Source organism: Rhinolophus sinicus, linkage group LG02 (genome assembly GCF_036562045.2).
Source record: "Rhinolophus sinicus isolate RSC01 linkage group LG02, ASM3656204v1, whole genome shotgun sequence".
NCBI lineage: Eukaryota > Metazoa > Chordata > Mammalia > Chiroptera > Rhinolophidae > Rhinolophus > Rhinolophus sinicus.
Window position 1 is genome coordinate 148,220,402 of NC_133752.1, and position 69,154 is coordinate 148,289,555.

General features: G+C 49.9%; 4 protein-coding genes across 5 annotated transcripts; all 4 read left to right on the top strand.

Annotated features, from left to right (window-relative positions):
* Window positions 1-4,573: 4,573 nt before the first annotated feature.
* Window positions 4,574-19,770, top strand: LOC109443761 (keratin, type II cytoskeletal 75). The gene is made up of 9 exons (XM_019724507.2): window positions 4,574-9,829; window positions 10,389-10,603; window positions 11,553-11,613; window positions 11,966-12,061; window positions 12,907-13,071; window positions 15,061-15,186; window positions 15,335-15,555; window positions 17,206-17,240; window positions 19,154-19,770. Exons 1-9 carry the CDS (start codon window positions 9,179-9,181, stop codon window positions 19,378-19,380), a joined length of 1,797 nt encoding a protein of 598 aa, XP_019580066.2. The 5' UTR covers window positions 4,574-9,178; the 3' UTR covers window positions 19,381-19,770.
* Window positions 19,771-21,384: 1,614 nt separating this feature from the next.
* On the top strand, window positions 21,385-34,996 carry LOC109443762 (keratin, type II cytoskeletal 75). Its single transcript, XM_019724508.2, has 9 exons — window positions 21,385-21,849; window positions 23,726-23,934; window positions 26,274-26,334; window positions 27,146-27,241; window positions 29,372-29,536; window positions 30,383-30,508; window positions 30,993-31,213; window positions 31,808-31,842; window positions 33,160-34,996. The coding sequence occupies exons 1-9, from the start codon at window positions 21,385-21,387 to the stop codon at window positions 33,369-33,371; spliced, it is 1,590 nt and encodes a 529-aa protein (XP_019580067.1). The 3' UTR covers window positions 33,372-34,996.
* A 2,013-nt stretch (window positions 34,997-37,009) lies between these two features.
* Window positions 37,010-48,749, top strand: KRT82 (keratin 82). Its single transcript, XM_019724351.2, has 9 exons — window positions 37,010-37,414; window positions 39,259-39,467; window positions 41,891-41,951; window positions 42,628-42,723; window positions 43,083-43,247; window positions 45,772-45,897; window positions 47,503-47,723; window positions 47,949-47,980; window positions 48,508-48,749. Exons 1-9 carry the CDS (start codon window positions 37,010-37,012, stop codon window positions 48,747-48,749), a joined length of 1,557 nt encoding a protein of 518 aa, XP_019579910.2.
* An 8,806-nt stretch (window positions 48,750-57,555) lies between these two features.
* Window positions 57,556-65,628, top strand: KRT84 (keratin 84). 2 transcript variants are annotated; one of them, XM_074325654.1, is made up of 10 exons: window positions 57,556-57,751; window positions 57,887-58,107; window positions 59,324-59,532; window positions 60,148-60,208; window positions 60,683-60,778; window positions 61,701-61,865; window positions 62,026-62,151; window positions 62,650-62,870; window positions 63,334-63,365; window positions 64,587-65,628. In XM_074325654.1, exons 1-10 carry the CDS (start codon window positions 57,556-57,558, stop codon window positions 64,931-64,933), a joined length of 1,674 nt encoding a protein of 557 aa, XP_074181755.1. In that variant the 3' UTR covers window positions 64,934-65,628. The 2 variants fall into 2 exon arrangements, with proteins under 2 accessions (XP_074181755.1, XP_019579937.2); XM_019724378.2 differs by having other exon boundaries at window positions 57,556-58,107.
* Window positions 65,629-69,154: the final 3,526 nt, after the last annotated feature.

Genomic DNA, 69,154 nt, shown 5'->3' on the forward strand with positions numbered 1-69,154 from the left:
ATGACACCCAGATTAGCATAGAGATGGTTCTGGCTGGGAAATCCTTTTTTGTGATAGAATATCCAAAAATCATTTTCAGTGTAAATTTACATACAAATTTTGACAAGCAAAAATAGATGTTGGGGTTCATTAAAATATTTCCAGCTATCAGTGTCAGGGTTATAATTTTGACTTTCACACAGAAATGGACTATCTTTTAGGCCATACTTATAAAAGCTTATTCTTGAATCTGAGTAATAAGACATTCTGTACCTGGTCTTATCTATATGCAAAAGAATAAAAAGCAAGGAAAACTTCCACAAGAACAGCAATAACCACTCAGTTACAATAACATTTTGATATTTTGAAGCCACGGCAGAGACCCTCTGCCCTGGCTCACAAATCAAGTTGCGGTCTCGCCTTATTCCATGGTCGTCTGCAGGTGGGCAAAAGTCTTGCTGCTGAGCAGGTCACTAAGCAGAAGCTTTGGAGCTGGGGAAGACTTTTGATAATTAGTCACCTCCCCACCTTTCTATTATATAGCTATGGAGTTTGAGGTCAAGGTCATGGTGAAAACAGCGCTTAGGAACTGCTGTGCTGTACAAAACCCCCAAACGCTGATAGGGAAACTTGCAATGAGCCAGGCTAAGATTCTGGTTCTCCCATCTCATGTGAGAAGCTCCATGACAGCAGGTTACCTACAGGCCTCCCTCACCACCCTTAAGTGAGGGCCAGGTGAGTACCCAGTTCTGTAGAGGCCAACTACTTTCCAGGAGGCTTGATAGTCAGAGCAAGCATTACTATCTCAGGCACCTATGAATAGGCCACCCAGACGAAATAGAGAACGCCGAGTAATTTGAATTCTACATAAACAATTTTAAAAGTTTAGTATTAAGCATGCCTAAATAGTGCATGGAATATACTTATACTAAACAATTATTTGTTATCTATCTGAAATTCACATTGAACTGCACGTCTTGTATTTATTCGTATTTGCTAAATCTGGCCCTATCAACAAAGTAGATCTGTCTTCATACTGAACTACAGACGAGGGCGCTGGTGGTTGGGCTGCTGCTCAGACTCTCTATTGTAAAGGGGCAGACGATAGGTAAGGGCCAACCTTCAGACCCTCTCCTCCAGAGCATCCTTTCTCTGTTATCCCAGGCCTCAGCTCCAGGCTATAGCTACCCAGCTGTCCCTATGCAAATCAGCTCAAACAGCTTTGGGCTCCCTTGGGGTTTCTCATAGTTTTGTGGTCATCAGTGACAGTTCCTACTATCCATGCCTTCCATGTGTTTCTATAATTTCTCAAGACGGATCCTGGGAGAGGGATTAGCAGGACCAGCTGGTTTCCCATCTTAGCTGGAACTTGAGCCATGGAGTTTTTTAAAGGACATTGTCTCTATTTGTTATGTTTGTGATTTATTAAAAGATGTTAACATGGGATAAGGGTGAAAGAAATAAATCAAAATATTAATCCTGAGCAGGTACATCACACTCACAGCTACTACTTTTTCAGTGTCTTGAAATAAAAATTTCTAAATGTGTTGTGTGAAAAACAACAACAACAACAACAACAAATAGTAATTGATTGCAAGGAGTGGGAATTTGGGTAATTGTTATTTTCCTTTTTGTTCTTTCCTGCTACATAAACATCCTCATTCCCTCCCCCCGTGTCACCCCCGCCATTGAAATACCATTTTTATTTCATGCTGAATTCATACATTTTCTCTTCTGTTCCATTGATCTCTTTGTGTGATCACACCATCAAAGTACTGAAGCTTTCTGTTCTATGTTGGTTTCTGATATAACCAATTCCTACTCATTGTTTGCTTTCAGGTTATTCTTGTACATTTTGTTTTGCTGTTATTGTTGCTATTAGGTGTATCTGGATATCTTAGAGTTTTTGCATTGTGACTTAGGACCCTTTCCTTTCTATCATATTTTCTAATTACTGCATAAGAATTATTGATTTCTGTATCCACCCACCTTGCTAAACTTTATCCCAGGTGTAATGATTAAGTGATGAGTAAGAGGCAGAGCCAGGATCCAAGGACTGACCCTAATCCTTGCAAAGTCTGTGTTCTTCCCCTGTGATTAGAGACGTACAGTCTCACCCACACACTTGTTCCATCAGTTCCACCTCTGGCCTTAGGAAGAGGTGCAGGGGAGAACACGGAGGGATTGACCTCGGCTTCCCCCACCTCTCTAGCCCTTCTTTGCTTCGCTTGCCCTCTGGTGGAGACGCCACTCCCCTAGGGTGCAAAGAGCAGACACAGAAATGAAATCCTCCCTTAAATGGGGCATCTGCTGGATGATGACATCAGCTGGTGACGTATTCACACACTGAGGGCAAACACCAAGCAATGTTGCCTTGAGCTTGAGAATCCTAGGCCACACGGGCAGAAGAAGAATGACTGCTTTTGCCCAAGCTGGCACAGCTTACCGCTGTCTCCTCCTCCACCTCTGGACTCAATTCAAGCTTTATTTTGTCTTTCGTCTTCCGGACAGCCCTATTAGTCTTTGAAGTCTTATTTCCCTACTCTGACTTCTCGTTTATTCCTCAGTGATGAGGGAGTGATGAGTGGAATGTGACTGTCTTTAGCCTGTGTTACTCTCCTCTCAAAAATTGTCTTCCAAGCCTCATTTGCTTACCTATGTCCCATGTCACTCAGCAACCCAGCAAAGTCACTTGGAAATATTATGTAAGGTTACTTGTGGCATAGCTGGGTTCTGGACACTGCAGATAACTTAAAAGAAGATGGGTACATGATTAAGTGCATGTTGGATTCAACTGAATCATGTGCCTATCCTTGAAAAAAATCCTTCTCACCTGGCAGAGCCAGAATTACACCCATAAACACACACACACACACACACACACACACACACACACACACACAACCCAAAGGCGAGGGCAATGTGTGCAAAGTATGAAAGTAAGTCAGCAATGGCAGGGCCAACTTCAGAGAGGCTAAGCCGGTGTCAGTTCTTCCAAGGGGAAATTTTTAAAGAAGTAGGGACACCATATTTTAGAACTATATCATAAAATACCATGATGCCTAAACAACCTTACCAAAACAGAGAATATATGTGCTTATCTCACAGAGACATTAAGTGCTAACTCCAGTGAAACAAAACAAAACAAACAAAAAAGAATTCCATTTATTGCAGAATCATACCCTCTAAATCATTTCCAGAAAGAATTTGCAGAAACCCCACAACTTCTCCGGAGAGAGGATGTCCCTGTTTTCCATTAGACCATAGAAGCCCTTTGATACTGAATTAAACTCTACTTGCTGGGGTTTCGGTGTATTCACTGGTCGCTACAACAACGTTAAAGAAACAGATTCATCTCTTATCATAAGGCCTTTCCCCTTTCCTCACACCTCCTATTTCCCAATTCATTCGTCATTTTCATTAGTCTCTGGACTTACTCCAGGTTGGCCAACTCTTGCTTAACAAACCAGTGCCCAGGGCGAATGAAAATCACTTTGAAGCATTCCTTTAAAAGGAACCCGTGCCTCTCATTGGCCTGATGGGAGCATATCCAGAATATCCACTGAGAGGAAATCACTCAGAGGGCATTGGGACATCTCTGCCTGTAGGATTACACACCATTTTAGCCCCTTTCCAGAAACGGAGGTGAGAGTAGTGTCCTGGTGTCTCAGATGTAACTTGCATCACAGCCATGGCACTGGTCTGTTCAGTAGAAACTATTTCGTTCCATCAGATTCCAGAAATATATCTGATTTCGCACCCTAGAAGCTTCCTGCAAAGCTGCACATCAGCCAACGGCACTTTGAGTGTACACAAAGGCAGATGGCTGATTGAAGGAGTCCTCTACTGAGTCCTTCTTCAAAAAGACAAATTCTTTTGCAATAACGAGTCACAGGCTCTAATTTTTCATCCCTCTGTGTCTGGGGTTTTGAAGGTTTACCCTGTTAAATCAGAGCACCGAGACATACCCATTCTCCAGTGACCCTGAATCAACCATCTTAATGACTCTCGGTTTTCCAGTTTCATTGTCACTGTCACCATTCTCCTCATCAGTGTGTGCTTGTTCGGTGTCTGCAGTTCAGCTTGGCATCAGACAGTCTGAGGCAGGGAGTCCTAGGCCAAAACTGGATGCCCCACGGGCCCGGCCCTCCAAGGGATAGTGGAAAACACAATCCCACATCCAGAAGCTTCTGCCTGTGGAAACACCCCGGTAAATGATGCATCACCATGATGTCTCAGACAAAAACGCAGCTATACAGACAAGGTAGGTGTGCATTCAGCAGATAAACACAATCTCATCTTAAGTATTCATGGATGGCTTCACTCTGTGATTTATCCGTGAGAAATGCTAAACCACGCCAGCTCCCCAGCCTCTCTTCCCGTGCTCAGAACGCTATGTCTTCTTGTGGGTGCCCAAAATGTGGCCCTTGGAGCCAACAGGGAGAGCAAGGCTCATCTGAAGCTCTAACTTCCATCCTGCAGTGTTTCCCCGAAAATAAGACCTAGCCAGACGATCAGCTCTAATGCGTCTTTTGGACAAAAATTCATATAAGACCCACTCTTGTTTTACTACAATATTAGACCCGGTCTTACATTAATTTTTATTCCAAAAGACACATTACAGCTGATTGTCTGGCTAGGTCTTATTTTCAGGGAAACAGGGCATGATCAATCATGCCACTCACTACCAGGAAAAGCTGCAGGGGCACCGCATTTCACCCCCACTTTCCTCTCCCAGAAGTGTTCCTGTATGGCAGCTTCTCAGCACCAACCAGACACTTGGTGAAATGCCCCAATCCTGGGAACAAATGAGGCCATTAAAGTGGTCAGAGGTGAATAGCCAAGACACACCCAGAATCCTCTCTCGTCTAAATCCCCTCACTCGCTTTCTATCGGGGTTCACTGTGAAGGCCCTTGAGATGCTGGCATTGCACCCACCCCTTCCCTCCCAGGAGGGGCCCCAACTATGCTTCCCAGGCACTGGTGGAGGGAGACTTTTCTCACTGGGCTCTGTGATATGAGGGAAGCTTGGGGTGAATGTGGGCGTCAGAAGGAATTAGGAGCTCTGCCTCGGCCACCAAATGGACTGCTATATGGACTTCAACAGTTCTTGTCCTTGGTGTCCCATCTCTAACGGCTCCTTCAGGCTCTAAAAGATTGACTCTGCTTCTTTGCTTCACTTCTCTGTCCTAAAGTACTCAGTCGGGACCACGTTTGCATGTGGATTGTTGTTTTGTGAATGTTCCTAAGATATGTGTGTCCGTGTGTCTGTGCTTTGCACATGCACATCTGTTGGGTGTGTCTGAAGGATTTGACCATGGAGGGAAGGGGCTGCTCCATCTTGCTTCTCTTAAGCACAAGTTTGAATGGAAAGAGTACCCCATTTTGCTGCTAAAACTGACTGAAGGAGACCTAAAGGTTACTTGCACACCTGCACAAAGCCGGGCAACTGCCCATCAAATTTGGGCCCAAGTGAAATGCCTGCTTATGTCGGCGGTGAAGGGAGCAGAGGGGGTGAGGTCTGGCCGTGTGCAAGTCGATGGCCCAGGTCCAGCATCTTAGTGGTTTCTTCAGATCAACTGGCACATTTAGACCCTTTGGGGAGTGATTATTGCCACTGACTGTAGGAGCAAAGGGAGCCATGAGGTCGGAGTCTGACCCCCATACAGGCAGGCTGGGTGGCACCTTAGAGATACCAAATATTGAGGAATTCTGCTGCCCTGGCATGAATAGTCAAGGTTGAGGAGTGTTTCTGGTTGGGAGTCTCAGGCATCACCACCACAGAGGTACTAATGTCTTCTCTACACTCAGCCCCTAGGAGTTGTAAATTGTGAGACCCAGGTGGTGACTGCACTTCCAAATGGCCTCAGCTCCCCTTTCCTTTTCAGGGTGAGCTCCAGAAGGGAAGGGGTTTTGTCTGCTTTGTTCACTACTCTGTCTCCTGTGCCTAAAACAGTGAACACCTGGCATAGGTGTTAATAAACAGTTATTAACCACAGGCAGGACTCCCCAAGGTAGTAGGAGAGGGCCCCAGATCTAGCTTTCGAGGGATCAGAGATGGGTAGTTGGGGGCTGAGTCCTCAAACACTGTGCCTAGGAACCCTGGTTCTGTGCACAGGACAGCCTGCTTTAGGGGTTTACCTAATCCCCTCAGTCCCCATCCAGCCTGCCTTCATCTGGCCCTGGCCCGGTTAGAAACCAAAGCTCTTTGGTGCACCCACCTTTCCCTCAGCCTCCATGCCTACCTCTCTTCCCCCATGGACCTCACAGCCATGGCTACCATCTGACCCACTCTCCTTGAAATCCACCACAGCCAGGGGCCCCAGCGTCCCTTTGAGGATGGGAGAGACCACCCTGAACAGGACGAGCAGGGAACAGGGAAATCAAAGAGTTTGGCACTCTCAGCCTTGGGCACCGGAGCACATACCATAATTCTTGAATCCACCACTCCCCAAAACCTCAAGAAAACTCCTCCCAGACAGACCCAACAATACAAAGTTGGAGAGACTCAGGAGATTTGGGGAACAGAAAAGAATACATAGCTCTTCTTTAAATTAGATAACGTGTGTCGAGTGAACTTCTGCCACGTTTCTGTGAAACACCCCTAACCCTCAAAGGTAAACTAACACCCAGACCACCAGAAAATCAAAGCAGGTGGGAAAATACAGTGATGAGCAAGCCATAGCCAGGCAGTCTCAGGGAACAGGTGTAAAGGTGTTAGTGTTTGGGCACAGAAGGTGAGCTCTAAGCAGAATTATAAAAGATATTAAAATCAAAACAAGAAACCTTCCTTTGCAGGAAGGGAAGAAAGTACCCATAGTCTCTAAGTTTTGAGGTTTTAAAGGAGGTGGTGACACAGGCCATTAAGGAGGCCAGGTGTCCTAGGCATTCATGTAGACATAGTCCACCAGGGTAAAAATCAGTGAAGGTCAAAAGTCACAGAACAGGGAGTGAAGGAGGAAGAGAAGTAAAAGACATCTATTTCCATCTATCTCACCAAAGTCAGTAAGACAATCTAGCTTGGGAAACAACAGTCCAGGTGGAAAAATTAGAGACAGGAGACAGAGAAGGAAGTAAGGCAGCAACTCCTGACAAGAGGTGATGGCTGAGACAAACAAGAATGGAAAGGAATGAGATGGCAATGCCAGGGAATAGGGTCCCCAGGAGAGGGTACAGGAAAGAAAGGAATAAGCCAAGAGGAAAGGCAGACAGGAGCCAGCACTGGAAGCCTGGCTTTCAGTGCTGGGAGAAAGCTGCGGCAGCCCCCATTCTCATGGACCTACTGGCTAAGGCACTCTCCAGGCCTTAACCCTCCACCAGCCTTTGTTCCATGGAAAGCTCTGAAGGGTTTAGTCAGCATGGCTTAGGAAACAAGTGTCCCTTCTTCTGGAAGAAAGATTATCATGCAAGGAGTACAGAAAACAAAGCCAATTATTCTTTCCACCCCAGATGCGTGCACCACCCCAGCTAGTACCTGGACCCATTGGCCACTAAGTGAGAGAATTCTTGTTCTCCTCTTGGCTTGTATCAACAAAAGCTATGATTCATAGGTTCCCTGTGGAAACTGAGACTCTCAAACAATCTCTTAATGGAGGAGAGGCCCACCCCCTGGCCTCAGCCCCAAGGAGGAAATAGCTTAGACAACAGAGAGCCTCCACGCCAAGTGCCAAGCTGCCATTCCAGGCAAGGGAGCGTCTGCCACCCCATTGGTTACCTGTGTGCCTCTGAAAGGACACTTGTGTGGAGAGACCATAAAATCGGGCTCTGCCTCTTACTAGCTAGGTACTGTCAGTCTGCTTAATTTATCATTTGGGGACTTGGTGTCGTCATCCTCAAAAGGGAGGCTGAATGCATTTCAGTTCCTCTCTCACTCTGCCGTCCTTCAAAACCACTACAAGAAGCAAGAAGTCAGCAAGATAAGAGAATATTTAACAATTTCTCTGTCTGATGCTCCCATGGTAGAGACAAGAAGAGATGCAGATAAGACAGGGATGAGGAACCTTGAAAACCTCTTCTCAGTTTGAGACTGGTGGAGGAGGTAGGGCACAGTCAACAAGACTAGCGGGGAGGGGGAGGGGGGCGGCGAAAAAGTCCTCTACTCAGTGCAACCACTGGAGCTCTTTTGAAGAAAGATTAAAGGGTCAGGACAGCTAGACCTCAGCAGGAGGAGTGGCCAGTCTGGAAGCCTTCCGAAATAAGGTAGCCTCAAACAGAGCTGGGAGATAGTGCTTTGGTGTCTACTACCTTTTCATAAATTGCCTAATGAGCTTTAGTGTTGTCTTCCCAATAGGATTATGAGTTCATTATTAAAGGAAAGGAACATGCATTGTGCTTCTTTTGAATTTGCCACATGTTGGACACACTGCTGGCACTTCATTCACACTCATTAGTGTCAGCAGGAGAAAAGACTCAGCAAACATTTCCTCAGCACATACATGGCTGAGGCATCACAAAAGTCACTCTCACCCATGAATACTCATCACAAGCCCCACTTTACAGATACCCAAACTAAGGCTCAGAAGAGTTTCATGACTGGCCCAAGGTCTCACAACACGTACACAGCAGGGCTGAGATTCAAACCCAAGTCTCCGCTCTTCAGCTTCTGTCCCTGGCAGATAGAGGGCTGGTCTTGAGAGTCACATTGCATAGGAGTAGACACGGCATATTGGCACATGCACACACACGTGCTCCAGAAAATCATGTGTGACCTGCACAAAAGTGATGGAAGCTTAAGAGGAAAATAAAGGGGCAATCAAAACTGGGTGGACTCTTGAGAATGATGAGTGCAGAGCAGGATTTTCAAGATCTAGAGGGACAGCTTGGGGGAAGGGGGGCAACTGGGCAACAGTAGCTGAGAAAATGTTCAAGAACGGGAAGCACAGCTAAGGAATAGGAAGGAACAGGAAACCGTGAATTGCTGTCACTTGTAATGACAGAAGATGTTTGGACAGGAGGGAGTCGGTCCCAGGCCTAAGGAAGCGGTTTAGAAATGAGGCAGTGTTTTTTGAGTCCATTATAAGATGCATGATTAGGACATGACTGAAAGCAATTAAGGCGCTTCTCATTTGTCTGCTGATCAAGTTGCGACTGGAAAGGAGTTTCCACATGGGGGAGGGGTGCCAGGGAACCAACCAGTGGCTTGGACACCATTTCCAGAGGGGAGCTGAGAGTGAGCTCAGGGTTGGCGAATGCCTAGGGGATGCCATCAGAGGCCTCCATCAGCATTGCCCCGCCCCTCCCAAAGGCCCATAAAAGCCAAGGGGCCTGGGGCTCCCCAGAGGCCCTGTCTTCTCTATCCCCCCTCACACACACCCACATCAGGAGCTCTTCTCGCCCGCCTTTCTCAGCCGCCATGTCCAGGCAGTCCTCCATCACTTTCCAGACTGGCAGCCGCAGGGGCTTCAGCACGGCCTCAGCCACCACCCCAGCCTCCGGGTGCTCCCGCTTCAGCTCCGTCTCTGTTGCCCGCTCCCCAGGGGGCAGTGGAGGGTTGGGAAGGATCAGCAGTCCTGGGGCTGGCTTTGGAAGTCGCAGCCTCTACAACCTGGGGGGGACCAAGCGGGTGTCTATCGGTGGATGTGGCAGCAGCTTCCGAAGTGGCTTTGGTGGCAGGGCAAGCAGTGGGTTCGGAGTCAGCAGTGGATTTGGCTATGGGGGTGGAGTTGGAGGGGGCTATGGGGGCTCTGGCTTCCCTGTCTGCCCCCCTGGAGGCATCCAAGGGGTCACCGTCAACCAGAGTCTCCTGACTCCTCTCAACCTGCAAATCGACCCCACCATCCAGCGGATTCGGAAAGAGGAGCGGGAGCAGATCAAGACCCTCAACAACAAGTTTGCCTCCTTCATCGACAAGGTGAGCCGGGAGCTGCATCCGCTCCATTGTGTTGAGGTGGTGGGGTCTCTCAGAGGGGCCCAGGCCCAGAGGGGGAGCTTCCTCGTGAAAGCACATCTGCTCAACAAGCACCTCCCGAGGGACTGAGGCATTTGCAAGTGGGACCATCTTGCCCCGGGGGGGACCGTGTAGAAATTTCTCTTTGTCCTGCATGGGAGCCCTGTGGGCTCGTTCAGTCAACAGCAGGAAAAGTTAAGTTGTTCTCTACAGGAGGAGTTCCACTAAGCAAACTAACCTAACCCAGAGCAGGTGTTGTGGAGACTGTCAACCCAAAAAGAGAGGCTCCTCTTCGAGGCCTCCAAGGCCCCCTACACTAGTTCTATGGAAGCCTCAGAGAACTTCAGGGTAACTTAAAGGGCTTTCTCATTTGACTTGGAGTTGTCAATTATATAATCAACAGACACATATCAGGTGAAAAGCATATTTTTTTCTTCTCCATTAGTAATTAGAGTCTGGCTCCAATTCATTTCTCAAGTCTCCTCAGTTCCTCAAGGTTTCATTCTCTTCTTCTCCCCTCCAGGTGCGGTTCCTGGAGCAGCAGAACAAGGTCCTGGAGACCAAGTGGAGCCTCCTGCAGGAGCAGGGCACCAAGACCGTGAGGCAGAACCTGGAGCCCTTCTTTGACGCCTACCTCAGCGACCTCCGCCGGCAGCTGGACAGTGTCACCACCGAGAGGGGCAGGCTGGACACTGAGCTGAGGAACATGCAGGATGTCGTAGAAGATTTCAAAATGAGGTCAGTGGGGAATGGGCTTCTGGTCACACGTAGTCATTCCAGGGCTCCTTTTTGTGAGGACCAGAGAGGTGCAAAGGAGCAAATGCCAGTGTCAGCTGGGAGGGTTGGAACTTGCTGTCATTGTCCCATAAGACAAAGACAGCATTGGGGTGGGGGAGTAACAGAGGGTCTCTCATCTTACCCATCACTATTAACAAGAAGCCTATTCTTACCTGTTTACACTACCACAAAGGGATATCTGCATCACCTAACAAAATATTGCTACTCTGGAAAAAATACTCTTTCCCAGTCAGCATACTATTTAACTCCACTGGATATGAGTTCTGTTATTGAGATGGCTTGCATTTCCAGGATGTACACTAAAATATAAATGAGGTTGGGTAGGCAAAATGTGACTGGCCATCATCCGGGCTTCAGTAGGTGAGGTTTCCAGTGAAAGGGGGTGGTCCTCGCTAACCCCTTAGCTGCTTTATCCTTGGTTTCTGAGTTAGAGATATACCTACTTACTAAAAGCACACTGCTCAAACAGCTGCCCTGAGGTTCAGTGAAAACATATCAGAATCTACCGGGAACAGTGTCCTGAACAAAGTTTACAGCAGGGACTTGAGGCAGCAATATTTCTTAAAGATTGGAATTGTGCGTCTCTAAGAAGATGGAGTTGCATAAGTGTATGTTTCTATTTCCATAAGTTCCATGCTCAACTTCTAGACTTACAAAAGAAGGAAGGAAAAAAAAAACCCCAAAAACTTCTGGCAGAAGAAGTTACTCCCTTTTATAGGGGAAAAACTAGAGGTTAAGTGAATTATCCAAAGTCACACACAGGTCAGCAGAAGAGCTGGAGAGGATTTGAGGTCTCTTGACTCTTGCTGCACGAGTACCTATCTCCTCAGCCTGGGAAGAGCAAAGTCGAAACCTTGCTCAACAGCATGCCCCTTCTCTGTGCCCACAGGTATGAGGAGGAAATTAACAAGCGCACAGCTGCTGAGAATGAGTTTGTAGCTCTGAAGAAGGTGGGTGGAAATGTCTCTCGAAGGAGAAGATTCAAAACTGAATCATGGAGTATGGAGTGACCTGACCCCTGGCCCATACAAGAAATGTCACGTCCATCTTAGGAACACCTGGAGAGTTCAAACCTGCCAAAATGTTCTCTCTGTATTTACGGTCCCACGGCCCCTGCGTGTGTTTCTGTTAGCCCAGAGAACTCAAGCAGCCACTTGTCCGCCATCACCCACCCCAAACCCCACGTGCAGAGTTTGCTAAAATCCAACCTAGAAGGGCCAGGGAGGAGGAGTCTGCCCAGCTTCTCTTGGACTTGCTGCTAGGGGCTGGGGTCTCACAGGCGCCTCTGTGCTGTTGTTCTAGGATGTGGATGCTGCCTACATGAACAGGGTGGAGCTAGAGGCCAAGGTCAGCTGTCTGACTGACGAGAGCAACTTCCTTCGGATACTCTATGAGGAAGTAAGAGCCTGCTAATGTTTTTATCCCTCCAGGGTCTAGTGCTTGGAAAGAAAAGGAGGCTGCAGAAAGTATCTTCTCCATAGTCCCCATCCCAGCGTCATGTCCCAGATGCGCCGAGCTGGGGCTTGGGAATCACGTGGACCCGGGAGAACTGCTTAAAATCTTGCCACACTAAACCCTATTCCAGCTCTGAGGCTTATCCCCCCCACTCCATAGCAGGTCAAGGAAGGAGTGTTGATTCCTGAAGCCCAGGTCACTGAGTAACATTCCCAAGGGATCAAAACCCCCCTCTCCCTTCCTCTTCCTAGAAAGTTTAAAGAGGCAAGCTGTACCTTAGCGCATTGGTCAGGGCACTTCCTGCCCTCTGAAGATGCCTCCTTCTGGACACCGCCACTCTTGAAGTGGAGACCTGGGTCTGTGGGAAGAGAGAGAGTATCAGGCAGGGATGAAGCCACAGTGTACAGGGGGCAGACGGCCCTAAAAGTCACCTGGTCCTGAAGAAACATTTTATGCTGGCATATGCATCAATATAATGTATATTTAACTCCATGTCTTTTGGATCAGAGAACACTGACCCACCCTTCATGCCCAGGGAAAGCACACAGATGGGAGTCTCGAGAAGTGATGCTGGGAACACACTCCCTTCACACGGAGCTATGACCCAGACACCTCTCAGGGATTAGCATGGAAACCCCCAAACGCTGGGAGTGCCCAGGGACGAGCTGGAAGACTCCCTGCCAGGAATGTTGAAGAAGGGCTTCCTGACCTAGATGGGTGACCAACCACATGATTTCAAGAGCCCTTCTTTTTATGCCTCGGTGACGCTGAGTTTACTGGCTCTGCAGGAGCTGTCCCAGATGCAGACCCAGGTCAGTGACACGTCCGTGGTCCTGTCCATGGACAACAACCGCTCCCTGGACCTGGACAGTATCATCGCCGAGGTCAAGGCCCAGTATGAGGACATTGCCAACCGCAGCCGGGCTGAGGCCGAGTCCTGGTACCAGACCAAGGTGAGTGTGGGCACCCGCGATAGGTTCCACGGCTAGTGTTCTCTGATGCTCCAAATCATCATTTAACTATTCATCACAAGCCTCAGGAAACGTGAGCATTTACAGTTCTTTCAACTTGGCAGAATCATCTTTGATGCTATGAAAACTTAGCTTAAAATGCATGTGAAAACCCAAGCAAACACACTAATCTGTATGTGGTCAGGTGATGGTGGCTGCTCAGGGCAGGCACCGTCCCCACATCACTGATAATCTGGTTGGAGGCTGGGTGAGACTCCGGAAAAACCAAGAAACAGCCATAAAGCTGTTTCTAAAGGGCTTGTTTATTCCATTCACATTTATGGAGCCCCTACTATATGCCAAACAGCATTACAGAGTTGTAAATAAATAAGTTGCAAACAGAACCAAAGGTCTGGGAGGGCATGCATGAATGGACAATTTTCAAAGGGAAAAAGACAACCTTAATAAAAAGCTTCCAAGAAGAGGTGGGTTTTCAGTTCATTTTGGAAGCAGCAAAGAATGAAAGATTGCCAAGGAGGGAGGAGGTGTTTAAGGCCAAGTAAGCAGTCCCGTGGGGCTGGAATGTAGAAATGAGCACTTTGCATGAGCAAGAGAGTTTGTATCAGGAAGAGAGGTAGGGACAACCACAGAGAGCTACTGTCCAAAGGCGCTGACGGCCAGAAAGTTTGGTTTTGAAGGGGGGTTGTAGGCTGAATAGTCCAACCCATGAGATGCGCTCCCTGCCAAATCCAGACACTTTTCAGGGGCAGCTGCTCGCCTACAAGCTGGCTCCTATCCCCTGCCCGGCTCTGTGCACTGCCTTAGTCCCTATCACTGCAATGTGATGGGAAAGAAGAGGGTGTCAGCTGACGGGGTGCACAGTGCAGAGGCAGCTCCCTGACAGTGAATGGAGGTGGGATGCCCTTAACCCCAGGTGGAGTGGTTAAAATTTATAGTGAACGATTCCTTTTGTTGGTGGAGCTGTTGTTCCCTTTAACTGTTTGTGTCTGTTAGGTTGATACAAAAGTAATTGCGGTTGAAAAGGTTAAAAATAATTGCAAAAACCACAATAACTTTTGCACCGACCTAATAGAAACAGAGGAGCTAAGCGATTCGGTAATTGCAAATCCAAACAAATCTTCACAGCCACCCTTCCTCCCTTGGGAAAGGTGTGGGTTTCACCTCAGTCTGCTAGAGGAGACAAGGTGCATTTATTTCCCCGAAATGAGTGTGTCCTGGACGTGTATCATGAGACGGAGAGCTAGCTGAGATGGAAGAGTCCGTTTTAACGTCTTCAGAACTGGGCTGCTCCATCCGCTCCATCCAACACCTTTTCCCTGCATTTGCTCTCCATTTCCCCAGCACCGGTGTCTCTCTGGAGAGCTACCAACATCCATGGTACAGTTGGTCTGGATGTATACCCACTGGCCAGGAACTCCCCAAGGACAGCAACCAAGTCACCTCTCACTCACAGAGCTCCCCATGCTCCTTTCTGCCCCAGGGTCCTCTGGCTGTTTCCTCTGTCTGGAGGGTTCTCTTCCTAGTTTGGTCACTTAGGTCACTCTGTCCCATCCTTCAGAGCACAGCTCGAGCATCCCATCTCTGGAAGGAATTCCCTGACTACCACCCCCCTTTCCATATTTAGATCAGATTCCTTCATTACACTCTGGTAGGACCCTGTTCATTTCCTAAGGAGCACTTATCTCAGTTGGAACTATAGATTCGATAATATGCTGATTTGATTAATTTATCTCCCCCAATAAACTAAGCAGGGGGTCTGACTATGTTCTTCATGATACTCCCAGAGCATAGTACATGCCTGGCAAGTAGATGTGCTAAAAATATATATATCACGTGAATAAATAAGCGAGGGAATGTGTGAACAGTCAGTGAAGGGATGGGCTTACTGTGGCACTGAGGGCCAGGCAGTGCATAGGGAGCACCCAGCCCAGGCGTTTGACAAGGGGACTCACTCTGCTCTGGTTCTCTCAGTACGAGGAGCTGCAGGTCACGGCGGGCAGACACGGTGATGATCTCCGAAACACCAAACAAGAGATCTCCGAGATGAACCGGATGATCCAGAGGCTGAGAGCTGAGATCGACAGTGTCAAGAAGCAGGTAAAGTTTTAGCAGGGCCAGGAATTTCCACCCCCCACACGCTCATTTCTTGCAGGTCATGCTGCCATGCTCACAGGACTCCAACCCAGGACTGCACCTACCTCCAGGGGCTACCAGTAAGGCTCATGGCATCCTCCTTGCTTCACAGTGTTCCAGCCTGCAAACGGCCATCGCTGATGCAGAACAGCGCGGAGAAATGGCCCTCAAGGATGCCCGGGCCAAGCTGGTGGACCTGGAGGGCGCCCTGCAGAAGGCCAAGCAGGACATGGCCCGGCTGCTGCGTGAGTACCAGGAGCTCATGAATGTCAAGCTGGCCCTGGACGTGGAGATTGCCACCTACAGGAAGCTGCTGGAGGGCGAGGAGCACAGGTAAGGGCAGAGGCACTAATTTCATCCCAGCTGCCTGGCCTTCCTAGGGGCTCAGGTTGCCGCAGCTCCCTCCTTACCCGGAAAAAAAAGCAAAATGTAGGTGGAATTGGGCTATGACAAAGAATACAGGTGCAGTTTTTTTCCAGGCTAGTAAATCATATCAGACTCCCATGTTTGAGGTACTACTTTTAGCACCCCATCAAAATCTAGAACCTGATCAGGTCTACGTAATCAAATTCTATCAAAAGAGACATTTGGTTGCATGGCAGGGCTGGATATATGGTATGAAAAAAAAACCTCTGGACTGAGAGTAAATTGTCCTAGGATTTGGGCTTACAGGTCTACCACTAACTAGCTGTGTAAACTTTGGAAAGTCAGTATCTCCTTTCTGGCCTTCAATTTCTTCAGTGATAGAATAAAGAGAAAGAGGTCAGGTCACATGTTCCCCGAAGTTCAGTAGAAGACTTATGCTCTGCCAATTACCAGCTGCCTGACCGAGGACAAATTACTTAGCCTCTCCATTCCTCAGTGTTCTCACCTGTAAAATGGGGATAACCATACTTTCTAGCTGGTATGTTTTTAAGAGAGTTAATATAGGGAATACATACAAAACTCTTAAAATAATATATGGTACATAAAAAAATGTTCATTCAACAGTAGCTATCTTTCAGTTTAGTGGCCAAAGACTTGGGCTTTGCAGTCAAATGAATCTGGCTTCAAATCCAGCTTTGTGATCATGGACAAGTTAATTATCTTTTCTGAGCTTCAATTTCCCCATCTGTAAAACTGAGATAATAATACCTACTTAATGCGGTTGTTGAGAGAATTAAGTGGCATAATGTAGGCACCAGGCACCAATAACTGTCAGCTCTTGTCACCGTTCCAAGTATGCGTTCATTTATGAATGCCAGTTCTGTCCTCAAGATGCTAAAACAAAATTACTCTAGTGGCTGCCACAATAATAGACTGATTATTGCTATTGTTATGTTTATGACTCAGACCTCTTCTCCACACCTGTAACAACCTCAGCATTGCCCAGTGCTCTATGATAGTTCATTGTTGAGAGAGAGAGAGAGAGCTTTTCTTGTTCTATGACAAACCCTGCCTTTCCAATTGACAACAGTGTATGATTAGCTTTAATTTTCTTAAGATGTCTGCCTACCGTATTTCCCCCGAAATAAGACCTAGCCGGACAATCAGCTCTGATATGTCTTTTGGAGCAAAAATTAATATAAGACCAGGTATTATATTATATTATATTATATTATATTATATTATATTATATTAGACCCAGTCTTATATTATAGTAAAATAAGACCAGGTCTTATATTAATTTTTGCTCCAAAAAGACACATTAGAGCTGATTGTCCGGCTAGGTCTTATTTTCGGGGAAACACAGTAATTTAAACCAAAAATGTGTTTCTCAGATTACAGGTTTTACTCCTATGAACCTCAAACCTGCATTATTTCATTCATTAAATTATTATTTTTAATACTGCTAGTATTTAAATAATTTCAACCTCCATTACTTCTGCAATAAAAGTAATAAGGGTTTTTAATGTATTTGAAACAATTACAAAAATGTCATTTCAATGCCCACAAGACGCTGGACCCAGTAGTAACCTCCTTCTCCCCCCTCCTCCCAATCAGGTTGAGTGGAGAGGGTGTTTCTCCAGTTAACATCTGTGAGTATGACATCCTTTGTGTCCTTTGGAGTGTATACGATGGGGGATGGGGAGGTGGTGGGCGTGCATGAGACATTGGAGGGAAGCCATCCATAGGGTTCATTTTGAGAAAGTTTGAGGTTTTTAATTTGTTAAAAGAGAGATCATATTAGGAGAGAGTCTTCAATGTCCCAATTTGCAAATGAGAGAGCAGCACGGGGATATGGGAGGTTTGCTATACTCCTTCTGCCTGGGTTTAGAAGACCCACAGGCCACACCTCCCATCTCCCAGGACTCCACACCTTTCTGGCTGAGGATGCAAGTCTAGCTCAGAGATGAGTGTTCCATGTAGACAGACTTTGTGAAAACTGGTCTGCCCCCAGCCTTTGAAGGGATCCTTCACACTGGGCACAAGGGATTGTCATATGGGCAGCCCCTTCCCTAAATATTTTGGGAAGAAGCCCCACTGCTTGACTTAACTCTGCAGAGTATAACTGCAGAAAGTTACCAAGGGTTTTCAAGGCAGTGAGAGCACCATAAGAGATGGCAGGTAGGTGCAGCTACTGAGAAACAGGAGAGGCGTTAGCAAGCTGGCACAGCCCCGTGCCAGGAAGAGCAGAAGGCATCACTCAGAGAGCTCAGTAGTGGCATCCTGAGGCCACCAGAAATGACTTCTGCAACTTACAGTCTACAAGTGAGTTTGGTTTTCTTGATGCAGGATTCACAAAAGCAATTGATTATAGTAGCCAATGATTCTAGAAGGTAGAGCCCTCTGAATCATCCACGTGTTCTTCCTGATTTCCTTGTCTAGTGGCTCCAAAGACTCTCAAAGCTAATTTTGGGAATGGATGGCACAACCTCTAAAGTTTCCTTTCTCTTGAAAGCACCTCCAATTCTGTACTGGTTTCCTGGGGCTGTCACAAACTGGGTGTCTTTGAAAAAACAGAAATTCATTGTCTCACTGTTCTGTAGGCTGGAAATCCAAAATTGAGGTGCCAGCAGGGCTATGTTCTCTCTGAAATCTGTAGGGACGAATTCCCCCTTGCCTCTTCTAGCTTCTGGTGGTGTCTATCGGTCTTTGGCTCATCACTCCAATCTCCGTCTCCGTGTGCCTGTCTTCACGTGAACGTCTGCCCTCTTATCAGGACACACTGGATTACAGCCCACCTAATGATTTCTCTTCACTTGATTACATCTGCAAGATCCTATTTCCAAATAAGCTCTCATTCACAGGGACTAGGGGTTAGGACTTCAACATATGTTTTTGGAGGACACAATTCATCCCATAAGGGAGTCCATTTTTTTAAATTTCAATTTTCCTTCTCAAGAGCCCAACATAGAGTGCTAGATGTTTAAGGCGATGGTGTTTATAAGAGGAAAAGAGCAGGTTGGAAGCGAATAGGGGCAGAGTTGTCTGGCCAGTGGGCTATCTGTCACTTGGTCTATCAAGAATATTCCAACCCCCCTCTGGGATTTAGAGCATGGAGGCTGGGGAACACCAAGGGAGTACATATGCACCCCCCTAAGAGCTTCCAGAAGGAAGGGAAACATGAAAGCCAGACCGAAGAGGGAGATAAGGACAGGGCAGCGGGGAGAATGTGATGGGATCAAAGGGGAAGGAAGGTGGACTGGAATAGCTGCGCAGAGAAGAGAAGTCGCCATTAAGTCCTGGAAGGGAAAAGAGAAGCCCCGAGGAGCAGAGGGGAGGCAGGAAGACATCCAGACAGTATAAATGCCTGGTGCTGCAGCACAGGGCAAGCCAGGCAGAGGCATAGGACAGCAGTCTCGCCACACAGGCAGGAAGACTGGAAGCAGGCAAGCAGCTGCCTGATGAGACCACCCTACACCCCACGGACTTCAGGGCACAAACCCGGACACCCCAGGTGTCTTCTCTCCTGCCCTTGATTCTGACCACGTCTCCTCTCTTCCGGCAGCTGTGGTTACCTCCACCATTTCCAGTGGCCATGGCGGTGGCAGCGGCATTGGAGGTGGAAGCCTGGGTCTTGGTGGGGGCAGCGGCTACTCCTTCACCACCAGCGGTGGGCACAGCCTGGGGGGCTCCGGCTTCAGTACCTGTAGCAGCCGGGGCCTTGGGGGCAGTGGCTCCAGTGTCAAGTTTGTCTCCACTACATCCTCCAGCCGGAAGAGCTATAAGCACTAAGTGCAGCCACCCTGCTCCCTCACCCCTGCCCTGAAACCAGCTCTGCCCACAGATCTGACCTGTCTGCACTAACCCCTGGACACATGGGTCCTTCTCCTTCATCTCCCCTCCACAAGGCCCACCTGTGCTGCTAGGAAGCCTGGCATCCTGGCTAAACCCCATTCCCCAACCTGAGCCAGCCTCTGCCCTCACAGTCCCCAGACCGCTCCTGACTTTCAAGATTCACATTCAGCTTGTCTTGCAGAGACTCTCCCCTCAGCTCCGCCTTCCTTCTCCCTCCCTCAGATGCAGAAATGGGGAGTCTGTGTCTCCCAGGCCATCTCAATGCCAGGTTGTCAGCCCCTGGGTCTCATGGTGCTTATAAGTTGCCTGCTGGGAAGGAGGGAGGGCTCCCTCCCTCCCAGCCCTGGAAGGTGTCTATTAAATGTATGTGTAATGTGTTTGGTGTTCAGCCTCTGTTTGGAAGATGATGGAGCACAGAGCAGTTCTCCCCCTCCTCTTCCAGGCCTCCTCCCAGCACAGGGCCCCACACAAGGAATGCACAGACCACATCCGACCTCCCCTCTTTCCCCCAGAGCTAAGAAGCCTGGGCCGGGCAGATATGGGAGGGACAGGAGGGCAGACCGCTGGCCAGACTCCCACCCAAGCTTCTGCCCACTTCCTCCTACCTCTTGTTGGGATGCCTTCTTTGAGAAGCCCAGGGCCCTGGGCAGAAGCTGCACACAGCTTCCCCACTATGTGTGTCATGCAGGACAAAGGCATCCCCTCCCAAAGCCAGACTATGTTCCTTCTAGGACACTGACGTAGGGTGGGCAGCCCAGCCCTCTGCCGGCAAAGGGGCCTTTGTTCCCTGGCAGCTTCAAACTTGGAGAGCAGAGCAGAGAAATAACAGGGCAGGAGAGGAATTAAAAGTCAGCCCTGGGGGGCAGTGCTCTCACCTAGCAGAGGAGCCATTTATGCCCATAATTGCAGCAATGACACATCATGGGCAACTCACACATTCCTGAGTTTACAGTCCCCTGGACCCCTCCCACCAGGCCTGAGCTGTGGGTGTTGCCCAGAGAAATTTGGAAGGGTTGGGAGGGAGAAGATGGAAGAAGGAAAGAAATCACACTGAGAACAATTGTTAAATATCCCTGATCCCTAGGGGTGGAGGTGGGGGACGAGTGAAGACCCAGGGACAAGAAGTGTAGAGGGAACAGGAATTTGGAGTGAAATCTTGAGTCTGCTTCCTTCCCTTGGACAAACCACCGCTCTCCGTCGGTGTGAGGTTCAGCCAGACCACTGGGCCCTACCATCGGCCCAGCACTCACTAGCCATGTGACCCACCAGGTTTCTTAACTACTTTATGCCTCAATTGCTTCATGTGCAAAACAAGACCAGTAATATGCACACCCATGGCTCTGTGTAAAGATTAAATGAGAAGGCAGGTGTAAAGCAACCACCCATTGTGGCTGCTCAGTAAATGTTAGCAATTGTTATTGTCATCTACCCTCACAAAACTACCAAGAGAATCAAATGACAAAATGCTTGCAGCTGACCTACCACACAGATTGAATTCTCAATAAATGGGCTTTCTTCTCTTCATAAGTGACCATGATGGGAAGGGCATTATCAAGCACTTGGGTTCAGAGTCCAAGACCTGGAAATGGAGAAGAAAGGAACATATGAGAAGCAGTGGAAGTGTCTGCAGAGTGTGGCAGAGAACCTTGTGGGTGGAGGGGGCGGGGGGGCTTAGGACCCAGTCCTGCCCCAGGCCCGAATGTCCAAGCCTGGTCCTGCCCTGGGTAGGGTGTTCCCCGAGATGATTAGCGGGGCAGGAAGATGGGCCGTGGCCAGACATGCCATTGAAATGAACTCAACACAGTGGTCTTTGATCTTCTCTGGCCAAGCCCAGTTCTTGAAAGGGATAAAAGTCAAGGAGCCTTTGGGAGAAGTAGACTCTGAAGGCTCCTCATCCCTTTGCCATTTTTGCTCCTCTGACCTCTGGCACCAGCTCCCACCATGACCCAACGATCCTCTAGCTCCATCAAGTCTGGAGGCACTCGGAGCTTCAGTACTTCCTCCGCGAGCCTTCTCCCAGGCTGCCGGTCCAGCTTCAGCTCTGTCTCTGTATCCCAGGGCGGAAAGAGCTTCGGGGGTGGCTTTGGGGGTGGCTTCGGGACCAGGAGCCTCCATGGCCTTGGAGGCAACAAGAGAATCTCCGTCAGCGGGGGCTACCGCTCCAGCCGGGGGAGCTTCGGGGGTGCTGGCTATGGGATGGGTCTCGGTGGTGGCATAGGGTACAGGATGGGGGGATTTGGAGGTGGGATGATGCCCGGAGCTGGGGGCATCCAGGAGGTCACTGTCAACCAGAGCCTCCTGACACCCCTCCACCTGGAGATCGACCCCTCCCTCCAGCGGGTGCGGAAGGAGGAAAAAGAGCAGATCAAGACCCTCAACAACAAGTTTGCTTCCTTCATCGACAAGGTGAGAGGCAAGTGGGGTCCCCACCAGAAACCCTGGGGGATCTCTGCTTTCTATGCTTTTCTGAGGTCAGCTGTAACTTGCCCAGGACCCGCGATTCTGGGAACTGGGAAGACCACTGATGGGTTGGAGGAGGAGGTGGTTTCCCACTTTGTTGAGGTGGGAGCAGAAAAACGTCCACCTCCAGACTCCAGAGCTATCGAACCCATGGCAAGGACATTGCTCTTATGATGGCTAATGATCCTGTGTTGGGCTTAAAATTAGACAGTGAAAGGGGATCCGTTCGGAGAGACAGAGATAAAGGAAAGAAAGGTTACAAGTTCAGTTCACAGAAGTGGGCAGGGGTGATTTCTTTCCTGCCCAGTTTAATAGGGGCAAATTTTCCTGTGGCAACCTCCCTTGTGATTTGGGTATGTCTGGGAAGCTGAGCGGTTTGGCCAGAGGTGCACTCAAAGAGTTTCACACTCTGCTTTTGAGGAGAAGACAGTTGTGAGTTCAGCCCTGAGTTCTCCCTGCTGTGTGGCCTGGAATCCTAGGGATTTCCCCAGTTTGGGGAAAGAAATAATTCTATTTTGGATTCTATTTTGTATCACCAATGGTTCATACCCAAGCTGGTTGTTTTTGCCTGAGAAGAACCAATTCCAGGATCTGGATCATTCAGGCTCCATATCTGGGATCTGGAAGAAAGAACGCTAAACTAAGAGGCAACCAGGTCCCATTTTTGGTTCTATGGCTAGGAGAATCCCTACTTTCTCGGGCCTCGGGCGGGTTGGACAGATGGAATCTAAGATGCCTTCACAGGCCTAACAGGTTATGAAATCCCTCATCATACAGACCCAGATTTTGAATGTGTAAAACCTGACCACTGAGGCAGTGGTTCTTCAAGGTTATCATCCATGTCACCCTACTTAGCCTGGGGTTTGCATCAACAGCTGTGAGATTTCCAGGAGCCTGGCTCTGAGGGGAAGGACGTGGGCCCTGCTTTTCCTAGGTTCATCTGGAGGGGACATGGCGAATGAGGGGATATGACTAGGGAGGAGCTTGGAGCCAGCACTGCCCTCCTTCCTCTGACAATGGCAGAGAAAGCTGGTGGGGTAGGTGCAACTGTCAAAGACCCTCTGCGGGCACACTGCCATCTCCAAAGTCTTGGATGCTCTGTTTCTTCATTCTCTGAGGGTGTGGGTCATTCCAGCTACTCCCAATGGAAGGATTTTGCTTAGGGAGAAAGGTTTTGCTTGTTTTCCCAGACTGAGGGGCAGATGAGTGCAATTCAAGAAAACCAAGTTAGTAGCACAAGACCACAGAGGACCTGAGAGAGAAGAAAGAGGAAGAGACTTGCCAAGGCCACATAGCTAGTAAGGGACATGGCTGGGATTCTGCCCAGATCTCCTCAATGCAACTCCAGAGTGACCCATTTCAGCAGTCCTGCAGTGTGTGGACAATTGAGTCCAGAGTCTGGACCTTGAGAAATCATGTCAGAAAGAAAACAGACAGGTTGGATTTTCTGCCAAGAACCTCCTGCCCATTTAATGAGAATCAAAGTTTCACCTAGTAACACGATGGTGCAGTTTCTTTCTCCACCTACTACACATCCGCATGGTTTGGTGTATTTAGTGGCCTCTAGCCCCTCTGGCCCTTCTTGCCTCTCCCACTTCCAGGTCAAGCCACCACCTGTCTCCCAGGCCCACGGCACCTACATTTGCTTGGCTCTCTGCATTCCAGGCTCCTTCCAGGCTGAGGCCAAGGAGGAGGAGTCTGCTATCTGGACTCTAAGGTCTCGCCTGGCCCCCCTGCACTGTTGAGGGGTCCTGGATCCCAAAGCCCTCCAGGAGGCAGCTGCAAAGAAGCCCTAATAGTCTCTCACCTCTGGCTGGGGCAGGTGCGGTTCCTGGAGCAGCAGAACAAGGTCCTGGAGACCAAATGGAGCCTCCTGCAGGAGCATAAAACCACCAGGGCCAACATCGAGCCCATGTTTGAAGCCTACATCAGCAACCTTAGGCGGCAGCTGGACAGCCTGGGCGGGGAGCGCGCAAGGCTGGAGGCGGAGCTGAAGAACATGCAGGACGTGGTGGAGGACTTCAAGAACAAGTGAGTGGATGCTCAGCCAGCTCCGGGGAGGGCCTTGTGGGGCTCCGGGGGAAGCTTTGCCCGCTGGAAGTGCCCAGCCCAGGGAGGAAATGGGACATATACTTAGGGCTCCGAGGTAGGCTCAGAGAATGAACTGGGACCCCGCAGTCAAGAGTGTTGGCACTTTGGGGAGGGGCTGAGGTTATAGTTGATGACAACTAACGTGGGCACAGGGAGTGTGATACACACAACAACCTGACGAACTCTGCAGATGAGGAAAATAAGGCTCTGAGAGAGCAGCTGATTCATCGAAGGGTGTTCAAGTAGCAATTCATGAGTTAAGAATTAAACCCATAGAATCTCACCCTCATATTTGTTCAAACTCCATTGCATTGCTAATTTACACAATGTACATGCCTTCACCCCTAACCCTGGCCAAGGGGCCAGGGAACAAAGGAAAAAGAGCCATACATGCTGCCTTCACACACACACACACACACACACACACACACACGCACACGCACACCACTAAACCCAATAGTGTGCTCATGTCTACACACATGAGCAATTTCTTATTTTTATTGCTCTAATTTATTTCTAATTGCCTTAGTCCAAACAAAATAAGTGACTCGATGAGGAGTTTTAGTTACTGATTGTGTAACACAGTGAGAGTTAAGGATTTAGAGTTGTGCTAATATGGTTGCCACTAGCCACATGTGGTTATTTAAAGTTAAATAAACTAAAACTAAATAAAATTTTAAATTCTGCTCCTCAATCACACTGGCCACGTTTCAAGTGCTCAATCGCTACGTACGGCTAATGGATGCCACAGTGGACCCACCACGTATAGAGCATTTCCATCATCACAGAAAGTTCTACTGGCCAGCACTATTGACTCTAGCTAGTCAGTGGCTTTAGAATCTTGGCTCAACCACTTACTAGCTGAATGACCTAAAGGAAACTAGCCTCTGTAAGCCCCAGTTCCTTTGTCTGTTAAAGGGGATATTAATAGTACCCAACCCACCTTATAGGGGGTTTGAGAATATTAAATCAAAACTTGCATGTAAAATACTTGGTAGGGCTCCCAGTGCCTGGCACACAGTAAGTAGTTAATAAGTGTCTGCTATTTTTATTGTATTGATGTTTAGGTATATGTGTGTGGTGATACAGACACAGATAACAGAAGCAAGTGCAAAAGGATAATTTATAATATGTGTGCAAACGTGGAGTGACGGTGTTTCAATCCAAGAAGGCCTCCTGGAGGAGGAGGTGAAAGTTCAAGTTTAAGACAGAAAGAGGCACAGAGGAGGAACATGGTGTTGAATAGTGTGCTCCTAGTTAATAGACGCTGATATTCCTGCGGCAGGTGTCTAAGAGGCAGGGCCACATGGTGCTCACCCTCTGGCAGAGGGATTGTGAGCTGGGAAACACAGAAGACAAGGAGAGTTGCATGGAGTTAGGTGAAGAACAGATGTGCATATTTAATAAAAAGGCAGCATGAAGAAACAATAAGGAAAACCAAATCAATTGGCAGGAAAGAGCTTGTCTCAGGTCCTACTGGACAACCGAGGCAATATAAAAGCAGGGGAGGTTCTGGTTATATACATCATGTGCTTTGTGGTTTGAAAAAAATAATGACACGCCAGACGGGAAGAGCCTCTGAGAGGTTAAGTGACCTGCCCTGAGTTATTCAGCTGGAAGGTAGAGGAGACAAAGCCCAAACCACAGCTGTCCAGAGCCGCTGAGAGGGGGATGCTTAGGAGGCTGGGGTCACCTAGAACAGAAGTGCAACTTCCTTCCTAGAGATCAGTGGGAGTGGGAAGGGGGCGGGGGGTTGCTGCCTAGGGGCAGATTGAAGAATGAGAAAACTGTGTGGGGGGGAAGGTTCGCTCCTATGAGTCTGAAGACTCTGCTTCCAAGCCCCTGTTCAACGTGGCTGAGAATAGACCAATGGGTGGAAGAGCTGGCCGAGACCTAAAGCTGCCTGCCTCTTCCCGTTCTCTGTTCTTCCCCTCACGATCTGTTTGGGTTGGGGTGAGACCATGGGGTAAAAAAGGAAGCATGCACGCCCCTTTATGGGACCTGAGCTCATCAAAGAGCACAGCTGTGAGAAAGCAAGCTCAGAAAGAATGAAGGGTGGTGCTGTTTTCAGTTTGGGTTTTGTTTGGACAGGGGTGGTTGTTCGGTTGATTTAGGATTTGAGGGGGCACCCGTGTAGCAGAGAACTCTGTTCTAGCGGCACATTTTCCAGGCCTGCTCTGGAGACCCACCACTGCCTGTCCCCCTACAACCGCCATGGTTTGATCTCACTCCCAGAATCCCAGCTCCGACCACCCATCCACTTCTAATCCTTCCCACAGGTACGAAGAAGAAATCAACAGGCGTACGGTGGCAGAGAATGAGTTTGTGATGCTCAAGAAGGTGAGGGGACAGGGAACATCTCTTCTGACTCTCAGGCAATCCCTTCCACGATGACAGCTGCCACTTAAGCATGTGGCCTTGCATACAAGGCTTTATTTAATTTGTGCAACCAGTCTTGGAAGCAGGATTTACTTTCGAAGTGAGGAAATTCAAGCTCAGGTTGGTTAAACAAGTTGCTCCAAGGTTACCCAGATAATCAGAAGTGAGTCAGGATCCAGGGCTCCAAAGTCCAGCTGTAAATGCTGACAGCAGCCCCCTCCACATGTGGAGTCCAGCGCAGGGAGAAGCAAAGCAGAATGGGCTTTGTGCTGAGCTGAGTCTCCAGGACATCAAGTCAGCCTTGGGGGACAGGAGCAAGACAAGGATCTGCTCTGGAGCATTGTGGGCCTTCCTGCTTAGTGGGGAGCAGGCAGAGGGAGAGGAGAACCAGCCCCAAGCTAAGCTGGAGGAGGGAGAATGGAGCAGCGGTATATAAAGGGGAGGAAGGGGCAGAGAGTGCAAGGAGGAGGGGAAGTCACGGTGAGCCTCAGGGAGAGGCTGTAGGGCCCAGGGCCCAGGATGAGGTTGTCCCCACCATGCGGAGGTGACACAGGAAGTCTTTCCACATGACACCAGCTGATGAACTGGTGGGCATTCCCTAAGAGCCCTGGTCCTCACACAGTTTGGGACCCCCCCTCCAGTCCCACTCCATAGCCTGGAAGAGAGAAGTGCTCATCCCTGGAAGCTGAAGTTCTCCCACCTAACTCACAGACAGAGGGCTGGTTACCCTAGACCAGGAGGGACTCAGAGTGACGGCATATTTTGTGCCTAGGACGTGGATGCGGCCTACATGAACAAGGTCGAGCTGGAAGCCAAGGTGGACGCCATAATGGACGAAATCAACTTCCTGAGAGCTTTCTATGATGCGGTAAGCAGTGCCCAGTGCCCCCCCTCAGAGGGCTGAGCTTGGGGGCCTTGTCTGGGCACAGAGGCTGCTGGCTCCTTCCTCGGTCTCCTCTCTGCTTCTACCCATCCCCGGGTTAGAATTCATGGAGCAGATGCTGCTTCTCTTACCAAGGGAGAAAATGAGGTTCCCTTGGACAGCTGGAGAGTCAGGTGAGGTGAGAAATTCAACTTTGACCACATGGACCAAGCATGTTCCATTGGTCAGACAAAAGGACTGCCTGTCAATTAATTTCTTATGGTTTCCGTAGAAGTAGCTGAGCAAACCGGCTCACCCAGCCCAGCTTAAATTTACCTGTTACTCTTCCTAGAGCAGCTGCAGGACATAAAATTATGCCAATTGAGTGGCAATTAGTAAGCCTTCTGGTGCTTCTAGAAGTACACAACACAATTGCCTGGTTGTCCTGAAGACCTGTTTTGTTGAGAACACTGTTCTTGAGGACTGTGCTGAACAAACACAGCCAAGCCCCTGAGTTCTTGGAGCTTCCATTACAGTGTGTGTGTGGGAGAAATGGGGGAGGGGAGGGGACAAGCAGCACAGAGAGAATCAAATAACTCTAGCATTTCAGGTACAATAGGGACAATATGAAAAATGACAATAGGGAGTCATGGCAGGCCAATGGTGGGTAATATTTGAAGAAAAACCTGAAAAGAATTGAGGACCCAGGAATGCCAGGAGGACGCCCAGGTGGCTGGCATAGAGTGACTGAGGGGGAGAGCGGTAGAGACGGGATCAGTGATGATGAGGAGGGAGTGAAGGGGCCTTGTGTACCTGGTAGGCCTGGTAAGGACGGGTGACATGTCCCGTGGGTTCCATATGTTTGGTGCCCAACAGAAGTGGATCGTTTTTCCAGGAGCAGGAGCATCAGCTCTGTGTGTGTAGATGGATTCGGTTGGATCTTCCCACAGTTCACATGGGGCCAAAAGGCATCATTTTCTCTGCTTATTCTCTTTCATGCTGCCAACCAGTGTGGCGTTGGCTCCTCATTCTGAACTAGCCCCCAGCCCAGCAAGCCCAGGGGCTGACACCCTTAAGTTAGGTCTGCTACCAGGAAAACACTATTTGGGAAAAACAAATTGCAGCACACAACAACAAAACAATAATTTCTCAAAGCAGGAAATACACGAACCAATTGTTAATACAGACAGCAAAGGGATATTTTTACTTAGAGTTGTGATTTGGACCCGTGATTCTCAAATTTTACAACGCATCAGAATCTTCTTAGAGGGCTTGTTAAAATGCCAGTCCTGATTCAATGAATCTGGGGTGGGGCCCAAAATGTTGCACGTCCAGCAAGTTCCCAAGTGATGCTGATTTGCTGAGGAGGGACTACATTTGGGGAACACTGCTTGAGGTGGTTGTGAGGAGTGATATTAACAAATTAATTGTGGGTTTACTGTTTCAAAAACCATCTTACGTGGACATGAATTTATTTAAGCCTTCCCGAAATCAGATGAAGCACCACTGTGGATGACTAGCCCTGCTGGGACTCAGAGATGCTATCTAATCTGCTGAGCAGATTCAAGACTTGAATTTCTCAATCTGGTGCCCTTTCTGCTGTTTCGAGCATATTTCCCTTTCCCGCACCTGAGGCGCTGGGAGGAGGAAAGTTGAGAAACAAGATTGGGACAGGGCAAAGCTTTCTGGCTCATTCTGACTCAGTTTTCTTTCACATGATGATTTCTTTATTTGACATGAAAGGCTGTGTTTTCTCAGAACATGAGACATCATGAGAACATGAGGCTCTGATGTGATGTCAGCAAGGTGTGTTTCCTTGACGGAGGGAGTAACTTCTGGAAAATTCTGGCTAGAGTTACCTGTGCTGCTGCTCCCTCTTTGCAAATGAGTTGATGACAAAGAATGGGAGTAAACCCAGTGACCTCTGTAATGTGCTTCCTAGCCCTTTTAGGCCTAAGCAGGGTGCTGCACCCCAACAGTGCAAGTGAAGACTTCGATGCCAGTGTCCATTCCGGGGGCCTGGTCACAGTGTCCCAACATGCATGCACATGCACACACACACATGTGCACACATGTGCACATGCACGCACACATGCACACACCCTGCTTCAGTTCTCCCATTTGCACCCATCACAGGAGCTGGCTCAGCTGCAGGCCCAGATCTCTGAGACATCCGTGGTCCTGTCCATGGACAACAACCGCTCCCTGGACCTGGACAGCATCATCGCCGAGGTCAAGGCCCAGTACGAGGACATCGCCAACCGCAGCCGGGCCGAGGCTGAGTCCTGGTACCAGACCAAGGTGGGTGTCAAGGTCAAGTTCATGAAACAATTTTAGAGAATTTGGATTTCAAAGGCAAATTATATAGGAGTTTTATCCTCTTGGATGTCAGAGTCTGATGGGGTCAAAAAGATATGAGCTCAGCTTAGGACTTATCCTCTGTTCTGAGCACTCCTTGGGCTGCACCATTAGGACCTGGAGGAATAGCTAGATGAAGGCAGAAGGTGGTCAGTCCTTCTGCCACAGGGAGATTGGACATACCTCCAATGCCCTGTAGAAGAGAGGTGAGAGACAGCTGGACAGTACCAACCACCCGTGCCAGTAGGAGTAAGAGAAGGCTGGTGGGAACAAGTGGCAGATTGAGCCTCCTGGATATAGAGGAGAGAGATGGAACTGTCTGAGGCCGAGGGGTGGGGTAGGGGAGGGGGTGGGGTACAGGCTGAATATAGGTCGCACAATGAGCGTTTCCAGATTAGAGCGAACACTCTGAGCTGGGGAGTCACTGGGCATGTAAGATGTGGTGCCAAGGAGAACAAACATAAAAGAGCTTTAAAATCAGAGAGTGACAGGCACCCTATACGATGCTAAGTTTGTAAGGATGAGAAGTCTGGTGTCAAGGGAGAGGGACAAAAGACGAGACCCAAGAAGAAAGGTCCAACTGTGAGGTGAAGCCTGTGGACACCGAGAATAAGAGGCAGAGCCCAGGGACAATAGGGATGGATTTGATGGAAAGTGGTGGGGGAAAAGGAAAGCGCCTCCAAGCAATGCAATCAAAGCCTGTCGGGCCCTGGGAAGCCACTGCCTTCTCTTCTCTGACCTTACCATCCTTGCCTCCTGCTTCTCCTCCCCCTCCCCGCACCCCCCCAGTACGAGGAGCTGCAGCGGTCCGCCGGTCAGCACGGGGACAACCTCCGCACCACCAAGATGGAGATCTCTGAGCTGAACCGCATGATGCAGAGGCTGCGCTCTGAGATCGACAACCTGAAGAAGCAGGTAGCACTGAACCCCCAAGGTCATCCCGTCCATGCCCTGCCCTGGGCAGACCGGAGCCTGGCCCTAACTCAGCACATGCAGAGTGAAGTGTCCCCAGATGAGGGACCATCCAGGAATGTGCAGTCTCCCGCCTCACCAGGGGTGTCAGGACCTGCTTCCTGAATTCTGTCCAACATCAATTCTTCTAGGAAAGGTTCTGTCCTCTGGAAGCATCCATGGCAAAACTTTGACCTGCTTTACTGCCCCACTCTCCAGAAATGTTCAGCATTGGAAGGGACCCCCACAAATCATTTTCTCTCTCCTGGCTAAGTCTCAAATTATCAAAGGAGGACGGAGATTAATCTTAGTTTTAAACATGGTGAAGCTCCAGCCTCCTTTGCATGAAATCCATGTCAGGAAATTCCTCCGTATTTTTAAACCTGAAGCCCACACCTCTCCACATTCTCTGTGGACAATTTGACAAACCGCTGTGCCCTCCTGGCAGTGTGCTGCACTCCAGGCCGCCATCGCTGATGCCGAGCAGCGTGGGGAGCTGGCCATCAAGGACGCCAGGAACAAGCTGGCCGAGCTGGAGGACGCCCTGCAGAAGGCCAAGCAGGACATGACTCGGCAGCTGCACGAGTACCAGGAGCTCATGAACACCAAGCTGGCCCTGGACATTGAGATCGCCACCTACAGGAAGCTGCTGGAGGGCGAGGAGAGCCGGTGGGTTACCTTCTCCCACTGTGGCTCAGACTCAGTGCTATAGCAATGCCACGGAGGCCAAGAGCCCCACAGTGCCAGGCCCCAGGTAGAATTTCCATGGATAGAAAAGGGTTAAAATGCAGATGCTTCCTAGAGGCCTCCTGCAGTCATAGCCCCTCCCACAGCTCCTGTGGGACCCAGGGCAGGGAGCCCAGGTGAAAGGTGTCAGGGAGAGATGGCCCAGGACCACCTGGAAGGCCATAAGCAGGGTCATTTCTGTCCAGGCCCTGTGACACATGAGGCCACACTTGGGACAAGCCTCAGGGCCTCTGTGTTTGCCCAGAGATGCCTACACTCTACCTGTCCTTCTCTGTCTAGGGAGCACAGGTCCCTCTCCCTACTTCTGTGCATGTTTTGACTGGATCTCTGTCCTAGATGTCCCCTCACAGATCCATATTAGCTTCCTGAGCTAATGAGACGAATGACAGGCTTGTGAAGCGCAGAGCCTGGCACACAGTACGCGCTCTGTGCTGGTCATTTTAAATACAAAGAACCCAGGGCTCTTTTAACGTCTCAGCAAATGAAATGTCTCCTTTCTCTCCCTTCCTGCAACAGACTCACTGGAGAAGGTGTTGGACCCGTGAACATCTGTGAGTAAATGTCTTGGGGTGATAGAAGAGTGGGAGATAAAGTGACGAGCATCACTATTAGCGAATAGCGTCACTAGCAAGGATTTTATGACCAGAAATTGAACAAGCTGGGGCAGAGATGTCATTAAGACCCTCTTAGGGGCTCTGCAGAGACCCCTCCCTTCTTTGGCCCTTCTTCCCAGTGTGATCAAGAGAGACTAGTGGTGACTCCTCACCCCCCAGGACTGGTCCCAGTAGGGTCATATGTCCATAGGAATGATGCTACCTGGGCTCCAGGAGATCCCAGTTATGGGACAGGACTGCTCACAGAGCAATGGGTCCCCCATCTGAACCCCTGATTTCTCACCTACTTGTAGCAGGAATTCAAACTCACACAACTAACAAAAGGCTATGAAACAGGTTAAATATAAAGACCTATATTTAGATTGAAGCTAATTAATTGAACAAGCAGAGCAGTGACAGACCTGGCTTGGCCTCAGCTCATGGGAGGGAGATGGGGAGGAATCGTCTCACAGAGTGACCCAGCAGGTGACATTCATGGAGCCCTGAGTCACGGGCATGGGAAGAAGAGTCCCCTTGGGCCCCATGTGGGTCAGACCACATCAGGGAGGCTGGCAAACCAGGATGGGGGAGAGCTTGAAAACAATTAATATACAGAACAGGAATGCTTTACCTAGAGAAAACAGACACTGAGAGGGGAGGTCAAAGAGGCCTCTTCAAATGTTAGAAAGGCTGTGGAGAGCTGCGTCCTGATGTAATGAACTTCCCATTGCTGAAAGTATTTGAGCAGAAGCTAACGATTGCCTCTCAGTGATGCAATAGAGAGGATTCCACCTGGGCGACTTTCATCTGGGTGGCCTTTCGGCCTCTTTCAGCATGGGAGTCTTTGATCCTCTCAAAGTATACGGCGCCTCACATTTCATTCAATGAGAGCTCCTGGGATAGATGAGGAATGAACACGCATAGGAACCTAATGCCTTGGTTTCTGTCAGGGGTGACCTTGGACATGCCACTTGATCTCTTTTTTCTCCAATGTTTCCTCTACAAAATGGGGATGCTTGTAGTAACGGCATCCTCTCAGGCCTATTGAGATCAGTGTGGTCACAGTTGTGAAAGGGGTTTGAAAGATGTTGATGTCCTGTGAGGAGATGCTCGCGTTGAAGCAGTGCCCACCCTCTCGGACCCTGGCATCCAGGGGACTGAAGGGATTCCTGCTCCTTGAGGAAGAGCCGTGGGAAGGAACCACCAGATCTGGGCAGGGTGGGTCCTGGGAAACCAGAGGGGCCTGCCACTGTGCCCTGTGTCTTCTCTCCACAGCCGTGATCTCCTCCTCCGGGGGCACAGGCTACAGCGGGGGTGGCGGCCTCAGCATGGGTGGGAGCAGCGGCTACAGCAGCGGCCTCTGCTATGGTGGCAGCGGCGGTGGTGGCGGCTTCAGTTCCACCAGCGGCCGCAACATGGGCGGCAGCAGTTCCAGCATGCGTATCATCTCCAAGACGTCGTCCACCAAGAAGAGTTACAGGAGCTAAAGGCCCCACTCGCCTCAGCAGCCTGCCCCCTAAAGCCCCTAAATCCCTGCCCAAAGGCCTGCCGCTTTGCTGACACCCCCTGCACAGAATCAATCCTGGCAGCAGGAGGCACAGGGAGCAGACAAGTAGCCTGGGAGCTCTAAGGTCACTTTATCCATCCCTCTACTTCCAGACAGCTCCCCATGGAAGCACCCACTTGCTCCTCATCCCAGAGCCCTCCAGGGGCCACAGGCATCCATTCTGACTAACCGTGACTCAACTGCCCTGAGCCAAGACCTGGGCTAGGACTTTGCCCTTCAGTAGCTTCCAGAGCAGGGGTGCATTTGGGTCTTCCCCATCCTGTTCAACCCAGGTCCATTGTAACCACAGTCTTTCATGGGGGCTTAGAACTGACCTTGGTGCCACCAAAGAAGTTGAGTGAAGTCTGGCACAGGCCAGAGGCTCCATGTGTGCTTTCTGGCTGCAAACAGAACACATTTCCTGCAGGCCACTCAGACCAGGAAATGTTGCAAACCCTGCCTGTGTATTGCCTCCTCACCTCCTCCCTTCTTGTTCCCACCCAGGCCCCCAGCCACTTCCCTTGACAACTCCCAACAGCAGAGTATTTGAATGAGAAATTAACACCTTTCAAAATATTACCCACTCTTGATTATTCATAGGAGAATAGAGTAATTTTATCAAAAACCCAAAAGTTCTCCGTGGCCTGGGGCTGCATTGGATACTTCATAGCCAAATTCCTTTCAAATCTGCCTCATTTAAGCCAATATTAGAATTAGTGGCTCAAATAGAAATGTCCTGATGATGGGGGGGATGAGGCAGGCTCTCCTGCGAGTGTGGGAATGGCAGCTCTGCCCCAAATGCCTATAATAGACACATCAGGAAAAGGAACCCAATTAGCCAGTAGTAGAACTGTCCCTAGAGAGTCCTGCAAAATAGCCCTCCAGGCTCAGGACTTCTTCTCAGTGCTCTGTGCTGGCCAGTCTCTCTTCTGGAAAGTTTTCTTTCCTTTTTACCCTGCCCTTCCCACCTTCTCTTTCACCCTCACTCCTTTTTCTACTCAACCTCTACCACTCTGTATGTCTCCTCTCTCAATCCCGCTCCTCTCCTCTCTATTTCTTTCCTTTCTTCCGCTCCCTCTCTTCTGTTTGGCAATATATTTCCTACTTCCTACCTCTTGACCTTTCTTTTTCTACCTTCCTGTTTCTAAAATGTTTATACAGGATGGATTTGCACCTCCCCAGCCCTAGCCAGAACCGAAACCCTTGAAGGCAGCTCACCAAACGCCCTACCCCACAGGGAAGTGGAAGAGAGAAGTTCTTCCTTCGGTATTTCTCCTCACAGGGGACACTTTACTCACCCCTTAAAGGAAGAAGTATGGCGGTGGTGGAATAGGGGAGTGGGGTAGGACAGAGATCTTTTGAGGCTGGCCTTCATGGGGTGGTATTCCTATTTAATTAGAAGAGTTGTACACCCTCAACACACCTGCCATGTATTCAAGACCAAAGTGTATTCCAAAGGCAAGTGGAGACTGGCCGCCATGCTGTTGACACGAGCACAGAAGAATTCAGTACTTCAGAAAAAAGTCACTCCCGCTCTGATTGTTTCAAACCCTTCTCAATTGCCTGCTCCCTGTGCCTGCCTATTTCCTGAAATGGCTTCAATAAAAAGTCACTGAGCTCTGTCGGTCTTGACTGAGTCTGTGTCCTATCTCACACTCAGAGGGCACCTTGGAACTGGTATTGTCCAGGAGCAGGTACCTTCCACCTACAATGAATTCGGTGCATCCCACTCTGTGGCCAAGCTCTGAGCCTGGGCTCCAGGGAGCCCAACACAAACACGGAGACCATGCTCTGGCCTGCACGTGGCCCGGGGGTGGGGAGCGGCTTCTCTCCCATGTCCACGTCACCCCAGTGAGCCCTGCCCTCACAGGTCTGCCCACTGTTTCATTCATGTCCTCTGGCGGGAATCTGGAGGGCATCTGCTCTCTGGTCTGACTTCTCAGCACCACGATCACCACTAAGAGCATCTTCTGGACTCGGCTCTGTGGTGCTTCCTCCAGGACACAGTGAGAATCACTCCCCCCCCAACACACACCACCATCGCCGATGGTCTCTTATTACATCCTCACCTCCCCCAGCCCCAATCTTTCCTCCCCAGGATTCTAGGACCTAAAGTCAAGATTATACGAAAGAAGACATTGTAAAATGTCACAGTGAGACTGAGAACTTCCAAGCACAAGAAATGTTTGTGCTCCAATCTCCTAATCTACAGGTGGGGAAGCAGAGGGACAGAGAAGACATAATGAATCCCAGCCTTATCATGAACAAGCTGGGTAGCTTGGAGGAGTTACTTAACCACTCCGCTCCTTACTTTTCTTATCTGCTATGTAGAAACTAGTCATGGTGTTGTCATAAGAATTAAGTAAGATATGAATGTAGAGCTCAGGGTGGTCCCAGCACATAGTAAGCACCCAGTAAATGTTATTACTATTAGTATTATTGATTTGGTTCTGACCTGGAAAAAAAGGCACAGTACAGAAAGGAAAGACCTGTCGGCCGCAGCAGCAGTTTCACTGATGGGACTGATGGAAAGAGGGAAGGAACAGAAGTGGGAGGCGAGTGGTGAGCCTCCCCAAAGAGCTGTGACCTGGGTGCAGGGGGAGAAGACCTGTATCTCGCATCCCCCTGAACAATTCCTGAGGGTAGCGACTGTCCCCAGAAATGTCCTCAGGCCAAGGCAGGCTCTGTCCATCTCAGGGAGGCTCAGGATGGGGCGGGAAGGATGGGAAGGAAAAGCAACGTGGAACCCCGAGCTACTGGCTGACACCAATACATGTTTGGGCAGGGCCGAAGAGTCCTGGGGGGAGCGTGCCTTGCCCTCTTCTCCTCAAGCACAAGGCGTCTCTTCTTGAGTCCCCTGAGGTCTTTCTGGACTAAAAAGCTCCTGGAGTCAAGACTCTATGTCTGGAGCCTACGACCTCAGGAGCCCTAGTGGGGCAGGGTTCACTGAGCCAGAGCCAGCACCCCACCTAGCCTGAGGAGGCACAGGGCCCAGCATGCCTAGGGAAGATTCTCCCACCCAAAAGTCTCCCCCACCCCCCTGGAAGTCCTAGGATCACCTAGGAGCCCATGGAGAGCACTTGGGCCTGGAGCATCTGAGAAGCACATAAAACAGCCTTGAGGAAACAGAGCAGCCTCACGCATATCTAACTTGGCCTCTAATCCCAGGGCAGCCAGGGAATATCATTCATGCTTCAGTTCCTATAAAATGGCGTAAAGTCCCAACTCTCCCTTTCCTTGAGGCTGAGCCACTGAATATGCCAAACATATCTGTCTGGTGATGAAACCCTTTCATAACCCCAGTAAACAAGGAAGATGGACACGTGAGACTTTTATAGTGACCACCAGCACTGACCATTGGCTCCTTCTCTCTGCCCTTTGCTACTCTAATTATCCACCTGGGTACTTAGAGCTGCCAATCTCCCAAGCTCATAATCCTGACTTAATGGTGATTGGGGGGTTGACCCAGCTCAGCCCTCCATCCCCTTACCCGATAAAAGGGTGGGAGCTGAGCTGACTTGATAGTTCTCACCTCCTATTCTCCCACCAGGGCCTGTCTGTCCGCCTCTCTCTCCTGCCATGTCGTGTGGATCCTTTCAGCAGGGCTCCAGATGTGGCAGTCGGAGCTTCAGCTCATGCTCAGCCATCCTCCCCCAGATGGTCACCCACTATGTAGTGAGCAAGGAGCCATGCCGGCCCAGGGATGGCAGGGGTCTCTGCATCCTGGGCTGCCTCGGCTCACGGAGCCTGTGCAATGTGGACTTCAGGAGTCCCCAGGTTGCGTCCAGGTGTGTCCTACCTGGTTTCGGATACCGATTGGGGGCTGCCTGTGGTCCTTCTGCCTGCATCACCCCTGTCACCATCAACGAGAGCCTACTCGTCCCCCTGGAGCTGGAGATTGACCCGACCGTGCAGAGGGTGAAGAGGGATGAGAAGGAGCAGATCAAGTGCCTCAATAACCGCTTTGCATCCTTTATTAACAAGGTAAGAGGGAGGGTCCAATGGTCCAGGACCATGGGATGCAGAGAACACCTTGTGTCTGATCCGAGGGAGCAGGAAGAGACTGACAATAGAGAAGGCTCGGTTCATCTATTGGTCTCTCCGATACTCCATGACCATTAATCCTTGAAAGCTGGTTAGATCAGGCTCGGCACAAAACATTTCTGTTTGCTGGTCTTTTTCTTTTTTTTAATATGTCCTCTCTCTCTGGATGTTATCTGATAAAATCACCAACATTGCCTGAGGTCAGACTATAAGGGGAATTTCCAAAGCAATGATGGATATTGAAAAGAACAACCTAAAAGACAGAGAACTGCCCTTCCTGACAAGGCTTTAACAATACAGCCCCTTTCTGAGTGCCTAAGCTGGAGAGACCCTTGAGTCTGGAGGCCAGAATGGGAACTGTGACCTTGGAATTTGCCATCAGCTTAGTCCTGGGATGAGGAGAAGGTGGAGCAGTTAGAGCTAAGGATAAAAGGTGGTCATGGCCAAAGTCTTATATCTGTCGAGCTCAAAGCCACAGCTCTGAAAGCCTTTGGGGAAAGGTGACCTGTTGCCTTTGGAAGGCCCTGAACTTGTTTGTCACCCTCAGCTACTTCTGGGCCTGTCCCCATACCCCAGAAAGTCTCCTGGGGTTAGAACACACGCCAAGGGGTGAGCCGATATTTCTGGTGACCCCAAGATTTAGGGCATGGAGTCCTGGGCTGGAAGTCAGGAGACCTGGACCTCAGTGTTGGCTGCACTCCTGACGGTTACCCTGAGGCCCTGTGCAAACCACTCACCTCTCAGCCTCAGGAACCCAGCTGCCCAGAAGGGAAAGAAGCAACGATAGCAGGAAAATTAAAGGAGGTAATACAGGCAAACATGCTCCACATAGGAACTTGTTTTAGCACATGGGAACTGTTACACTTACAGGTTAATTTTGAAAGCTCACTGAGTTCTGGTTGTAAATTCATTTTCACAACGTGGGCCCTGGCTGTCAGCAACACCCCCACCACCCTCTGTGAGAGCTTCCTGGTGACATGGCCATTGACCGGAAGTCGGCAATGTTACTTCCTCTGTGGTTTTTTTGAGAGACAATGCACAGTATGGAAAATCCCAGGGTGAGGACTGGCGACCGCATTCCCTTTGCCATCAACAAGCTGGGTGACAGTGGTCAATTCACTGCACTTCTCCTAATCTCGGTTTCCAAGCCACAAAAATGGAGGAACTGGGCCAGCCGCTCTCCACATTACTGTGACGGGGCTTTTTTTGGACGTAGCCATGCAGGCTGGGGCAGAGTTGGTGAAAAGAACTTCAAGTCCTGGGACAGAGCCTATGATCTGACCTTCTCCCCAAAGTGTCCCTGGGCTGTAATTGAAAAAAGCCCGACTCCTCTCAGGTATGAGTTCTCAGGTATGAGAGGAGTTAGTATAAAGATCTGCAAAGCATTTCCCATGCACAGCCCCAAGTAGGAGCTTGAGGGAAGAAAGCAAGGCTTAAAGGGATGGGTGGCCCGGCCCAGGGTACAAGGCTGGAACGAGGCAGGCAGGCAGGGTGGGAAGGAGGACCTGTCCCAGGCCTCATGGGGCAGCACTCTTTCCATCACAATGTGCAAACCCTGAGTGGTAGGTGGGTCCTTTACGCTCCCCAAGGCAGGGGAGACACAGAGACGTAACCTCAGGTGCCAGTCTACGCAGAGACCCTAATCTGTCAATTTTAGCATATTGGCAGCCGTGTGTCAGTAAAGAGAGCAGAAACTGATGTAACTGCTCCCACCACCATTTATTCTCTCCAAACCATGGTCCCCAGGGTCCCAGCTGCCAGTGACATTTCATTCTTGGCTGCAGGTCCGGTTCCTGGAGCAGAAGAACAAGCTGCTGGAGACCAAGTGGAACTTCATGCAGCAGCAGAGGAGCTGCCAGAGCAACATGGCGCCCATCTTTGAGGCCTACATCGGCACGCTCCGGAGGCAGCTGGACTGTGAGGCCGGGGACCGGGCCAGGCTGCAGTCAGAACTCTGCAGCCTCCAGGATGCACTTGAGGGCTACAAGAAAAAGTGAGTGTGCTCCACCTTCACCCTGCCAGGGGGCCCAGGGTAAGCTACAATCTGGCCCCCAGCATCCCCACCTGTAAAAAGTTTTAGGGAAGCCCGAAACGATGTCATTAGGTGGTAGAACAACTAGGTGGGATAATATAGGCAGAGCATCTAGGATACTGCCTGTGCGTCACAAAGCAAAGCTCTGAAAGTGCGTGTATGCGTATGTCTTCCTTTCCCTTCCCACCGCCCGGCCTAAGGAAGGCCCTCACCCTTCCTCTCAATGTAAAACGAAATCTTTTCTCCTGTCATTTCCGCATTCCACGGCTCTGCTCCAAACCACCTGTTCTGCCCTATGTTCCACCAATCCCTTTGCATTTTCTGAACCACTTTTTATTCCCCAAACCCTCTTCCCTCTAAGTTTTTGCTCCCCCCGGTTCCTTCTTCTAATAAGCCCCCTCTCGGCATCTCTTCAAATCACATCCAGGCTAATATATCCCACATTTTCTCTTACCCCCTGACTCTGGCTTCTCCAATCCTCCATTCACAGCTGGAAATCATCACCCCGTCTCTCTGACAGGTTCTCTGTCTCCCTTCCCATTCCTTTGTGGTGAAGGTTCTGTAACCTGCTAGACTTGCAGCTCAGACTTGACACACAGTGACAGAAGGTGGTTGACAAGCATATGATAATGACAAGCTTGAAGGCTTGTAGATCCAGTGCTTACAAGAATCGAAGGCCCAGATAAATTGCCTCATGGTCTTAGGTGGGCCTCTCCCAGCCCAGGGTCCCAAAGGAGAGCATGTTGGTAGGAGAGGGTTGAGAGAGACACAATTCCATTGACAATAAACAGTGTGACTATGCCAAGAGTGATGGTTCATAAGGGACATGGGTCAGCAGAGTGGAGCCACATGGGAAACACTCATGGTGATTATGCCAACCACAAGCCTACTCATGGCTGATGGAAAGGGCTGGCTCCTTCCCTCAAGATGCCCCAGTCCAATAAGCATAGGCCTCTGTGCACACACACCAACAGCTACAAGGTGGCACAGGGCAGAAGGGGAGAGGAATTCCAAGAGAGTGAGAGTGCAAAAGGGACCAACGAAGGCTTCCTGGGAGAGGTGCCATTTACTCCGGGTCTTAAAGGATATGTTTCATTCTGGTTGCTTCTTATAAAAGAGGAGTCCAGAGTAGACCCTGGAAAAGGAGAAGAGACAGGAACAGGTGACAAGAAAGGGCCAGAGTGTGCCAAGTAAGAGGGGACGACTCAAACAGACAGTGACAGGTGAGATGTGACAAGGGCATGGGCTGCGTGAAGGCCAGCTCTCAGCAGGAGCAATGCCTTTTCGAGGGGTAAGACACAAGATAGCCAGGAGACATGGCTTGCAGCTCAGGGTGAGGACTTTGGACTTTGAAAGAGGGACAATAGGAGAAGGATGTGATTGGGTGGTAGTTTAACAAGAACAGCCAACACTTCCACAGTCCATATCCTATGCCAGGCCTAGGGAGCTTTGCAGATATTAACTTCTGTGATGTGTTAACTCCTAACAGCCCCACGAGGCAGGACCAGTGTTATCTTCACCCTGCAGATGATGACACTGGGACACAGAAAAACCAAGTCACTTACTCAAAGTCATACGACTAGCATATGTCGAGCCAGGATTTAAACCTAGGCTGTAGGCTCCAGCGTCCAGTGTCCGTGCTGCGGCCGAGTTCTGCTGGAAGAAGGAAGGATGGGCATCAGGAAGCCCAGTGAAGCTTTTAATGGATTGATGTTGCTCTTCAAACTGAGTCATTCTGGACAGACAAACACCGTGGCCTGAGTCTGTTGCCTTGGCGGGGGAGGGGGCGGTGTGCAGGCAGTGAGTGGGCGAGGAGCTCCCTTGGAGCCTAGAGGAAATAGCTGGGCTGTGTCTATGGGTCTGGTAAAGTGGGTAATTGCTACCTCTGTAACTGAACTGCAGGTGGGGGCCCGGCTCAGGTCTCTCCTGGTAAGGAGGGCACAGGGTCAGCTGGGATTTTGGTGACCGCAGCCAACTCTCAGAACAACTCAGCTGTGCCAGCAAAAGGCAGCCAGCGTTTTGCCACCTTCCCAGAGGAAACAACCAGATGAAGTGAGCTTCCTTAGCAGCAGGACAGAATGGAGGACACCTTAAGCAGGACTTCCCAGAGGATGACCCATCACAGGAACAGGCTGGCAGAGATTGGGAGGGGGGTAAACTGGCAAAGTGACCAATGAGCGGCTACGATAATAATCATCTGTCCCGAATGGCTGGAGGAGTTAGAGGTGTCCAGAGACAGAGGATACACCTGGTGACTCCTTAGGGCATTCAGTCAGTGAGAGGCAGATTGGCACCCCCAAAGCCCCCTCCCTCAGGCCTGATACCAAGACCCCTTCTAAGCCCCACAAGCTGATTGAAACATTTTTTCCTGCCCATTCCACCAGATATGAAGAAGAGCTGTCCCTGAGGTCCTGTGCAGAGAATGAGTTTGTTACCTTGAAGAAGGTAAGGGAAGATGGCACCGGGAGGGAGGAAGCACCCTGAGTTGGCCCAGCTGGCCTCGGGACACACAGCCCTGGCACTATGTCCAAACATGTCTGCAGCCCACCCACCTGCAAAAGCGCCTCTCACCCCTCAGATCCTGGTGACCCTGGGAAAGAGGAGGGCCAGTGTCCCACACCATGTGCTAAAGGGGAGTGATTGACCTTGCCTCCACCTCCCTGCTCACGTGGCCAAAGCGAGTTAGGAATGTGTTTACACCTGCCCAAGAAGCTGGAGATGTGGCTAATGCCCAAACAAAAACAAAACAAAAACTCTGACTCAAACCCCAGAAGATGAAAACCATTGCCATGATTCCTCAGACAGATAGCTAAGTATTTCCTGGCCCAAGGCTCACACAGTGAGCTCTGAGAAACTTCATTTAAGGCTCCTTTAAACCCCGCTCCCTTCAGATCCTTTCCCAAGAGGGTGACAGGCCCAGGTGTGGGATCTGGGGCTGGAGACCCCTCCCTCCATCCTTGGCTTTGTGACCCCTTCACTTTCACATGGGCTTAAATGAGGAGAAGTGGGTCCCACACCTGCCACCTGCCACCAGCTTGCTGGGAGTGGCCCAGCTGGCAGAGGGGTGGCCCTCCCATGCTCCCCCAGCCCCAGGTTATGGCTGTCACTGCTGTGATTGCAGGATGTGGACACGGCCTTCCTGATGAAGGCTGACCTGGAGACCAACATGGAGGCTCTGGTCCAGGAGATCAACTTCCTGAAAGGCCTGTATGAGGAGGTAGCTGCAGCCGCACTGTCCAGAGGTGGTAGACCCGGGGCCAGTTCTGTGAGGGCGATAGGGTGGGAAAGCTCCAGCGTAGTGGGTACATTTCAGGGCAAGCAGACTGAAAAGTGAGCATGTGAAGAAATCAGCGTGGGACTGCTGGTTCTCAGGCAGTGAAAGCCCCCAGAAGTTGGATCACCCAGACCTTGGCTCTTGGGTCTCTGTGTAACTAGAGGGTGGGGGACAGAATGCAGGTTGGTGATGGAAGGCCCGGGACAGCTATGCCAAGTCCTGTGTAAAGCTGCTATGGAAGGTCCGAGCAGTTTCTCCCCCTTTATCTTCAAAGAGCTCACCTGTCCTCACCCCTCCCCTAGGAGATTTGCCTTCTCCAGTCTCAGATCTCAGAGACCTCCGTAGTTGTGAAGATGGACAACAGCCGTGCACTGGATGTGGACGGCATCATTGCTGAGATCAAGGCCCAGTACGATGACATCGTCAGCCATAGCAAAGCTGAAGCAGAAGCCTGGTACCAGTGCCGGGTGAGAGCCGGGTGGGGAATGGAGTCCCCAGACTACTCTCCCCCAGAAAGTGGGTGAGGAGATAATGAGAGAGTCATGCCAGGCCCCAGGCCAGGTGCCTATGGAGCATGTGGGACCTCACAGACAGCTCAGGCCGGTCATCAGGATGCCAGGGTGCTCCTGCTTTATTCACCCACAGACCACCTGGAAGTGAATTCAGGGAATTCAAGGAATACTAATTGGCAACGATGGCAAACAGGGCTCTGGGCTTCAGGGCTTCGGAGGAGACTAATGGCATGGAGTGGTTACCAATGGTGGAGCAAAAAGGATGACTAAGGGGCCCCAGACTTATGTCATTAGGGGCTTGCTGGGAGGGCAGTTGGTGTCCCCAAGGGCAATTTGGTTTAACAAAGAGTATCATCTCAGTCTCAACTGCCCTATCTGTGAAAGGCACCATGCATCCACTCACTCACTCACTCATTCATTCATTCATTCAACTGTTTCTTGAGCAGCCATCATGTGCCAAGCACTGTTCTAGATGCTGAATTCCAGCAAGGAACAGAGCAGACAGTAATCCCTGCCTTTGTGTCACTTTCATTCTAGAGGCAGGGGCAAGGGAGGGACAGACAACAAGCCAGACAAATAAGTACATGCATGTTAGATGGTGAGGCATGTTATGGAGAAAATAAATCAGGGTAACGCATAGGGAGTCTTGTGGGAATAGAGTTGTAAACAGGGTGTCCAGGGAAGGATGGCCTTACTGAGGTGCGTGGCACCACGAGGATACTAAGAGTCAAATCGTCCCTGTGCTCAAGGAGATTATAGTCTGCTGGGAGAGAAACGTGTAACCAATCAAACATAAACTCAAGGCAGCACGAAGTGACTGCTAAGGTAGAGCATCAGGCCAAGGGAGTGTGATGATGGAAGGAAGAAACGTGTCAGGGAAGACAGAGGCATTGGCATTCGATCTGGAGCTCAAAGGCCAAGTCTGATTTCAATAAGCAGAGCATGGGGTGGGGAGGCAGGGGGAGTGTGTGTTGGCTGAGGGGAGGCAGAGGCCAAGATGCAGAAACATGGACGTGAGTTCCTGCTGTGAAGCACCATGAAGGAGATGGTGCTGGAGGGGAGGGGTAGCATGGGGCCAGATCGCAGCAGATCTGCAGAGCTGAGCTGAGGACTTTGGACACTTTTCTGAAAGCAATAGGTATCACTGCCCAGGGATCGGGGGTGATCAAAGGTATCAAACCTTGGCCTGGAGTCAGTTCCCAGTGACTCAGTCTGTGGCCCATCTACAACAGGTTTCACCACAGCTGGCCCCCCTCCACTTGCTCCCCTGGGCCACCCATCTGTCAGGTGGACTCAAGGAAAACAACATCCATTACCCATCCTCTTCAATCAGAACCAGAAAGACAACTCTATTATTGAAGGATTGTATCTAGCTGTGAGAATCAGAAATTTACAACAATAAATAGTTAAATTCAGCTTTCACGTTTTTCTCAAATAACTTGAAGCACAGAAATAGACAACCCACGGATGACATGGGAGTTCTATGTCACCATCAGAGACAGAGGCTCCTTTTAGCTTTTTATTTGGCCCTCCTTGGTACTGCTTTAATCCTCAAGGTTGCCTCATACCCCAAGATGGCTGCCCTAACACCAATCTCACATGCTCCTTCCAGGCCAGAAGAACAGGGGGTAAAAGAAACATGCCAACTGAGTCATTCCCCACCTCAAGGAGCTTTCCTGGAAACCCTATCCAGCAAGAGCCATAGGTCTCATTGATGAGAAGGCTGAGCAATATTCTCTTACCTGGGTTCATTGCCACTCCCCAAAAAAAGCAGAGTTCTGTTTGAAGAAAAGGAGAGTGGATATTGATTAGGCCACTACAGGCTTTCACACAATAACCAAAGAGGCATTTGTGCTATATCTTGTTTTGCAGTTTCTATGCAAAACGTTCCCATCCATTATAGGCAGAAAACTTAAGTTGGCTAGTTTTCAAAAAATCTGTATGTCATCTATAACACACTATTCAGAGATTGATTTCAGAGTTGGAAGGTTAAAAAAGAAAGTGTTAAGCCAAGATAGGAGGTAACATTGCATTTTGCTTTCGTTGTTTTGGAGGAGATATACAAACATACTCAGCCTGGGGGCAGACATGGTCTGTTCACAGGCCTTGGTCTGTCCATCATCCCAGGCTGAGCACGGAAAATCCTTCTGAGGCCCAAGGATATCTAAAGGAGAGGGAACCCTCAGGCTCTGGGGGAGAGAGAAAAGGAGAAGACACAGAACAGCTAAAACAGAGAGGGGAGCTGGGAGCTTGGAAGAAAATGTAATAAACTGACCATTCAGAATTGGGGCGTGAGAAAGGACTAAGGAGCATCACAGAAAAGGACAACAAAATTGACCAGAAATGGGAAGAGGATGGGGAGCAGAACAACTGTAAAACTCCAGAGAGCACCTGAGCCAGGAAGTCACAGGAAGAGAGACTTGGGACAGTGAGGTGCCACGGCCGGGGCACTGGGGTTCTGACCTCTAGGTCCCCGCAGTATAAAGACCTGCAGTTGAAGGCTGGGAACCATGGTGACGACCTCGGCAACTACAAGAATGAGATCCTGGAAATGAACAAGCTGATCCAGGAGCTGCAGCAAGACATTGAAAACGTCAAAGCCCAGGTGAGGCCAGAAAGACCTTGTTCTGAGGGCCCATCCCAGGCTGACCCACTGCCTGGTGGTGCGGGGCGGGTCCACCCTCCCTGGAAGTGCGGTGGATGAGGGAATAAACTTCTGCTGCCTCGACTAAGAGGGCATAAGACCTTTCTACAAAAGAGCTGACCAACAGCAGGAGGACCAACCTCAGGGAATGGTGAGGTTCCCAACAGAGGCCAGGCAACCTATTGTCAAAGATGAAATAACAAGAGTTCTTCAGTAGATGGGAGCATAGAAAACAAAAGATGGTCTCCATGGTCCCTTCCAACCCAAAGACTATAATTCTATGATTCTGAAATACAAGGTGACTCTGCAGAGTTCATAAAATCAGACCTATCCTAGTCTCCCATGCTAGGGAAGACCAGACACTTAAAATCGATTAGCCCAAAAGAAATTGCTCAGCGGATCTAAGAGAAATGCTCAGATCTCCTTAAGATGTTATAGACAGGAGAACTGGTCCCAGTCCCCAGAGGAACCAGATGTCACAATCCTAGGATGAAACCTACAGCAGATTTGAGTCTGTCATATAAACAAGATTGTAGGACAAGCTCACTCTTCACCCTGTCTCTCCTTTACGCTGTACTCTGACACTATGTCACACTCACCACCCTTCTGACACCAGATGTGTGGGTTTTTTCCCACACCAAGTAATTCTGCCCCACCAGCTTGGTGTCATACAATTTAACTCAATTCTGATACTATCTGCCTGGAGATAGTGTCAGATCCCACGGGCTAAGGGCTGTTTTACGAGTCCCACAAGACTGCCCCGCTTCAGACGCCAATCAAAACTCCAAACTGCCACCTGAGCTTCTGACCAATCTGCTGTAAGTTGGAACCCTGCTCCTCGGGCTCGATTAATTTACTAGAGCGGCTCACAGAACTCAGAAAAGCAGTTTACTTACTATCTACCAGTGTGTTATAAAATGATATGATAAAGGATACAGATGGATATCCAGATGAAACAAAGGTGTAGGGCGAGGTATGTGGGAAGGGGTGCTGACTTCCATGCCTTCTGGGCACCACTCCTTCAGCATCTCCGCATGTTCACCAACCGGGAAGCTGTCTGAACCCCGTCCTATCGGGATTTTTACTGTTGGGAGGCTTCCTCACATAGGCGTGATCAATCACCATCTCCATTTCCAGCCCCTCTCCCCTCTCTGGACGATGGGGGGCTGGGGCTGAAAATCTCAAGCCTCTAATCATGGCTTGCTCTTTCTGGTGACCAGCCCTCTTCCAGGCGTCATCCAAAGCTCACCCGGGGTCACCTCCTTAGAACAAAAGGTAATGCTATCACCAAGGAAATTTCAAGGAATTTAGGAAATGTGTGGCAGGAAGTGGGGTCAAAGACCAAATATTGGAGCAGAAGATGCTCCTAGTACTTTTATTACGTAGGAAATTACAAGAGTTTTAAGAGTTTTGTGCCAGGAACCGGGGGCAGATACACACACACACACACACACACACACACACACACACACACTTTCTGTTATCTCACAATGAGCATGTTCTCTCTATTCTTCTGACAGTCAACCTAGGGCTCCCCAATAATGCTTTCTGTGCCCCCTCCCCCAGCGCTGCAAACTGGAGACCGCAGTGACCCAGGCTGAGCAGCAGGGCGAGACGGCCGTCAGCGATGCCCGCTGCAAGCTGGCCGAGCTGGAGGCCGCCCTGCAGAAGGCCAAGCAGGACATGGCCTGCCTGCTCAAGGAGTACCAGGAGGTGATGAACTCCAAGCTGGGCCTGGACATTGAGATCGCCACTTATCGCAAACTGCTGGAGGGCGAGGAGCAGAGGTTAGTCAAGGATGGGCCCCAGGTGTGCATACTCTCCTGCCCTCTGGTTGCTGCTTCTGCTATTGCCCATCCCACAGTCATGGAAAATCCAGAACAGCACACAGCCACGGGCCCCCCTCGTGAACATGGTCTGTGGTGCAGGCAGGAGAAGGGGGTGCCACGCGCCGATTGAACTTGTCCTCATTGATGCCGTTACCTCCTGTCTTCTTTTTCCTCTCACCCCAGGCTCTGTGAAGGCGTGGGGCCCGTGAATATCTGTGAGTACATGCATAGTCCCCAAGGGCTCTGGGGTCGTGGGGGCTGATCAACCCAACATAGACACAGCACCCCTGCCCAGACCACGGCATGCCTACCACCCCAGAGGGGTTCTGTATGCCAGGCGCTTCTGGCGGGAGGGAGAAGCTGTCCTGTAGCACTACCCACGTCTTCGGGAGTCAGAATGAGGGACAGTGATGCAGCACAGTCCCAGTGCTTCAGGGCCCAGGAGCTGCAAGGAACCATACTGACCAGGGAAGGCCTTTCTGGAAAAAGAGGATTTGAAGCAGGCTCAGACAAGCAGAAACTGAGAAAGGGCCAAGGCACTGGGAAAAGAGGAGAGGCACGTGGGGAACCTGTAAGCACTTTATGGCTGGTGTGGGAGACGCACAAGTTGGTAATTGGGACGGGGGAGTCCTTAGAGGTAAGTGGCAATAGGTGGGGGGCAGGGCCTGGCTGAGACAGTTAAGGGCAACGCCCTTGGATCCACACAGTGCAGGGCCCTGAGCATCCCTTCCTGTTCCCACAGCCGTGAGCAGCTCAAAAGGTGCTGTCTTGTGTGAGCCATGTGTGGTCAGCACGCCCATGCTGAGGACCGACTGTCCAGGGGGCACCAGTGTTTTCAAGAGCAGTGGGGCCTGCAGCTTTGTGGGCACTGGTGAACTCTACGTCCCCTGCGGGCCCCAGGGGCTCCTGGGCTGCGGGAGCAGGCAGAGCTCCGGCATGAAGCGACGGGCTGGGAGCATCTCCTCCTCCTGCCATAAGTGTTAGCACCACCCCAGGGGCTGGAAACCCAGGGCACAGGGCACCATTTTCCAGCCTGGATGTTGCCCGTGACTACTGGGGCGGAAGACAAGGAGATTCCAAAACCCCACGTTCCTGTTTGACCGCAGGTTTCCCTTGGGTTTTCACTGGGAGCCGTCCCTTGGGTTCATTCATATCATCCAGAGTCATTTTTCACTTAGCTATGTGCAGAGGGGGTCGGGGGATAGGGGTAGGATGCAAAGAAAGAGAATGCATTGCCCATGTTCCCTAGACGGCTGACGGTCAGGCCCTCGTGTGGCCAAGAAAATGGCGACAGCCACCAACCACTTTTCTTCCAGATAAAATCCAAAAGGGCACATCACAGTTGTGCTTTGTGGATTATCTCATAGAAGTTTCCCCACAAAGCCAGCACCCCCTGAGCCCTGGGCATCCCCCACGTCCCTTACCTCCGATTCTCATGCACCGAAGTGAACTTCTTTTAACACCCACCTAAAACATGCACTATTGCAAATATCAAAAGGAGACATTCCAAAATCCCATTCTGAATTCTGAAGCCACGGGCCAGGAATTCACGATCACTCAGAACCTGTTCATAGTCCTCTCAGCACACAGAAGCAACACGTGGCCTTCAGGCAGTAGATTTACCTGCTCAGATGTGTGGAACTCACACTATGAAGGTACATCTTTTTCCTGAGCTCACATTGGTCGCTGATGATGGGAACATGCCTAGAACAAAGGCAAGGGGACATGGAATTACTGGATAGAGGGACAATCAAGAGCTGACATCATCTGCTCAATGGAATCAAGCCCCACCCCCACCTTCCGTACATAGCCACCCGGTTCCTACTCCCTCTCCCTTTATTTCCTCTTGCTTTGGGTCTGATCTGAATGTGTTTTAATGGTTACAGTGATGTGGGGCTGCCCCAGCAGACTCGAATGCTCTGGTTCAGGGGCTTCAAGGGAGGAGGAGATGCCAGGCCCGTCCCATCCTTCTAGAGGCCCCACCCCTAGTGCTGCATCCACAGAAGCCCCGCCCACCCAGGAATCCAGTCTCTGCCAAGAGCCTGTGCGCTTGCCTATTCCCAATAAACCAATTGGTCACAGGCTACAGGAATCAGGATTATTCAACCTGCTCTGTGGGGTACAAGAGGAGGAACCTCCTCTGAGGGGGAACATATGAGCAGCCTTTCGGGTCTGGAGACGGGAGGGCTTGGGAGAGGAAATTAATGTTATTATGCAAACGGAAAAACTACATATGAATGCTTTGCAAGTGGTCTGTGGAATAAATGTGGATCCATACAAACTGCACTTAAAAACTGCACATCACGCCTTAAAGTTCATGGGACCGCGTATCATGTATGTCAATACCCAGCATCCTCCAAGCCCTGGGCTCTGCCTCCCCATCCTGGACCAGTCTGGGTGTGCAGGACACCCAGGCAGAGGAAAGCCATGAAGATGGTGCAGCCCAGCCAGGGAGGAGAACCCTCTAACCTCTACTCCTTTTTAAGAAGCGCCAAGATCTGGAAATGAGACTTAGTAGCAACAGTTCCATCCTTTGTGGGGCCCCAATACCCTCCCTGTTGCCTCACTGATTCCCCAAAACAACTCCCCCTAGTGGCTCCCCTGTCTTGAACATTGAGGTGCAGCCCCCCGACTCCCACAGCTCCACATAAGCACCTATTGTGCACCAAGCCCGGCGTGAGAAGCTGGTGACACAGAGGAGACTGAGGTACCCTCTGAACCCTGGAGAGCCTCTCAGCCTCACAGAAGAGTCATTAATGAGAGCCAGGCAGTATGGGGGCAGTGAGAAAAGGTGACTCATGGTTATGCCTGGCAAGGGGCTTAGAGAAAGATTCACAAAGACTGTAAGGACAGTCTTAACAGAAGTCTAGGGTTACATATCCAAGGGCAGCAAATTCAGAAGAACCTATCCATTCACTTCATTCACTCAAAATATATTTATCAAGCACCTGCTAGGGGTCAGGCCACCCAGTGGCTGGTGACACACTGGTGAACAAGACAGCCCCAGTCAGGGCCAACTTACCCAGTAGGTACAGTAGACACAGTACCTAGGACCCATTGTAGGGTCTGTAAACTGACACGGCCACTTTGGAAAACAGTCTGCAGTTCATCAAATGTTAAATACAGAGTAACCTATGACCCAGCAATTCCACTCCTAGGTATATACCCAAGAGAAAGGAAAACATATGTCCACACAAAAACTTGTACATGGATATTCATAGCAGCACTATTTACAACGTCCAAAAGGTAGAAACAACACAAATGCCCATCAACAGATAAATGGGTAATTAAAATGCGGTATATCCATACAATGGAATACTATTCAGTCATAAAAAGAATGAAGTACCGATATATGCTATGACATGGATGAGCCTTGAAAACGTTATAGTAGGTAGAAGCCAGACACAAAGACAACATGGTGTATGATTCCCTTCATTTCAAAGTCGAGAATAAAAAAATATACAGAAACAGAAAGCAGATTAGTGGTTGCTTAGTGCTGGAGAGAGCAGAAGACGAGGTGGGGGGGATGTATGTGATAGCTAAAGGTTTCTTTAGGAGGTGATGAAAATGTTCTAAAATTGACAGATGATGGTTGCACATATCTAGGAATGTACTAAAATCACTGAATTGTACATTTTAAATGAGTGAATTATATGATATGTGAAATATATCTCAATAATAAATAGCAGGGAATACAGATCTGGAACAAGACATTACAGATGTGAGAGTTGTTGTGAAGGGGACATACCTGAGAGTCCTACCCTAGTCACAGACTTCGCGAAGGTTCCCAGGAGGAGGGGCAGGCAAGCTGGATCCCTCCTGAAAGGCAAGGAAGTACGCAGGACGTTCCAGACCGAGAGATCAGCAACAGTGAGCCAGAGCGCACAGTGTCCACCCTGGTGAGAATCTGTGATTCAGGGATGCACGTCTATACATGGGAAAGGCAGGGACAGAGCAATGGCCACACAGCCTCAGTTCCCACTTGAAGTCCTGTCACTTTGGACCTGGCCCTAGAGCCAGACAAGCTCTGAAAACTATAGACAAGCTGTGGTCTGGGAGATTCCAATAGATCGCCCACCTCTATCACATAGATAACTACCTGAGGCCCAGGAAACACCCCACTGAAATAAAGGAGGAGAGGGAGAGCAGATTCTCCACCCTCACTGTGAGGTGGGCAACTCAGAAGAGGGGGTGCTCCAGCTCAATCCTGGACATGAGCTCAGAGGCCTGACCGCAGCCCCTCCAGAACTTCCACCAGGGGATTCCCCCTTAGTGATGTGTAGCAGTGGCCCCCTTTTCCCTTCCTCCCCGGGGAGGAAATGACTCAAGGCAGATGGAACAAAAGTGCCTCCTGGTGGTGGCCCGACGATTCACATTCCATTCACCTGGGCAAACATCTCCTGAGCTTCTCCCTGGGCCAGCTTTCACGGGGTGCTAGGATAGACAGAGGATCAGGCACCGCCCGGCCCCTGCCCTCAAGGAGAAAGGGAGACCTGTTTTTATGAAGCCAGAGCCTCATTGCATTCTATTCAGCTCAGGACTCCACACCCAGGCCCTTCCAGAGCGCCCCCCAGAGGACTGGTGGGGAATTACCTAAAGAGGCCTGGAAAGGGTAGGAGAACCCAAAATGGAGCTTCTTGTGCCTGTGTCTGTCTGCCCAGAATTTCTCCCATTTCCCTGTCCCTCTTCTCACCCGGGCCTCTCTTCTCCCCATGAGGCACTTCCTTGCCCCACTGCCCCTCCCTCAGGTGCTCTCTGTCTCTGCCCCCAGAGACACTTGTCTCTTCAGGATCCCTTCCTCATCCCAGGCCCATCACTGGCCACAGGTGCACTCACTACTGCCACTCTCCACCTGGGGCTTGGATTGGAGGAAATGGTTTCAGAAATGGCACTGTGAGCAGAGGAGGTGGAGCTTAGGACCACTGCATCTGGTAGAAAGAAAAGGGCTGGGCACCCGCCATCCCAGCACCTAAATGCAAGACCAGGCACATATCAGCATCCAATAAAGGTCTGTTGAAGCAAACTGACCTATGCCTATGAGACACAACATTTCCACCTTGGACAGGTAAAGCTGTGTGGGTAATGTGAGGAGTTTGGATTCAGGCTGAAAAAAAATCATCCTGCCCAGAAGGGAGGGGATAGCCCAAACAAGAGGGGTGCTTTATCTCTCCTGGGGGGTGTTTAGATTCCATCCGTGTCATTAGTCTGAGAGGGGAGAGGGGTGGGAGCCTAGGCAGGGGTGGACGCAGCCTCTCCCACCGTCCCCCTCCTTCTCCTGGGGGACTCCTGAGCTTCCCTTCCCACTGGGCAGGTCTCAGCATGAGCAGCTCCCAGTGAGGTCCTCTTTCCAGCACAAACTTGTCCCCAGGTAAAACGGAAACACTCTGAAGAAGAAGGCTTTTAGCAAAGCCTTCTTAGCATCTGGGATTTCCCTGCCATCTCCTTCCCTCCCACTTGCGCTCTAGTACACAGACACACACACACACACACACACACACAGAGACACACACACACACACACACACACACACAGAGACACACACACACACACATACACACACACACACACAGCCACAGTGTGCCCAGGCTTCCCAGACCCTGCTTAGCCAACCAGGATGGGCCCCTCCCCACTGCACAGATGGCATCGTGAGGAGCCAGCAATCATCCTTCAGCAGCGCAGTCAGGCGCTGTGGCTGAGCTCAGCCAGCAGGCCTCAGGACCACAGCCAGGCCTACTAACAGCAGGAAGAAGAAACTGTCATAACAGCAAAACCTCCAGCTCAGAGTTTCCAGAGCGACTCCTCCCCCGCTCCCCACCTGCCACCCACTAAAAATGACTGAGGGTTGTGTTATGCATCATCTGGTGAAATAATGCCTCAAACTATAAATTGCTGCTGGTGTCAGCTCATCCCAGAACAGGGGTTGTGCTTGACTGGTCCCAATTACCCCCACCCTGCCCGACTGGTCAGGGTTCAAGGAAGCTGAGCCCAGATAGGGGACAGCCCAAGGGATAATGAATGCTTGCTGGAGCGGGAAGGGGGTGGAGTGCTGGACAGGAGCAGAGATGACTGCTTAGGAGTGAAGGGAGGATTGTGCAAGAGAGAGGGAAAGGGGCAGAAGCAAAAGAGGGAGGGAGAGAGGTGGGAAGTCAGCAGGGGAAAAATGGGTGACCATCACCACACTGTGTACACCCCATTCACTTTCACATTTAATCCTCACAGTACTGGGAAGTAGGGATCATTCCATTTTATAGATGAGAAAACTGAGGCTTAGAGAAGTTAAACAATTTCCCCCAGGTCATTTGTATACTATGGAAGGGGAGTGGTCGCTGATAGCAGTGCACAGTGACAATAAAAAGCTGACCAACTTTTAGTTGGTTGTATTACTGCTTTTAAGTTCTCTGCAGACAAGCACTCCTTATTGCCTGACCCCCAGAGCAGGACCCTGCCACCGCCCTGCCCTAGGTGCACATTGTCCTAGGTAAAACTGCTGGCAGGTGGCAGCATTGGGACTGAACCTAGTCCATCTAACTCCAAAGGCTATGTCAAGTCTTCTGTCCTGGGCCTGGCATCCTTGCTTGTGTGCCCTGTGCCATTCTCCCTGCTCTCCTCCCGCTTTCAACTCCACAGGGGTCCACTGGTCTCCTTCCCAGTCCCCTGGATCCCCTTGCCTGCCCTCAGAGGATGTGGATGCCCTATCCTCCAAGCGCTAGACTCACACCCCAAGAGACCGGAGCTGGTGGGCAAACTGGGTTGGTTCCCCTGTGAGCGCTGGAGTTTCTGCACCACTGTCATCGCCAGGGCCATTGTTGTCCATTTTGGAGCCTGGAGTCTCCTCCTGAAATAGCTACAAAACCAAATACCTAAATTCCTTTTCCTTTCCCACCCTGCTCTTCCTGCCCCTTTTCCTCCTGCTTTTAATCTTTGTGGTGTATCCATCATTCAACAAAACTATACAACATGCTTACCATGTACTTTACGTAGCATTGGGGATACAGAGAAGAGTGAAACACGCAATAGTGCCTGCCTCCTAGAGCTTTATTCCAGCCAGGGATGACAGTCAATGAATAAGCAAATTCATGCAGGAGAGGACCTCAGAGGGTGAGGACTGCTAAAGAAAGGAGGAAGCAGGAAGGGGGCCAGGGCGTACACGGGTGGGGTTAAATAGGGAGAGACCTATGATCAAAGACCTAGAAGAGTTGAGGGACCCGGCTCTGTAGGTATTTGATGAAAAGAGTTCCCAGCAGAGAAAACAGCAAGTGGGAAAGTGAGTGAGGCAGGAATTTTTCTGCCTGTTTGATGCAGTCCAGGGTGGCTGGAGAAAGGAGAACAGTAAAACAGATAAAGCATGATGAGGTCAGTGAAAGAGGAGGACAGATTGTGTAGAGTCCTGTGTGGTGTTTACTCTGAGTCGGATGGGAAACCATTAGAGGGGTCTGACCATAGAGATGACATGATCTAACATGTTTTAAAAGGATCACTGTGTTAAGAAAAGACTGAAGGGGCAAAGGAGGACACAGCAAGATTAGCTGGTAGGATATGTCAATAGATCCTGTGAGAAGTGATAGGCTGGGGCCGACAGGGTGGTGAGAAGTAGTAGGAGTTCAGATACATTATGAAGGTAGGATTTGCCAGTGGGTTGAATGTGGGATATGGAGAAAACAGAGGAATAAAGGATGACTCCCAGATTTGGGGCCGGAGCTACTGTTGGGATAATGAGCTTGGCAAGTGGAACGTACGACTCGTATTTAGTAGGGACATTTGGAAGAACAGTTTTGGGTATATTAAGTGTGAGATGCCTATTTGATATCCAAATAGAGACACTGATTAAATATACATGTGGGGTACAGAGGGGCCGTCGGGATTGAGATATGCCTGGGAAGTCATCAGCGGGTAGGTAATATTTAAAGGCGTGAGGCCGAATGATGTCACCAAGGGAATGAGTACAGATGAAGATGAGAAAAAGATACAAGGGATGAGTCTGAAGAGTCTGAAGATGAGTCTGAATATCAGCAGTATTTTACGTCATTGATTGTTCCCTTTTCCTGAAAACACTTTCTTCTTTTGGTTTCCAGACATCACACTGTCCTGATTTTTTTTCTTCTTCTGGTAAGTCAAGTTAAATGAGGGCTGAGAACAGAGCACTGCATTTGTCAACATGGAGGTTACTGGTAATATTCACAAGAAGTATTCTCTTGTTATTTTCCTGCTTCTTCTCCCATTAGACATACACCTGATGGGTGGGTCCATGGAAAATAGTAGTTAACTAGGAATAGAGGGGCACTTCCTCAACTTAATAAAGAATATCTACCCAAAACCCTACAGCTAACATACTTATTGATGAGAAACTTTGAAGCTTTCCCACTAAAATCAGGGATAAGGCAAAGATGTCCCATCTCACCACTGCTTTTCAACATTATACTGGAAGTTGTAACTAATGCAATATGACAAGAAAAGGAAACAAAAGGTATAGCGATTGGGAAGAAAAGAAGTAGTGAAAAAGACCTAAGCTGCCTAGCTCCAGTCAAAACACACATTCCCTTCCAAGTAGAATCCCAAACATTCCCCAAAATCCCAGTATCCAGTTAAGTACAGGTTTCCCCAAGCACAGCACAGGTAAGATGAACTATGTCACTCGTTAGAATACAAAAGGTGAACACCTGTCTCTGGGTCCTGAAATATCTTCAGTTTTGATAACAATAATAATATCCGGTGGCTTAGAACTTTTCATTTTATATCTTGATGCTTATTGCTTTGTGTCTCTATCCTAACCAAAATTTTGCCAATAATTTAAGGAACCTGCACAGACAGAGCCATAGAAGAGCCCTAATACATATCTGGGGCAGGGGGGAGGAATGGACTCAAACTCATGTGGATAACTTTCCACACAGATATATGGCCTAATTATTGGCATGCTTTGGCCTCAAATGATGCCACAAAAGTGTTGACTGGTGGAAGTCCTCAAGGTTAAGGATAGAGACTGTCTTTTTTATACCTGTATCCTCAGTACCAAGCTCACTGACTGGGACAGAGTAGGCATCTGATAATCATTGAGTGAGTGAGTGAATGAATTAATGAATTTCCTTTGAGCGACTCAAATCAGACACGTGTCCACACTAACCCAAATGAGCTTTACTAAAGATGGAATTCTTGTCTAAACAGCCAAACCAGATCATGGAAGATAGATAAAACACTGCAGAAGGTTTTTGGACTAATTAATCCATCTACAGAGACGTAATAAACTGTATTCTCGTTATATCATTTCTTACTGGAAGCTCTGTAGATCCTGTCTCTCCTCTAAACACCCCCATCTCTTTAAGGGGGTATGTCTATATAGATACACCCCTCAGGCACCTCTTGCTGGAGCTGTCAGCATTCTAACTTTCTGGTGGTTAGCCACACTCGCATTGAAAAAGTCTATTGGATTTATGATTAAAGCAAATTAATGTCTCCATAATGGGAATTGTAGTGGACTTGTGGGAAAAATAGGACCATAATGTTTATGTGTTTATGCATTTTTAATGTTTATAGTTCGTGTTATAGCCCTGATCCTAAGGAGAACAGGTGTGTCTGAGATTAGCTCATTATTAAGGAGGTTACAGGCATGAAGGGTTTCTGCTAACTACCCAAGCTCATAAATGCCTCCAAATGGCTTTTCCCATTTTTATGGGACCAATCCTCAGATGCCCACACACATAAAAGGGGTTAGAGGGATCCACTAGCCGCAGAAGGACTCCAGCTCTAGTTCACCCCACTCTGCAATTGCTGCTTCACTCTCACCCAGGAAGCCACTATGTCTTGCCGCTCCTACCGAGTCAGCTCCGATCGCCACATGGGCAACTTCAGCTCTTGCTCAGTCCTGCCCCCCCAGACCCTGAACCGCTTCCAGGCCAGCTCTGTCTCCTGCAGGAATGGGCCCAGCTTCCGGGGCCTTGGTGGCTTTGGTAGTCGGAGCGTCATCACCTGTGGCTCGTGCTCACCCAGAATGGGCACTGTCTGCCCTCGTCCCATCCGCTGTGGAGTTGGCTTTGGTGCTGGCAGTGGCATGGCCTTTGGTTTTGGTAATGGGAGTGGTGCTGGTCTAGGGTTTGGGGCCGGCAGTGGTATTGGTATGGGGTTTGGAGCCAGCAGTGGTCGTGGCTACTGCTTCAGTGGCCCTGGCTTTGGCTACAGAGTTGGAGGAGTTGGAGTCCCAGCAGCCCCATCTATCACAGCAGTGACTGTTAACCAGAGCCTGCTGACCCCCCTCAACCTGGAAATTGACCCCAATGCCCAGAGGGTGAAGAAGGATGAGAAGGAGCAGATCAAGACCCTCAACAACAAATTTGCCTCCTTCATTGACAAGGTATCTATGACAGCTAAATTTCTGGGTCTGGGATGAGGAGCGCTAACATGCATGGGGGTATTCTTTCTCTTAAGAAGAAACGGCCCAGGCCTACAGCATCGACCTTGACCCCCAGATCCTTCAGGTGTCAACCAAGGGCATTGAGGTATGATTTCAGGGTCACTCTGCTGCAGAGCAAGGACAAGCCTGAGGAGCACTGCATTGTGGGATAGATTAACACAGTGGTCGTGTCTTCTGGAGGAAAGAGGAACATCCAGCCAAATCTGAGGGCATCTGGACAAACTAAGAACTACCACCTCGTCACTTAGAAATATCTCCCAAATGGGCTAGAAACATTAGGACTTAGGTCAGGTGTTGGCTGGTATAGGTCTAAAAGGTTTCATCCTTTGAGATCCTCAAGCTCTCTTTGAGGTTTCCATAGTTCTTGAGGCTGAGTGGCCACATCTGTTCAGGTGTAAGAATGTGGAGAATGGAGTTGAGTAATTTTTGAACAAAAATATCGCCGTGGGGTATCCAGATTCAGCCTAGTTTTCTAGATTGAGAGAAATAGTGGGGAACCACCACTGGTCTTTAGGCTGATGAGAGGAATAGTGGTGTGGAACCAACATCCCAGCAACCATGTGTCCATGGAACGAGAACGCTCTGATTGTCTCTGAGATAGAAATGCACTTCTGTGAGCTTCAGTGTCCTCATCTAAAATGAGGGTTTGGAGCAAATGCTGTCTAAGTTCTCTTAGACATCGTTTCGGTCTCAGCTGACAGAACATTTGGGAGGATGGGTATGACTTATAACCTGAGAATTCCCACCTCCTCATGCCATATCCCACCCCAAATGTATTTTACTCTGCTCCTCATTTCCTGCCAGGAATGGCTGACATCAGTATTTAGATATAGACAAACTCCAGCTCAAGCAGAGTGACTCTTCCCAACTTCCTGGTGAACCAGCTTACACATTTCTAAAGGTAGAAGAGAAATGAAAATGAAGTGCTTTGGTTCTGTTTCTCTGTTTATAGCTGAACCTGACTGAGCACGAGGAGGAGGTCACAGACCTGCTCTTCCGGGTTCTACTGAATTAGAGGGGAAATGAAAGTCACCAGAGGAGAGAATGATGTCACCACAGAATTGGAAGTCATCTCTGGCCATCTGCAGCACTGGTCAACATACAGGTGACTCTATCAAGCACTTCAATTGCCCTTTCTGTGCCCCTGTGGATTTAGGTGCGGTTCCTGGAACAGCAGAATAAGCTCCTAGAGACCAAGTGGAACTTCCTTCAAGAACAGAAATGTGTCAGGAGCAACCTGGAGCCCCTGTTTGAGAACCACATCAGCAACCTGCTGAGGCAGCTGGATATGGCAAACAATGACCGGGCCCGGCTTGAGGCTGAGAGGAACCACATGCAGGATGTCCTTGAGGGTTTCAAGACTAAGTGAGTAGCATATGGACTGCACTGATCAAGGATGGGCGCGGGCTGGTCCCCCAAGCAGTAGCCAAGCTCGGATGAGAGCAGCTGGAAGGACCGGGATTAAATGCTGGTTTCAAAAGCCAGCCTGGAAACAGGGGCGAGGGGTAGTGATATGAGAGGGAGCAGGAGGAGGCCGTCTGTGGGTCCTGAGGAAAAACGAAATTTGGAATTTGGGATGGTTTTTCCTTGGTCCTGCCGGTGGGAATGGGTGACTTAGCCCCAGAAAAAGGAGCCCTCTGGTTTTGAGAACAGTGCCCAGGTCCAGCAACAAGTTGAGTCCTACTTCCTCTGTGGTCAAGTACAGTGACCCTAAACTTTTTGCAGCAGAGGACCATAGAAATGGGCCAGGTTTTCAGACCTATGTCCAATTTGAGAAAGTAAAAGGGATTTGGAGAAACTAAGAGTCACTGGTTCATATTAGGTCTTAAAGAAGGGGCAGAATGTCTGAGAATATGTAGGTGGCAACGGGAACCATGCTTCTGAGTGGAGCAGTCAGGTCTTAAGATGCTCACTGGGAGCTGGATGTCATTGGTTCCCAGTTCAGAATGAGAACCCACCCTCTTAATTCTTATCGTGCAGGTATGAAGAGGAGGTGGGATCCCGGGCCAACGCTGAGAATGAATTTGTGGCCCTGAAGAAGGTAAGGGAGATCAACAGGTCCAGGCAAACTTCTTCTCCAGAAAGGCAGATGTTCTCCCCCAGGAAAATGCCCAAGCAGCCCTGTGGAATCTGGAACCACACACACCGAGCAGAATCCCGAAGGTCACAACAGGTTTCCCTTCGAAGTTCTGATTTGACCTTAGATGATTTAGGATTGGTTAGATTATTTAGATGGCCTTTTAAGAGTCTTGGATTATCCAGAGTCCCCTTGCCTCTAAATAAGCATCAGGAAAGGTCCAGCAGCAGCCCAGGGGGAGTTTTTATGGTGCAGTAGGGAGAAGAAGAATAGTCACTAAGCTGCATGTCCACCCAGGGACTTTACCACCCATCCCAAAGCCTGGCCTGGCCTGTGGGAATTGATCTGACCTTCCCACCCATCTCCAGACTCTGCCAAGGTGGGGAGGTTAAACAGTGCACAAGTAATGAGCATCACATCCTTCTCTCTTTTATGCAGGATGTGGATGCAGCTTTCCTAAACAAATCTGACCTAATGACCAACGTGGATACCCTAGCTCAGGAGATTGACTTCCTGAAAACCCTATACATGGCGGTAAGGGCTCATCCCCTATGAGCCACATGAGATCCGTGCTTGACCTGGATTCCCTGGGGGCTTCATCTCAACTGGCATATTTTCTAACATTTTATGTTATACATCTTCCCACTCAAATCTATATCCTCTATATGTTGATGTATCTACAAGTGGAGAAGGGAAGGTAAACAGACTTCTCATCAGTCTGACTCGGATCTCTGAATAAACTCCTTGGATCTAGGATCCAACCCCTTGTTGGCCAACCCAAAGATTAGATTCTAGGAATGTCACTTCCTATATATTGATCAGAAGATTCTGGAAAACTGATTTGCTAGGAAATATAAGAAAAGTTGTGTTTAACCTAGCCAAATGAACTACTAGCTCTCTTTTGCTTCTTAAGTGATCTGTCTAGTCTGGTATAGACCCAGCCAGAGCTGAATGTCTGGCTCTGAGTGGAAATGCTAAAGAAAGCTCCCTCTGGAGCCTTCACCTTGCAGGCCAATTCCGAGCAACCCAGTTCTATTAAGGACATGGAATATAGAAATTCCTAGACCACCATGTTCTAAAATATTGTCAGCTCTCAATGATCCGTGATGAGCACAGCCACTTTGTGGGTAATCCAAAGAAAAGTTTAAGCCCTAGAGTGTCTCTCACTCCTCTCCACAAAGTTTCTAGACCCCTATGGTTTTAAAATTCACCTAAGTAAGTTAGGGTGTTAAAGGAATGTGTCTGAGTATATAAAAAGGGTTTAAATTCAAACTGAAATGGTTCTCGATCACGTCTTTTTCTTTGCCCCTGGTTTGGATGGCCTGCTTCATTGCTTTGCTATGAACAAATGAGCGATGCTGTCTGCTCCTGACACCTCTTCCTGGGGTCCCTGTGGCAGGGTGCCAGCCACCGGTGGAATTCTGAACCCATCTCTCTTGCTAATCCTCCAACACAGGAAATTCAGTTACTGCAGTCGCACATCTCAGAGACATCAGTCATCGTGAAAATGGACAACAGCCGGGACCTGGACTTTGATGGGATCATCACCGAAATTAAGGCCCAGTATGAAGAGGTTGCCAGGCGTAGTCGGGCTGATGCTGAGGCCTGGTACCAGACCAAGGTAGGCAGGGGCGGGCTGGGGAAGGGGTGTAGGCAGCCGTGGGGTGAGATTCATGTACAATGAAGTGGATCCATGGAGACCTGGGGCCCTCGACTCATTTGGGGCTATGGTCTTGGCTCAACCTTGGAGCCCTCGGAACATCCTCCTGTCCTTTCACCAGTATGAGGAGATGCGGGTGACAGCTGGCCAACACTGCGACAACCTGCGCAACACACGGAATGAGATCAACGAGCTGAACCGCCTGATCCAGAGGCTGAAGGCAGAGATCGAGCATGCCAAGGCTCAGGTGGGCAAATGAAAGGAGAGAAATCCCCAAAGGGAGGAGAGGCAGGGCCCCCAGCTTTGGGGAGGCCCACGTCTGATGGCATGCGGGAGGCCACGAGGACCCAGAAACAGAGGAAAGGAGGCATTAGTCCAGGAAGGTTTCCTGGGGCAGGAAAGTGTGGAAGGGAAAGAGTCTCACATAGAAAAAGGTCTGAGACCGACTTGCAGGAGCAGGTGAGACAGAAAGAAGAGCTTTACTCTCTGGATGCTGTGGCTCTGGAAGGAGCAAAAGTCAGCAAGTGCAAAATCAGTGGGAATGGAAACTGAACAAAAGCAATGCTTCACCCGCTGGTAACATCTAACTACAGGATCACAGTCCCTAAGAAGGCAGCCACCATGGGCTCCCTTCCTGGCTTGGCACCAGGCTGTGACCCCACCAACAGGGGGCAGTGTTTCCAGCTCCACCTAGGGATCCCCCTAGTCCTTGCCGAAGCCCACCTGCAAACTGTCCTCCCTGCAGCGGGCCAAGCTGGAGGCCGCGGTGGCTGAAGCGGAGCAGCAGGGTGAGGCAGCCCTCAACGACGCCAAATGCAAGCTGGCGGATTTGGAGGGCGCCCTGCAGCAGGCCAAGCAGGACATGGCCAGGCAGCTGCGCGAGTACCAGGAGCTCATGAATGTCAAGCTGGGCCTGGATATCGAGATCGCCACCTACAGGCGCCTGCTGGAGGGCGAGGAAATCCGGTGAGTGCTCTCAATGCACCAAGTTGATAGGAGGTCAGGCTTTGGCATCTGCACTAAGTAGGAGGAGGGGACCAGGCGAAGAACTGCTGAAATAAACAATCTCTAGAAATAACAAGGACTTTTCTGCAGACGTTTGTCAGGTTGCCCCGGCAGGGGATTAAAAGATGGCTCTAAATCCGTGCTGCCTTCATCCAAGTTTGCAGACATGCTGCACCAGAATCACACGGAGTTTTGCTTGATTGGTTAGCGTGTTAAAAATAATAATAATAACACATTTCCTCAAATAGTTTGATTCAGTAGTTTTGGAGTAAGGTCTAAGACATGGAGTTTTTCAAAGCTCTCTGGCCAAAGGTGAGAACCACTGGTCCAGTCGTCCATTTAGCCAAGAAACTCCTTCTAAGAGCAAGCAGGTTTTCAGGAAACAACACTACCTGTGAACTGACTTATTTCTTTCTGTCTCCAGGATCTGCGAAGGTGTTGGACCAGTAAACATATGTAAGAAACTTAAATCTTTTCCTCTTCACATTTCTCTTCTGTGGCCCTTCAAATTTTCTTGGCCACGCTGGCTAGGACAGTCAGGGGAGCAGGTACCATCCAGCCCCTGGACTGGGAGCAGAGGTCTGAGATCTCCCCAGAGCCTGCCTTCCCCAAAGTAAGCAAGCGCCAAGGGTTGCAGGGCCTCCTAGATGGGAGAGGGTTCTGGAAGAGAGTCAGCTTTCATGCTTTGAATGTCCTTGTCCTTCAAGGGCAAAGGCCAGGGAAGGAATGGAAAGGCCTGTGCCATGGAGTTCCCTCCCCATGACATGGGATGGGACAGGCTGAACGGAAGTCCCCCTACTGCTGCCAGACAAAGTACTGGTCATGCCCAAAGCATGCAGGGTACCAAGCTGGGCACTGCAGGGTGGGGCACAAAGAAGGTGAGTCCCAGCCCTTGCTCTCTAGAATTATAATCATTTTGAGAAGATCAGTCCTAGCCACTGTCAACCTACTCCTCAAAAGAACCCTGGGGGGAGGAAAAGGCACCCCTCCTTTGCTCACTCAGAGCTCCAAGTGCTCAGATAACAGTGCCTGCCTAGTGGCAGAGGCAGTAAGAAATAGCTTTCTGCAGGAGGTCAGGCTTGAGTGGAGGTCACAGATGGCAGGAAGGATTCTGGTAAAAGTAAAAACAAATAGGGGGAGGCCTCCACAGGTGGGTGCTGATCTAAGCAAGCTTTAGTTGGATTAGGGTCCTGGACCATGGAGGTGTGCCCCATGGAGACCAGAGGACTAGAGCAGGGCCATCAGTGAGTCCGAAGAAAACTGACGAGGGACTCTTGTTGGAGGGGCAATGTGGGGATCACCAAGGGGCAGGACATAATTGGAAGAGATAAGCCCTGTAGCTTTGTGGAGGTTATTACTCCAGCTGTCTGGATAATGCAGCTTGCTACCCCCTCAACACAGCCCAGCTCAATTTTGGCCATATATATAATGTACTATATATATATATGTAATGTGAGTGTGTGTGTGTGTGTGTGTGTGTGTGTGTGTGTGTGTGTGTCTGTGTGTGGAGTGGAGTCACAGTCCTTGAGTCACCCAAATAAGAGAAGGGAAAGTGGGTATTGACTGTATAAACAATAGGAACCATTCCAACCCAGGCCACTTTCCTGATGCCACCAGCCCTGTCCTCCCACCCATGGAGGGCATGGCAGCCTCACTGATGGTTTCTTTCTGCTGCAGCCGTGAGCAGCTCCCGGGGTGGCGGCATCGTGTGTGGGCCTGAACCCCTGCTCGCCAGCTCCACCCTCTCCCGTGGTGGAGTTACCTTCTCCACCGGCAGCAGCAACCGTTCTGGCGGCACCTGCAGCCCCAACCTGGGCAGCGCCCGGATTGTCATGGGCAATGGGGACCTGCTGAGCGGAGGTTCTCGGGGAGGCTCTGCGCTTGTGAGTGAGGCCTGCTCCCCCAGCGTCCCCTGCCCCATGCCCACTGACGGTGGCTTCAGCAGCTGCAGCGGCGGCCGCAGCAACCGTGGTTCCAGTGTCCGCTTCGTGTCCACCACTACCTCTCGCCGGACCAAGTATTGAGAGCTGCGCACCAGCCAACCACTACCAAGGGAAGAACCATCTCAGTGTCTCCTGCTTGTGGCCCCCAGGCAGACACCTGGACTCTGGACCGGAAGGGGCTCCAGCTACTCCTCCTGCCATGAAGTGACACAGCTCTCCCAAGGGGGCTGCCCTGCCTGGCCTGTGTCCTTGGGAGACTTTTCCACCCCCTAGCAGCTCCATCCACAGCCCCAGCCAGACTGGCTTCTCCCTGACTCCCAATTTCCTTCTTTTGAATCACTCCTCACCATCAGCTAAAAAGAATATTCAATAGAATTACAAAAATCAGTGCTTGGGAGGAAAGGAACAGTCCAAAGCCAAAAAAGAATCTGTCTGGGCACCACCCCATCCTAGTTTGGGATAATTTGGAGAATGGAATGACTATCCACACTGCAGGTGTCCTTAGCCTGCCCTACTTTGCTTCCTTCCTCTTCTTTTCCGTGGCAGGAGAAGGTCCTTTTCTTCTATTCCTGACCCAGAAGGATCCACAGTCCTTGGAGGCCCAGGGGATCCCTTGATCCCCTGAGATGGTTCTTCTCCGAGGAGCATTATGTCCTGGCTTCTTCTCTTCTTGGGTTGTTGGTTCACCTCCAACACATGAGTTCATGAGGTGGGTTGGGTGCTCATGGAGAGGTGAGCTCTGCAAACTCACACCCCTGTTGGTGGTGTGAGGGAGGCCCAGCATGTCTGCTGCAGGAGGGTCTATGCCTGCAAGCTCCAGGGAGGCTTGGGGTGGGGTGGGGTGCATGTTTGTACTGCTCTTTGTGTTCCTGGGTTTTCAATAAATATGCCAAGCTAACATCATTAGGACTCTGGCCTCTCCTTCTGACTCAGGCTGGGGTTGGGGGAGACTGCCTTCTAGACTCCACCAGCCCCCCACCCTGAGGACTTCCCAAGGGCAGAGGCTGGTGTCCTGGGCACAGGGGAAGCTCTGAGGAAAGAGGGCTCAGGCTCTTCCCTGAAGGGGCTCACAGTTCAGCAAGGGAGAGAAGACACATAGCAAAGTCTCTGAAAACAAGTGCCAAGCAGCCCCCTTCTCTCCAAGCATCCTACACCCCATAGGTACCCTTCTCTTGAGCGAGGCAAACACTCCCATCTTTTCCCTGGGTCCCACCCTCACCCAGTTCCTCTGGTATCATTGCAGGGGCCCTTCTGATTTTTCTGTCCCCACTCTTGTCCTCATCCAGCTCCTTCACTATGATGCTGCTTTAGAGGTCTTTCGCGCATAGAAAACTGACCATGCTTACAGCCCTCAGTGGCTCCCCACTGCTTTCCAAAAATAGCTCACACTTCTTAACATGGTATATAACCCCTGAGTGATCTGCTCATACACCCTTTGCCATACCCCATGTATCGCACTTTCAGCCTCTCATCCTTTATTCGTTCATTAAGCAAGCACTTGAGAAGGGCTTACTGCATGGCAGGCCTGACGCTGGGGAAATAGCAGGGAACAAGACTTGGCCCTGTCCTCACAGTCCCGCCTGAGAGATGGACAGGCAAACAAGCAATTGTGACTCAATGTGCTAAGTGCTGGGTTAAGAGTGGAATCAATGCTACAGTGCACAAAGGAGAGGCCCAACCCAGACTTGGAGCATCATTAAAAGCTTCCTGGAGGATGTGGTGTCCCGGCAGAGATGTGAAGAATGATGAGTTAGCTACCCTAAAAGGAGGACGTGTCCTAAGCAGAAGCAATAGCGTGTGCAAAAACCAAGAGGCTGGAGGGAGCATGCCCAGTTTCGGGATCTGCCTGGGGCTGAGTGTGACGATAGCGTAGAGTGCAGAAGTAGCACAAGTGGAGACAGGAGTCAGCCAAGATCAGTCAGGGCCAGCACCCTGGGCAGAGCCCCATTAGAGCACATCTCTCACAGCAGGGACCGTGTGCCACTCTGCTTCAGCTCGAGAGTCCTCCTTAGAGAACAGTAAGCACCTCTCCCACCTTTATATATGTATATGCTGCCGTGGCCAGATCTCAACCAGCAACCTGAGCACTTAGAGCTTGCTCTGCTCACAGCCGAAGGCCTGCCTGAACTGAACTCACCAGCCACCAACCCTCCTGCTTCCGGGGGCTCCTGACTTCCCACCTCATGTCCCAGGTGCAAAGTCACACATGCTCCTCCGATGACAGCAACATCGAGGCTGTCCCCATGTGGCCTTGGTACCTCTCCTCAGCCAGACTCACATCGACCCAGTGGCAGTTATCAATCTATTGCCTCAGCTCCAAATTCACCCTTATTGCTTACTCTGTGCAAATGGATTGGGTCAATTGAAATATTTTCTTTTGCCAGCTGGCACAAAGTTAAGCCTTTTCAGTTGTCGTTTCCATAGACACTGGAGAGACGTTAGGGAGTAGAGGCCTTTACTTCCGTTGTGCTCTCTCGGCAGTCTCTCCAGGGCCAATTCCTGCAGTGCAGCCAGCTTCTGGCCTACCAGCCCCTGCTGTGCACAGCAGCTGCAGCATCCAACAGCCAGGCGCTTCCCCTAGCAACCCTCTTGGGCAATTTCACAGCAAAGTGCCTCTAGCAAGACACCTCCTTGTGAAAAGCTTTCCTCAGCATCCTATAGTGTGGATTTCTTGGAAGTTCTGGATGGAAGGTTTCCAGCAAGTTCCACTGGTGTGACACCAGAGGAACTTCTCTAGAACCCAGTGAGCAATGGCTGTACCCTCTCCAGTGAGGTCTGGATTTCAGCCATGGCTTTTCCTTGGGGTTTCTATCATAGCCCATAGGGGTAGTGGCTGTTCCTTACATCTGTCATTTCTATACTCTTTAGAGTTCTTTTTACTTCTGACTAGCCAATTCCTCATGACTCCAACCTCCAATGCTGTCTATATTAAACTTCCCCTGTTTAGTTACCATGTGGTACTGTCCATGATTGGACCCTGACTGACACATGCCACCTGGACGGCATTGCTTCCAACCTCTCGGGCCAGGGAACAAGCCCGAGACACCTCAGGCTTGTCATCAATCGTCTTCTCTTCTCTCTGTATCCCACCCCATAGATGAGCTCACTCAGTCTTTGGTTTTAAATGCCATCCATATGCCATTGACTCCTGAGTTTATATCTCCAGCCCAGACCTTCCATTAACTATAGGCTGGTGTATACAGATTGCTCACTGACATCTCCATTTGTGTATCTAATCGGCATCTCAAACTAAACATGTCCAAAAACAAAGTCATCTTCCTTCTTCTCCCGCCATGCTGCTCTTTCCATGTTAATGGTAATTTCATTCAGTTGCTTAAGCAAACAAAACAAAACAAAAAAAACACCTTGGAATCACATTTAACCCCTCTCTTTCTCTCACATCCTCATATTTAATCCATCAGCAAATCTTTCAGCTTACCCTTCAAATAATATCCAAAATCCGACTCCTTCTCACCACCTCCATGACCACCCGTGAGGCCCAAGCTGCCATGACTCTTGCCTGGACTACCGCAGGGCCCTCCGCTTCCCTTCTCTCCTCCTTCAGTCTGTTCTTTAAAAAGAACAGCCAAGTGATTCTGTTAAAACTAAGTTGACCTAAAGTTCCATCCATGATGAAGTAAGCCTATTATAGCCCGTGTTTCCCACCGCTTACAACTAAATACTCTGGATAAAGTTTTTAAAACACACACACACACACACACACACACACACACACACACACACGCAACTGTTGGAGGACTCTGAAAAGTAAATGAAAGCAGGTAGATCACGGAAGAAAGACAAAGTTTAGTGACTCATGTCCTTTTTGCCCTCTGCTCACATGGTTTTGAGCTGAGGGTGGGCCTCAGTTGCAGGGCTGTGAACCATCAGTATGACCAGCTAAAAGTCCAATAGAAATCCCATCTTTCTAACCAGGGGAAGCCAGAAAAGGGGATCCCGTGGGCAGGAAACTATGGAATGGGAGTCCTCATGTTTTCCTCTTGTGGCTTTGCCCTGAGAGCAGATCCCGTAATGGAGCTGTGCAGCAGCTATGGCATGGGCAGAAAGCTCCAAGAGAAACCTGCTCTTTCTGGCTGGGGGAACCAGAAAGAAGACGCCTATAAATGGGGAATGGAGGTGAGGAGAAAGGGATTCCTCTGTGTATAAATCCACACAAATCCTGGTCTCTCCCTTGAGTGGCGCATGCATGAGAGACCCAAAGCAGTAGACCAAAGGCTTTGAGAACTGAGATAAGATTTACACCACCATCCAAGTTTCAGACAAACCCCTAAGTGCCATATA

What these genes read in the sequence shown, in the direction of transcription:
- KRT84 (XM_019724378.2), top strand. Translation starts at nt 57,556, where the DNA reads ATGTCTTGCCGCTCCTACCGAGTCAGCTCCGATCGCCACATGGGCAAC. An exon ending in TTGCCTCCTTCATTGACAAG is followed by an intron (nt 58,108 to 59,323) that starts GTATCTATGACA and finishes CTGTGGATTTAG; the next exon opens with GTGCGGTTCCTGGAACAGCA. An exon ending in AGGCCTGGTACCAGACCAAG is followed by an intron (nt 61,866 to 62,025) that starts GTAGGCAGGGGC and finishes TCCTTTCACCAG; the next exon opens with TATGAGGAGATGCGGGTGAC.
- LOC109443762 (XM_019724508.2), top strand. Translation starts at nt 21,385, where the DNA reads ATGACCCAACGATCCTCTAGCTCCATCAAGTCTGGAGGCACTCGGAGC. An exon ending in AGTTTGTGATGCTCAAGAAG is followed by an intron (nt 26,335 to 27,145) that starts GTGAGGGGACAG and finishes TTTTGTGCCTAG; the next exon opens with GACGTGGATGCGGCCTACAT. An exon ending in TGAGAGCTTTCTATGATGCG is followed by an intron (nt 27,242 to 29,371) that starts GTAAGCAGTGCC and finishes CACCCATCACAG; the next exon opens with GAGCTGGCTCAGCTGCAGGC.
- LOC109443761 (XM_019724507.2), top strand. Translation starts at nt 9,179, where the DNA reads ATGCCATCAGAGGCCTCCATCAGCATTGCCCCGCCCCTCCCAAAGGCC. An exon ending in AGTTTGTAGCTCTGAAGAAG is followed by an intron (nt 11,614 to 11,965) that starts GTGGGTGGAAAT and finishes CTGTTGTTCTAG; the next exon opens with GATGTGGATGCTGCCTACAT. An exon ending in TGTTTCTCCAGTTAACATCT is followed by an intron (nt 17,241 to 19,153) that starts GTGAGTATGACA and finishes CTCTTCCGGCAG; the next exon opens with CTGTGGTTACCTCCACCATT.
- KRT82 (XM_019724351.2), top strand. Translation starts at nt 37,010, where the DNA reads ATGTCGTGTGGATCCTTTCAGCAGGGCTCCAGATGTGGCAGTCGGAGC. An exon ending in TTGCATCCTTTATTAACAAG is followed by an intron (nt 37,415 to 39,258) that starts GTAAGAGGGAGG and finishes TCTTGGCTGCAG; the next exon opens with GTCCGGTTCCTGGAGCAGAA. An exon ending in AGTTTGTTACCTTGAAGAAG is followed by an intron (nt 41,952 to 42,627) that starts GTAAGGGAAGAT and finishes CTGTGATTGCAG; the next exon opens with GATGTGGACACGGCCTTCCT.